This window comes from Orycteropus afer, unplaced genomic scaffold (assembly GCF_000298275.1).
Source record: "Orycteropus afer afer isolate SDZICR_OR568_19922 unplaced genomic scaffold, OryAfe1.0 scaffold00429, whole genome shotgun sequence".
Classification (NCBI taxonomy): domain Eukaryota; kingdom Metazoa; phylum Chordata; class Mammalia; order Tubulidentata; family Orycteropodidae; genus Orycteropus; species Orycteropus afer.
Genome location: NW_006922016.1, coordinates 60,316 through 120,748, shown reverse-complemented (window position 1 = coordinate 120,748; position 60,433 = coordinate 60,316). Strand labels below are relative to the sequence as shown.

The 60,433-nt window shown below is 39.8% G+C and overlaps 1 protein-coding gene across 1 annotated transcript; it reads right to left on the bottom strand.

Moving 5' to 3' along the window:
- Window positions 1–24,852: 24,852 nt before the first annotated feature.
- On the bottom strand, window positions 24,853–38,220 carry LOC103208369 (histone-lysine N-methyltransferase SETMAR). The gene is given in 3 exon segments (XM_042782723.1): window positions 24,853–24,927; window positions 24,929–25,810; window positions 38,065–38,220. Coding segments are annotated over 3 exon segments (1,113 nt in total).
- Window positions 38,221–60,433: the final 22,213 nt, after the last annotated feature.

Sequence of the window (60,433 nt, the reverse complement as noted above, 5' to 3'; positions counted from 1 at the left end):
GACCTAGAGATGAGGAGAAAGAATCAGAAATGATTCCTTGTTTTTTCACTCTGATTATATTCAGAATGTTACTGTCTACCATTGCCCTTATTAAGGTTATCTTTTTTTTTTTTTAAAAAAAATAATTATTATTATGTTTTTGGTGAAAGTTTACACAGCAAATTAGGTTTCCATTTAATACTCTCTACATGAAAGGCCAGCCGTACAAACCTACCAGCTGCTCTGCACGGGAAAAAGATGAAGCAGTCTGCTTCTGTAAAGATTTACAGCCTTGGAAACCCTATGAGGGTCACTATGGGTGGTAATCAACTAGATGGCAGTAGGTTTTTTAATACAAATTGTTCAATGATGTTAGTTGTTTTTCCACAATGTGTCAACATATTCTTTAATTTTGTTCTCATTGTCCTATTTCCAGTGCTCTAGTTTCCCTGCCCCCTTATCTTCTCATTTTTGCTTTAGAGAATTGTTGATGTTTTGGTCTCATATAGATGGTCTTTTAATGGAGCACCATGCTTACAGGCGATAGCCTTTGTGTACCTATCTATTATTCCATGAAAAGGTGACCTCAGGGAATAGCTTCTGTTAAAGGTTGAAAAAGTATCTCACCGTGATAGTCTCAGGGAGTTCTCTAATCTCAACTGGTCTAGTAAGTTGGGAAATTTTAAGAATTTGAGTTCTGTTTCCCTGTTTTTCTGCCATCTATTGTAACCCTGATTAGAACAGTAAGAAGTGGTAGTTGCATACCATCTAGTTCTGGTCTCATTATAGATGAGGCAGTGGCTATTAGTCCTGCAGTTTCTTCCCTGAGACTTTGATAACAATTAGGTTAACAGCTATCCATCAAGTTTTTTTTAGAAATTTTTTTTATCTTTTTTCATTGTAAAAGCAATAAAATAAAATGTTCAAGATAGGAACTTGAAGCTCTAAGAAATATGCAAAGTATACTTTCAAGCCCCTCCTTCCTTGTTCCCTCCCAAATCCATGCCAGAAGGTAACTGCTATTAAAAGTTTATGTATCTTTCTCGACTTTTTCCTAAGCATTTACAAACATATATAATACATGTATATATGGACTGTGATACACACTAAATACAGATGAATTGATAAAAAATACATATGTATATATACACACATAAATCATAAACAATATATGCAACTTATGTATGATTAAAAAATAAGCATACTATAAATACTGTTTTGCAACTTGCTTTGATTTTAATGTATTTTGTACATCTCATGAAATCACTGTACAGGCCTACCTCCTTTTAAAATGGGTGTAGTAATTTATTTAATGATTTTTACTTAAGCATTCTCTTGCTGAGGAATATTTAAGTTATTTCTTGTTTTCACTATTAAAAGTGTTCCAGTAAACTTATTTGTATCTACTTATATCTTGCCAATTAGTACAGATATTTCTGGAGGATAAATTCCTGGGAGTTTACCTGCTATATCAAAACATAGTTCTTTTCAATTATCATGGATAATGACAAATTAGTGAGGCCCGATGTGCATGAAATGCTGACTGGTCCTGGGCCACCCCCATGATCTATTATAGATTGGACTGTTGTGATTCTATAGAGGTTTCATTGGCTGAGTTTTGCAAGTAGATCACCAACCTTTCTTCCTAGTCTGTTGTAGTATGGAAGCTCTACTTACACCTGTTCAGCACCATAACAACACACAAGCCTCCACTGACATTTGGGTGGTGGCTGTGCATAAGGTACATTAGCACAGAATTGAACCCAGATCTCTTGCTTGGAAGGTAAGAATTCTACAACTGAACCACCACTGCTTCTAATGATAATGCTCCGCAAAGGCTGTCTCAATTTACATTCCTACCCATAGCTTTTCCATTGTTCTTTGTCCCAAAATGATTCTGAGAACAACCAAGGCAGCTTAGCATAGCAATTCAGGATTCAGGAATAGTTAGTTGTCAGGGAATCGGAATGAAATCAAATTGAGGTCTTTATCTGGCCTTTGCAACTATAGCTTTTCCTGCTTTCTGTGACTGAAATACAACTCTAGGGTATGTTCATCGGTGTAATTATACAAATGACTCCAGTTGGCAAATGATTCACTGTTAAGTTTTCAGGAGTAAATTGTTTCAATTCTGCAACTTTGCCCACAATCTATAGTGACCTCTTAGTTGCCTGTAATTGCCATCTTTTATTTCTCCTTGTGGTTTTGTGATATGGAGCCCCCCACTGAGGTAATAATTCTGGCCTATCATACATATGACTTGGTTGGGGTTGCTTCTGACCTCCTATGCCCCTCAAAAGTTAAAAATCATAGTCTGAAGGTCCAGAACCTTACGTGTTATCTAGTATCTTCATCTTTCTGTCCCCCTATATAACTACTCCATCTGCTAGTCCTCAGAGATGGTGCCTGCACCAGGCTTGACTTATGTTAGAAGTACTTGGGGAAATTGTTTAAAATATATATTTATATATTCCTCAGCCCCAGAAGACAGAAGACAGATTTAATAGGCCTACAGTTAAGCCCAGAATTAGGTATATAATATAATATAATATAAGGAGCTCCGGTGGCTTAGTACCTAAGGCACTTGACTGCTAACCAGAAGGTTGGCAGTTCAAACCTACCAGCCACTCCTCAGAAGGAAGGTTGGTCAATCTACTTCCATAGTGATAGCACCTGAGAAACCGAAGGAGGGGTCGCTGTGAGTTGGAGATGACTGGACGGCACATAACAACAACAACAACAACAACAACAATACAATGTTGTTATTATAAAATAACATATTTTATAAATATATAAAAGCCCCCATTATTAATTATTAATATATTAAAGCCCCCATTCTCACTCCCTGAGCCTCCTCACCCTTGGGAGTTTAGTTACATTATCTATAAAACAAGGAGCTTGAATTATATTGAGATCTCCTACAGGGAGATGAAGAGAGGAGAGTATCAGAAAAATTCTCCCTGGAGACTTTAGATTTGGAGAGTTCTTCCTGAGAGTCTCTAGCATGTCTATCTTGGTGGCCCTGTTTCTACAACAGTGAGGAGTGCAGCTTTTGCATTAGCCTCTGTCTTTTGACTCACCTCTGGAATGACATAAAACCTGTTGGGAGAAAAGCAAGATGGAAAAACAGATGCATCTGCTTTGGCACAGACCTGTTATAGACCCTTTACTCCACAATCTATAAGGATCCTTCTACTCTAGAATTCTGTGACTGGGGTTGACGGGTGAAGTCAACCCAAAGGTGAAACCAGTCATATAAAACTATACAATGACTTTTTAGTAACCCCCTCCCCTTTAAACAGAAAACAACCATATCATTGAAGCACCTAAACAATAATTGGTATGCATTGTGTGCTTAATAAAGGTTGGCTAAATGACCAGAGCTTCTGACCTTTGCTAGAGTGGAGGACCTAAAGTCGGCTTGTTAGCAACTTCTGGACGGCATGTTGTCTTTTGGTTACACTTGGTGCCAGCTTTCCTTGTTGGAACCTGTGGATTTTGCAGTATGAATTTGGAACTTAGGAGTTTTTATGTGCCATACACTTTGTAAGACTCTGATGATCATGTTAGCTTTGAAACAAGGGATAAATTATTAACGAATTGCATTGTATATCCTCAGAGTGGCACTATTTTTAAATGAAAGTGGAATTGAAATATTTCAACTGAATTACTTCTTAGTTTAAAAAATAAACTGCAAACAGTATTTGTTATCACCTTTGATGTATTATGTCAGTGTCTGGGGGAAGGAAACAAGAAGTCTAACCACTATAAGGTACAGGTGTAAAGACAGAGAATTTTGTTTTGTTTTTTAATGGAAATAAAAATAAAAATTGGGGTGGAAATATATTTGCTCTCTGGGCAGTAGAGAATCCCTATGAATACTTGTTACATCTTGAACCGTTTCAAATGACAGCTGCCAAAAAGTCCCTCTGGCTTGTAGCCTTATAGTTCTAAGATTCTGAAAATTTTAATACCCTGTTTTATTTTTATCTGATATAAAACTTTTTATTTTGGAAACAAACAAGCAAACCACCTTTCGTCCATTTGGCAGATTGTTAAAAAAAAAAAAAAAAAGCTATACATTCATTTATAGCAAGATGAGAAAACGACTCCTAATCTTAACAGTTAAAGCCTAGTGTTCTAAATAGTATTTAAAAAAAAAAAAAACCCAAATGCCCTTAATCTCCCAGGGTTTTCATTATCTCTATATCATGGTAGGAGGTATGCTTGAGTAGCATCATAATGTCTCTCCTGTTTGGTCATATTTCCTTTATATCACTTCCCCCTATTTATGTTAGCAGAATGACTAGAGATTGTGTCTGAGGTGGGAGAACAAATTGGGAAGACGCAAGCCTGTATGATGCACTTTGTCACTTTTGTGTATGTGTGTACAGCCAGTTTAGAACAAGATGGTCTCATGTAAGACTTTAAATCATTTTTTGGAGGTCAAATATTCAAAGAAGCATTCCTGAAGACAAAGCTATAGCACCTACATTTCCTTACACTGGGGATATTGTGTGGAAAAATCAACATCTCTAGAACAGAAGAAAAGAAGAAAGATGAAGCAAGGTAAAAGAATTGTTTTGCGACTTGATACTTTGGCAATAACTCACTACAAAAGTCATAATAGCTATTATCTGAGGGCCTTGTGTCCTACAAGCTGTTTCTCTTCCAGTTTTCTTTCTCTCAGGAAATGGCACCTTAATACATCCAGTTGCATAAGCCAGAAACTGCAGAGTCATTCTTGACCTCTTCCTCTCTCTCTCTCACACTCATATCTGGTTCTTCTCCAAGTCCTGCCACTAGGCCTCCTCAATACCCCTTATCTCTTTATTTTCTTCATCTTCCCTAGTCTAAGCTGGTACATCGTAACTCTTTCCTTTACTTCTATAAATGACCCTGGGTAGTGCAAATGGTTTATGCTTGGCTACTAATCTAAAGGTTGGTGGTTTGAACCCTCCCAGTGGCACCATAGAAGAAAGGCCTGGTGATCTGTTTCCATAAAATTTACAGAATAAAACTCTATGGACAGTTCTAGTCTGTAACACAAGGGGTTGCTATGAGTTGGAATTAATTTGAGAGTAATGCATTTATCCTTCTATAAACAATCTCCTAACTGGTCTTCTTGAATCCTCTCTGGTAACTAACTACCTCCTGCTTCCCAACTCAAGACAGTTCTCCACTCTAGAGCCAGAGAAATCTATTTGAAATAATCATAGTATCATGTCCCTATTCTGCTCAGGTACCACCAGGGACTTTCCATTTACTTTCATAAAGAATGTAAACCATAACGTGGCCTATAAAGCTCTGCATTCTCAAAAAACTGTGGCACAGAAAAAGTAGTACATACAAATAATACAGCACAAGGCAAAGGGTGGTAAGTGCATTGTGAATGGTCAGAGATTAACTGGGTTGAGGCTTTAGTTGTTCACAAAGTGTAATCCCAGAACCAGCATCACGAGGAAACTTGTTAGAAATGCAGATTCTCAGGCCCCATCCCAGACTTACTAAATCAGAAACTCTGGGTGTAAGGCCAAGCGATCTACTTTAACAAGCCCTCTGGATGATTCTGATGAGTGCTAAAATATGAAAACACTGGTGTGGTAGATGTACTGCCCTGCCCAGCTCCCCCTGAAAAGTGAAGGACTTATTCCTTTTGTTGTTGGGAGTGTTGTCAGCCCTTCGACCCAAGACCATGCCCCTTTTCCAGGGACAGCCTCATCCGGTGACTTGATGCAGGAATATAAAGACCTAACCTCTCACTACAACGTGGTACAACCTGAAGTCACCTCGGGTTCAGAGTTCCTTGTAAGGTTGGCTGAGGTCTTTGCTGAGATTTCATTGCTGCCTAACTTCCTCCTTTACCCAGTCTGCTTTCTTCCCTTCCCTTCCACAGATGTTGACCCCAATAGCACTCCCTAAGAATTTTTCTGCACATCAATCTTTGTCTCAGAGTCAGTTCCCCAGAGAGCCCAGTCCCTAACACCGTGCTTCACAGAAAAACAGAAGTTGAGTTGAAACTTAAAAGAAGGATGGGAAAGAAGTCAATAAGCAATGAAGGGAGGGGTGGAAGGACTGGAGATAGGGAGTGTCCCAAGAAGGAAAGCAGCCCAAGCCAAACCTATCCCAAGGCCTATTTAGAAAACAGTGAGCTACCCAGATAGGCTAAATCATAGAATGAGGAGTGGTGTCGGGATCTTGCTGAAAAAGTAAGTTCACCTTCAGAGGTGCCCTAGTAAAGAATCTGGATTTGATCCTAAAGATAATGTCAGGTTCATCACACTTAACATAACATTCATTTGTTAATTCATTCAATGATACCACTTAAGTGCTGGAGAAAAAATGGTGAACAAAATCAGACCTGGGCCCAGTCATCCATGGGCTTAGACATAAGTTAGACGTAAAGCCAATCACACAAATGCAAATTTGCAGACATATACTAAATTATAGGGGTCCAAAGACCCAATTAAGTATACATACTGTACACAGACTGTAGGTTAAGAACGTCTCACCCAAACTGTTTATGGTTTTTCTCTTACTTGACTATGAATGCTTTGAGAATGAAGATAAATTTTGGTCTCATTTCTCCAGAGTGTAGCATAGTAGGTGCTCAGTAAAAATTTGCTGAATGAATAATGAGTTCACAGACCTGAGTTCCTACCACCTAGCACATATTAGATGTTGTTGTTGTTGTGATGTGCCGTTGAGTTGGACCCAACTCATAGTGACCCCTCCTTGGGTTTCCAAGGCAGTATCACTACGGAAGTAGATTGCCCAACTTTTCTTCTGAGGAATGGCTGGTGGATTTGAACCGCCAGCCTTCTGGTTAGCAGTCAAGTGCCTTAGGCACTATGCTACCAGAGCTCCTAGCACATATTAGATACTTGACAAATATTTGTTGAATGAATAATAGAACTATTTAGATGACAAGGTACTTGCAATCAGAACTACTAACAAGTGCTGGTCTTTGCAAAGAAAAACAAGGACAAGATGTTGAGATGTTCATAAAGCTACGTTGTCTTCATTTTAAGAACTGTTGAGAAATTTTAAGAGATTATGTATCCCCCCTTCCATATGTTAAAATGCCCCTTGTTTTTGAAAGGATGGTGATAGTAAAGAATAGTCTTTTAATATTCTTATTTGGCAAAAAGTTAAAAATTTAGTCTCTAAATTTGATTTGTTTTAAATTAGGAATCATTTCTGCAGGGCAAGATAGTGAGAGGGTCTGCTGTCTGTTGAAGATAAAGGAGTAGCCTTTGAGTTGCCCTTAATTGCTACCTTTTAAAAAGCTGACGACATATGCCAATGAATCTACAATTGTGGGTGGGGTGAGGAGGTCAGTTGGTTATTGGGGACGACAGGGGAAAGAGGTTATTTCTGAAAGCTGGGGCAGATAGGGGAAACTGGAATGGAAAACAAAGAAATCCTACGAAAATAAACAAAAGAAAACCACTTTGTAAAATTCCTGAAGGCAAATGAAATTCTGAGGAAATTCAAATGTGTTCATATCCAGACAGGAGAAATAGGTTTTGGATTTTTTGGAAGCATTTTTCTGTGTCTACCTAGTATGCACAAATTACTCAAGGTAGAGGTAGACTAGGAAAAGAGGACAGGAGTGGTCAAGGGAAAGAAGTAGGTGGCATGTAGGTCAGTCAGAAAGATAGCCATGGTGTGCTGAGGTAATGGGATATATGGGGTTGGAGTTGGTGGAATCACTGTTGGTAACTGACTGCTCCAATAAATTAGAGAGCATTGAATATGTTTAGGGGACTAAGGAGTGTCTGAGTGGTGAAAACACTTAAGTGGTTGGCTATTAACTGAAAGTTTGACTGTTAGAACCCACCCAGAGGTGCCTTGGAAGAAAAGCCTGGTAATCTACTTCCAAAAGATCACAGCCATGAAAACCTTATGGAGCACCATTCTACTCTGCACACATGAGGTCGCCATGAGTCGGAGTCAACTCTACAGCAACTGGTTGCGTTGGTAGCGGACCAGAGGGAGTTCCTAGGTTGTGCAAATGGTTAACACGCTTGTCAGCTAACTGAAAAATTGGTGTTTCAAGTCCACCTAGAGGCCCCTCAGAAGGAAAGTCTGCCAAATCTACTTCCAAAAAATCAGCCATTTAAAATTCTGTGGAGCACAGTTCTATTTGGACACCAATGGGGTTGCCATGAGTTGGAACAGACTTGACAATTGGCAACAACCGCAGACAAGAAGAAGTGAAAGAAAGTTAGCAGAGGGGTAGGCAGCAGGGATGTTTTATGGTAGATCAAATAATTTGCATTTCCCCAATTCAACAAAGGGAGAGTGGCAGTAGAAGACAAGGCTGACAGGTGACTGGAGAAAATGAATGACAAAGGCACACTGATGGAAGTGTGGATTGCTGGTTGGCAAGTAAAGAAAGAAAAACAGGAGAAAGAAAGGAATGAAGAAGAGACAGAAAAAGAAAAGAGGCTATACTGCCAGCTTTCTTGTTTTTTTAGAGTTAGTAGCCATATAAACAAGAGAAATAGGAGATGAAGTGTAAGAAATCCTAGAATATAGAAAAAGGCATCAGGATGAAGAAAATCAAGAGTATTCTGTGAAGAACAATTTAAAGTAAAATGACACCAAAAAAGAAATACTTTCTAACGCCTTCTGAAGGCAAAGTTGAACAATCTGCTCCCTTAAGCTAGAATTGAGAACAGACTTGTTTTTTCTTGAGTTGGACCACAGAGAAATAAGAGAAAATAGTGAGAGAGGTAGGCAAGGGTCTTTTGGTCATGTTAAAAAAAATTGGGGCTAAACAGTAAAAAGAAATTTGGGCTTTATCCTAAACGAAGAGTTGATGAGAAGTCATTGAAGAGTTTTAAGGTAAAGAATGCACATGAGGCTGGAGGAAATAAAGGAAGCATGGAATAAAGTGATAAAGGTGGGTGAATAAAAATGAATAGATTTGAGAGATAAGCGAGACATGGAATTGAATAAAAGGATTTGGGGATTGATTGACTAGATGTGGAGAGGAGGAGGAGGAGTCATAGATGATGCCCAGCTTTAGGCAACTAGGCAAGGAGCAATGCTATTAACTGAATAAAAATACAAGAATTGTGAGGATTGCATTCATCCTGGGGAAGTCCTAAATAGAGTCTTAAACTGAAAGGGACTTCCACGGATAGCCTTCAGATTCTGCTTATAATTTTGGCTACAGCTAAGTGATCAAAGGAGAATATTCTCAGATTTAAATAATGGACAGACCTCCTTTGGGAGTTTATTCCAATACTTCCACAACCACCAAGAAGGACCTACCATTATACTGAATTTAGATTGCTTGGTGTAACCAAAGAGCACTAGGATAATATCTTGTATATTTGATTCTGTGCAAACCTAGGTGTCTCCGTTGCTGTGTACCATCAAATTGATTCTGACTCATAGTGACCCCATATGACAGTAGGACTGCCTCACAGGGTTTCCTAGGCTGTAATCTTTATGATAGTAGATCGAAAGGTCTTGTCTTTTCAGGAGCCACTGGGAGGATTCGAACTGCAAACTTGTTGTTAGCAGCCAAGCTAGAAATATGCCTGTAATGATAACTGTGCTTTGCAGCTTATAGAAATTAGCCTATCTAAACAAACAAGTGAATTATTTTGTACATCTATTATTTTGTTTTAGTCCCATAATCTCCTTGCCAGGGAAGCAAATTATTTCTTCCTTTATAAACAGCAAGGCAAGGAGAGTTTGTGGGAGAGCTACAGGCGACATTTCAGAACATTTACAAGTTAGAAATCTTTTATCTTCCTACTTGACAAAAATATCTTCATCACCCCAAGAATAAAAAACATGTATAAGCTGTGGTTTTAAAAGACTGAAAGTTGGCAAAAACAAGAGAGTATATTTAATTATCCTTGTGCATGCCATGAGATGGCACTGTTTGGATGGGTGAAAAAAGTAATGACCTACTTTATAAATTATTATGTGTTTATTCCATAATACTTATTTTGCTTGTCTTTATTTCAGCAAAAGCACAAGTTGTGTCATAATAATCAAGATTTTTCACATAGTTGGTATTCTATTAAGAATGATACCGATTGAAACCATCTTTCTCCAGTCACTCTTTCATAGTTTATTAATTTTGATATTGAGAAAGCTGCCCTCTGCTGACACAGAGTTAGAAATACACCGTGACATTTACACATCAAGTTCAGACACTGCATTGGGGTCACATCTGATAAATTATTATAATTGCATTAAAGAAGATATATTTTAATTCTATTACAACTATATTGCCATTTTCACCCTCTCTTAAATCCATACAAACTCACTGCCATCAAGTCCATTCTGACACATAGTGACCTCATTGGTTCCGAGGCGGTAAGTATTTATGGAAGTAGATTTCCCCATCTGCCTTCTACAGAGCAGCTGGTAGGTTTGAACCACCAGCCTTCTGGTTAGTAGTCAAATGCCTTAGGCACTGCACCACTAGAGCTCCTTTAAATCCCTACAGTAATGTAAAGAAGCACTATCAAACTTCTAAAACCTCTATATTTACAAATTTTAAAGTAATATGAATTGTTTTGAGCAGCTCTGGTGGCACAGTGGCTAAAGCACTTGGCTGTTAACCAAAAGGTTGGCGGTTTGAACCCACCAGCCACTCTACAGGAGAAAGATGCTTTGGTAAAGATTTACAACCTTGGAAACCCTATGGGGCAGTTCTACTCTGTCCTATAGCATTGCTATGAGTTGGAATTGACTTGATGGCAGTGGGTTGGTGGGTTAGGAATTGTTTTTACATATCACAAAATAGTTCTCCATTTCCACGTACAAAGGTAATAAATACTGTGGTAATTCATGAGTACATCTGGAACCACAAACTCGAATAAGAAGAAAATTGACAGTCAATATACAAGAAGACTATACTTTATTATTCAAGAATCTATTGCCTTCGTGTTATCTGAGAGGAAGAATATGACCAGTTAATTAACTCATCTATTTCCTTATCACACTAAGCACTTCTGCAGTTCAAATCCCTTCTTGCACTCCAAAGCAATGTCCATTTCTGATGTTAGTAATGGCTCAACCCACCAACAATCACAGAATTAGGCCCAGTTTTGTTTTGTTTTGAGGTCATAAAGCAAGAAATGTGGTGAAGCATTTTCTGGGGCCTGGAGTGGTTTTGTGAAATCACTTGTTTAGGAATACAGATTGCTGGTTCCCAAGTGAGAGGCACCCATGTTGTCATTATCATCTCTCTCTTTTTTTTAACACCTTTATTGATACATAATTCATATACCATAACATTCACTTTCAAGTGTACAATTCAGTGATTTTTAGTATATTCACACAGTTGTGCAACCATAGCCACTAATTCTAAAACATTTTCATCACTCCAGTAAGAATCCCTGTACCCATTGGCAGTTACTACCTATCTTCTCTTTTTCCCAGTTCCTGGAAAACATTAAGCTCTTTTCCATCTCTGTGTATTTGCCTGTTCTGGACATTTCATATAGATGCATACAACATGTGGCCTTTTGTGTCTGGCTTATTTCACTTAGCATAATGTTTTCAAGGTTCCTGGATATTGTAGCAGGTATCAGAATTTCATGCCCTTTTATTAGCTAAATAATATTCCATTGTATGGTTGTAGCACAATTTGTATCCATTCATCACTTGATGGAAATTTGGGTTGTTTCTACTTTTTGGCTATTATCAGTAGTACTGTTTTGAACATTGTGTGCAAGTTTTTGCAAAGACATATGTTTTCAATTCTTTTGAGTACATAAGAGTGGAATTGCTTGCCCATATGGTACCTCTATGTTTAGCTTTTTGACAAACTACCAGACTGTTTTTCAAAGTGGTTACATCATTTTACAATTCCATCAGCACGTAGGAGGGGTCCAATTTTTCTGCATCCTTGACAATGCTTGCTACTGTCCTTTTTGATTATAGCTATTCTAGTAGGTATGAAGTGGTATTATATTATGCACTTATTTGGACTTCTCTAAAACTCTGGCAGCATAGTGCCTAAGGCACTTGACTGCTAACCAGAAGGCTGGCGGTTCAAACCCACCAGCCACTCCTCAGAAGGAAGGTTGGGTAATCTACTTCCATAGTGATACTGCCTCAGCAACCCAAAGAGGGGTCGCTATGAGTCGGGTCCAACTCTTCGGCACATAACAACAACAATGATTATACCCACTCTTCACTTATTGACATGGTTAGGTTCCAAAGACCATAACACCGTGAAATTGGTGTTATGCAAGAGTTGGGGCTCTGCTGTCTTCAGTGCTGGTGCCCCCCTCCCATGTCACCTACTGCCTGAAGGGTGCCCCAGAGTGCCTCAGGATGTATGTGGTGTGGCAGGCCCACCTTCCGCACCATGCCTTCCCCGCCATTGTGGAGCCCATAGGGGTCTGGAGTGGTGTTTGAATGTTGCCTGCTGCCTGCCACCTAGTGCTGCCCACCCTGGGCAGGGGACCTCACTTGTCCTCTGCCCACCACGAGCCCTAGTGGGGAACTCATTTGTCCTCCCCCTGCCACCTCCTGCCCTGGACCTGCAGCCCCAAATGGCTCCCTTGCCTCTTCCTTCCTTCCCGCTTCCCCCTACCAGCCCCCTTGGCACCTTTGGGCCCTTGCCTGGTCTCCCCCTGTATGGCCACAACCTCAGGTTGTCCCACCATTGCCCCGAACCCTCTGTGGCCCTGTGTGGGGCCCGAACCATCAGCAGCACCACCTAAGAATTTTTTTTCAAAGTTGTAAATATGAAATGTCAGGTAACAAGATAGTTGATGAATGAGAAGTAGGTGTAATGATGTTAAACATCTTTTCATGTGCTTATTGGCCATTTTTATATCCTTTCTGGAGAAATATCTATTCAAAACCTTTGAACATTTAAAAAATAATACAATTTATTTTCTACAAAGTTGTAGATCTATAGATTTATTATTAACAAATGGTACATTTATATTAAAACTAAGTTTCAGCTTACATTGGTATGATATATTTGTTACAATTAATGAGCCAATGTTGTTAAATTACTCTTTTTTTTTAAAAGGAAAATAATTCTTTTTTTTAAAATTTAGAAAATATCCCTCTTACAAACAAAAAACAAGTTATATTACATGACCAGGAATTTTAAATTTAATAGAAATGTTATATGCTGATCTTTGCAATGGAAAACAGTATTTTGTAAAATTCCATTTAAAATTAGAAGCATAGTCTGGTAGATAGATAGTCTTTGCCAACATATAAGAAATAAAAGTTATAACAAGGAATGTAGCTTTGGTATAGACAATCCACAGGGGTGAACTACAAGCAAATAACTCATCTTCTGTAACTTTCTGAATGAGAAATTCTTCACACATGGAATTCCCCCTTCTGAAAAAGAAACTTTCTCCCCACTTTTACCTGGCTAAAAGAGCTCTGGGGCATAGCGGTTCAAGCATTCAGCTACTAACCAAAAGGTCAGCTGTTCAAACGCTCCAGCTGCTCCACTGAAAAAAGATGAGGCAGTCTGCCTCTGAAAGATTTCCAGCCTTGGAAACTGTATGTGGCAGTTCTACTCTGTCCTAAAGGATCTTTATGAATTGGAATCAACTCTGTGGCTGTGAGTTCACCTAGTTAACTCTCAGCCATTCTTTCGGTCAGGATCTCTTTCTTTTTAGTTTAAGTCTTTTATTTGTTTAGAACATTTTATTATGTTTTTGGTCAAATTACACAGCAAATTCATTTTCCACTCAGTAATTCATATACAAATTTTTCTGTGGCATTGGTTGCAATCCCCACAGTGTCAGTGCTCTCCCAATTTCCACCCTTGGGTTCACCATTTTCATTCTTCAGGTTTCCCTGCCCCTTCCTCTCTTCTTGTCTTTGTTTTGGGCATATGTTGCCCTTTTGGTCTCATATAGTTGATTGTTCTAAGGAGCACATCACTCATGGGTTATTGTTTATTCTATTTGTTGTTGTTGTTGTTATGTGCCGTCGAGTCGGCCCCGACTCATAGCGACCCCTCCTTGGGTTTCCAAGGCAGTATCACTACAGAAGTAGGATTGCCCAACCTTCCTTCCAAGGAGTGGCTGGTGGGTTTGAACCGCCAGCCTTCTGGTTAGTTGTCAAGTGCTTTAGCCACTGTGCTACCAGAGCTCCTGTTTATTCTATAGGCCAGTCAATTATTTGGTTGAGAGCTGGTCTCTGGGTGTGGTTTTAGTTCCACTTTAGAAGGATAACTTGGGGCAATAGCCTTGGGGGTTCCTCTAGGCTCTGTCAGACAAGTAAGTCTAGTCTTTTTTATGAATTTGAGTTTTGCTCTACAATTTTCTCCTATTCTAACTAGGATCTTCTATTGGGTCCCTAGTCAAAAAGGTTGGTAGTGGCAGCTGGACCCCATCTACTTCTTCTAGTCTCAGGCTAGAGGAGGCTGTGCTTCATGTGGGCCGTTAGTCCTTTGGACTAACTGCTTCCTTGAATCAATACATTCTTCTTAATTAAAGTCTACATTTAATTTTTCTTAGTATTTTTTCTCTTTAAAAAGCTCATCCAGGATACTACATTACATTTAGTTGTCATGTCTCCTTAGGCTTCTATTGGCTGTGACAATTTCTTGGATTTTGTTTTTTATGACCTTGATAGTTTTGAGGAGTCCTGGTCAAGTATTTTGTAGGATGCCCCTCTACTGGAATTTGTCTGATATTTTTCTCATTTTTGATTGGGGATATGGGTTTTGTGTAGGAAGATGAGAGCAATAAAGGACATTTTCATCACATCATATCAAGAGAATGTGCTATCAATATGATCACTGTTCATGTTGACTTGATCATCTGGATAAAGTAATATTTATCAAGTTTCCCTTCTGTAAAGTTATTATTTATTTATTTGTGTCCCAATAAAACCTTATTTCCAAAAACAGGAGGCAAAATTTGTCCCACAGACCATAGTTTGCTGACCTCTACTCTAGATTTTACTTCTTTCCTTTTTTCTTCCTTCTCACTTTTTTTTAATGCATTTTATTGAAATATAATTTATGTACAGTGAAATACACAAAACTAAAGTGACATGGGTCAATGCATCTTTTTTTTTTTTTTTTTTGCAGTGTTCCTTCCCCTTCCCTCCCACTCCTGGCAACCAACAAAGAAAGTTTCCCTTTATATATAAACCTTTCCTTGGCCCTCCACAACAATGAACTAATACTATATTTGTCCTTCTGTGATTGACTTATTTCACTCAGCATAATATCCTCCAAGTCCATCCATGTTAGGTGGTGTTTTGCAGACTCTAAATTATTCTTTAGTGCTGCACAGCATTCCATTGTGTGTCTGTACCATAGTTTGGTCATCCACTCTTCCGTTGATGGGCATGTAGGTTGTTTCCATCTTTTTGCTATTGTAAATAGTGCTGCAATGAACATGAGTGTGCATATGTCCTGGCTCTCACCTCTCTAGGATATATACCTAGTAATGGGATTGCTGGGTTAAATAGTATCTCCAATTCCAGCTTTCTAAGGAATCACCATACTGCTTTCCACAGTGGTTTTATCACTTCACAGTCCCACCAGCAGTGTATGAGAGTCCTAATCTCTCCATATCCCCACAAGCATTTGTTATTTTCTGTCTCGTTGAACCGTGCCATCAGGGCTGGTGTGAGAGTATCTCATTGATGTTTTGATTTGCATCTCTCTGATGGCCAGTGATCATGAGCATTTCTCCATGTGTTTGCTGGCCACCTTAATATCCTCCTTGCTGAAGTGTCTATTCATGTCTTCTGCCCATTTTTCAATTGGATTTTTAATGCCTTCGGCATTGAGGTGTTGAAGTTTTCTATAAAACTTAGAGATAAGTCCCTTGCCAGATAGGTAACTATTGACAAGTATGAATTTGTTGCTGTCATTTTGTTATGTGCTTTTTCATAGTGTTATTTCTTTGTTCCATATAATTTACTCTACTGAGCTTGTTTTGTTTATAAATCTTGTTATCACTTCCTTTGTTGCTATTGTTTTAGTATTTGCTAAATATTTGTGCTGGTCCTCTTTTTGATTTTGATGTGAAGTTTTATCATTTTTCTTTGAGGTTACCCTGTGATTTATAGTTTTCTTCCCAATATCTTGTAGTTATCTTGACTTCCCTATCATCTAGAAGTTCTGTATCTACACAATATTTTCCCTCTTTTTGGTCTTTAGTGGTCCTCATGGCCAATTAATGTCTCTGGTTCCAGGTTTACAATTTTATAGGCTTATTTTCTTTGGCTACTTCCATAGCTGGGTTGGTTTCTGGGTTATGTCATCATGTGTGTTAATGGTCAGTTGTTGTCTGCTGTTGTTGCTTCTCTGTCCAAAGGACTCCCTTTAGCATCTCTTGTAAGGTTGGTTTGTTTTTAACAAATTCCCTTAAATTCTGCTTATCTGGAAATGTCCTAATTTCACCATCATATTTCAGGGACAGTTTTGCTGGGTACATAATTCTTGGTTGGAAATTTTTCTCTTTCAGGGTTTTATATATACCATCCCATTGCCTTCTCGCCTGCATGGTTTCTGCTGAGAAATGCAAAATGCAACACACTGCTGTTGAGTCGGAACTGACTCATAGTGACACCTCCTTGGGTTTCCGTGGTGGTATCACTAAGGAAGTTGATTGCCTAACCTTCCTTCTGAAGAAGGAAACTGTCTTGCTCAGAACCTTCAGGTTACCTCTTTGTAACCTATTTACTCCCTTTAAGATTGTCACGGAAGGACATGATGGCCTGAATATACCTGAATGGAAATGAGGAAGAAAGTTTTTTTTTTTTTTAAATTGTGATGTGGGTGAAAGTTTACAGAGCAAATCCATTTTCCGTACAGCAGTTCACATACTTTGTTTCATGACATTGACTGCAATTTCCCACAATGCAACAGCTCTCTTTCCACTTTCTCCCCATAGTTACCTCTTCCTTGTGTCCTTCCCTCCCATGCACTCCTGTCCCGAGCTGTCTCCCTGTGAATACACAGCCCTTCTAATCTCCCATGACTGATCTCTTCAAGGAGTGTATCTACCTAATGTAAATGTTCAGCTCATATTGCATGTCTTTTGTTTGGCTGGAAGCCATGGGAGTGGGTTCAATTCCAGACCTGAAGGGCAGCTAGGGGCCATAGTCTCAGGGTTTCCACTAGGCTCTATCAGACCAGCAAACCTGATCCCCTTTTTTTTTTTTTAAATGATTTTGAGTTTTGTTCCACATTGTTCTCCCACTCTATCCAAGATCTCCTACTTAGACAGAAATGAGAAAGAACTTTATGCCACATCATAGACATAGTTCTGGAGGCTGATACTTACTATGGACTCAGGAGTTGTTCTAAACCTCTCACAAGTGTTATCTAATTTAATCTTCCTAACAATGCTATTTCCAGAACATGAACTGAGACTGAGAGGTTCAGTGATTTGGTTGTTGTTAACACACTGGAGAATGGCAGAGCTGTAATGAGGGTTTTTCTATACACACAAACAAAATGTACACAAAACCTTATTATTTGAATACTGAAGGGAATGAAAACAATTGTAGGAATTTTTCTTTCCTTTTAAATGAGACCCTTTTGAGTTCAAGGTAAAATCATCTGTTTGAATTAGGTTGGTCTATTGATCTCTGTAACGCATTCCTGCCTTCTGTTTCAGAGCAAGCCAGTATTGGGGCTTAATGGGAATAAGAGGAGACATAAATAATCTCTGGAATATTTGTTACAAATAAGGCAGTTTTCCACTTTTATCAGCCATTGGTATTTTGTGAATATTAATTTTAAATTAAAAAAAAAATTTTATTTAGTAGATTTGAAAACCTTTGCTCTCCAAGTGTGATTATCATTCTTAGGCAAAAACTTTTCCCAAGGTACATTTTTCAACATTTTTAATGAAGTGAGTAGAAATTTCTCTCAAAGTCAATTTTTAGGAATGTTTCAAGTTCATGAAGATAATGCCATCTTTTAAAATTCTAGTATTATAATTAATTATAATTAGAAAAATATCTAGTTTTTTTTTTTAATCATAGGATAACAGTCAAGCAGTCCCTAAACCAAACAAACCAAACTCACTGCCATCAAGTCAAATCCTCCCCATAGCAACCCCTCCTTGGGTTTCTGAGGTAGTGAGTATCTCTAAGGAAGTAGATTACCCAGTCCTCCTTGCAATGAGTGGCTGGTGGGTCTGAACCGCCAGCCTTCTGGTTAGCAGTCAAATGCCTTAGGCACTATGCCACCCTAGAGGGCACAAATGATTAAGTACTTGACTATTACCCAAGAGGTTAGACAGCTCAAACCCACATACAGGGAGGCTCTTTGGGAAACAGGCCTAGCGATCTACTTCTGAAGGGTCACAACCTTGAAAACCCTACAAAGCTTCTGCACACACGGGATCTACATGAATTGGAATTGATGTTGACTAACAACTGTTAACAACAATCTCAGACCTGGAGTCCCTGAGTGGTGCATACAGTTAACGTGCTTGGCTGCTAACTGAAAGACTGAAGGTTTAGTTCATCCAGAGGTGTCTCAGATGAAGCCCTGGTGATTTATTTCCAAAGATCTATTTTCAAAACCCTACAGTTTTCTACTTTGTACCCATGGGGTCCCTGTGAGTTGGCATCAACTCAATGGCAACTAACAGCATCAAAAACAGTCAAGCAGAAAGACCTTTAAAAACATGTTTGCTCTCAAAAGTCTACTTTTTTTTTAAAATTGTGATTTGGGTGAAAGTTTACAGAGTAAATTCACTTTCCGTATAGCAGTTCACATATACTTTGTGTCATGACATTGACTACAATTTACCCCAATGTGATAGCTCCCCTCACGTATCCTCCCCATAGTTACCTCTTTCCTGTGTCCTTCCCTCCATGCAGTCCTGCCCCCCAAGCTGTCTCCCTGTGCTTACACAGCCCTTCCCTTCCCCTATGATTGATCTCTCCAAGGAGTGTATCTACCTAGTGTAAATGTTCACTTCATATGCCTGTCTTTTGTTTGGCTGGAAGCCACTGGAGTGGGTTCAATTCCAGACCTGAAGGGCAGCGAGGGGCCATAGTCTCAGGGGTTCCATCAGGCTCTATCAGACCAGTAAACTTGATCCCCCCTTCTTTCCCCCTCAAATGATTTAAAAGTCAACATTCTTAAGAATATGGCAATAAAGTAGTTAACTCAGTTCTTAAAAAGGACATGGAATAAAGATACTTCAACTTATGTTAGGAATTTGATTTGAGGGCAATGTGCTATTTAAGAATAAACTGGTTCATGAGGACAAAACTTCCAAGGGTTTGTGAGGCAAAAGCAGCAAGATGAAGGATGCTGCTTGTTTCCCTGTCTCTGAAGATTTTCCTCTGTGAGCATCTCTGATTAAACATGGTGATATTAAAAACAAAACAAAACAAAAACTCTATAAAGAGCCAAAGAAAGAGTGACTCAATCCTGCGAAAAGGAAAAAGGCCACTTTGGAATGAGGGATCCAAGCTGCCTGGAAAAAACAGGACTATGTCAGAGAAATCAAACAGAGGAGGGTCAATAGGGAGAAATGGTTAGTTCTGGGAAAATATTTGTTCTATTTTAGACATCTGTTTTAGACACATTTGTAGTTCAGGTCATTTTTATGAGCATCTTCTAGTATCTTCTGTTTAGACAAACCATTCTTGATAATGTTATGTGAATATATTAACACTAATATACTTATTTTTTAACATCTGTATTAAGAAACAATTCTCCTACCATACATTTCACTCATTTAATGTCTACAATTAGCATACTTAGAATATCATAGAGGAGTAGAGTGCTGGATATAATGTGGATCTCTTACAATGTAACTTTTAACCAGTTGCTGTCAAGTTAATTCTGACTCATGGCAACCCCATGCATATCAGCGTAAAACTGTGCTCCATAGGGTCTTGAATGACTGATTTCTTAGATTTCCAGGCCTTTCCTCCAAGGTGCCCCTGAAGGACTTGAACTCCAACCTTTCAATTAACAGCAGAGCTTGTTAACTGCTTCCACTATTTAGGAATCTAACTTTAAAAGGGCAGTGTAGTGATTCTTTGAAATCCTGTTGGTAGGGTTTGAATGTTTTAGAGAAGGAATTTATTAAATGCTACCTGATGCCATCAATGCTGACTCACAGTGACCCCATGTGTTGGAGACTAGAACTGCTCCATAGGTTTCCTTGGCTGTCATCTTTATGGGAGCAGATCACCAGGCCTTTCTTCCATGGAACCACTAGGTGGGTTTCAACCAAATTTTAGGTGAGCAGCCAACTGCAAACTGCTTGTGCTACCCAGGCTCCTAAACAATAACGTAAGGGCCTAAAGAATTATGTTAGCTTTCAAAATGTCTAGTAAACCTCTCCCTAGTAACTTATTTTTTGTAACATCCTTGCTTTAAGGAAGGAAGCTAGTGATGTTAGCCTCTCCAGAAGTTGAAATGGGGACTGTCAAACCTCTCATCTCTTTCTGTGCTGTTGACAGGATTACTTTTGTTATTAATACATGAAGATATGAGGCTGTTTGAAGTTTTGAAGCAAAACTTCAGATGCTTCAAAGTCTAGCCAAGTATATAATGAATATTTTACAGTGTTTCCTTTCATGACTTTCGGTTATATACATGGAAATCATCCTCATGTTTATGGTCTTCACTCTCAGTTGTAATTATTAGGGTTTCAGCTGGTGATAATTATAACCATAATTAATAATGAATCACCTTTTATGATACTTACTCAATCTGTAGCTGTCTTCCAAATTTCTTGGCATAAATGAGTGAGTGCTTCCAGCATTGGGAGCCTTGTTTTTTGCCAATGTCTTCAGTGCAGCTTGGACCTCTTCCTCCAGTACCATCAGTTCTGGATCATATGCTACTTTCTGAAATGGTTGAACGTTGACCAATTTTTTTTGGTACAGTGACACTGTATTCCTTCCATCTTTTTTTTTTCTTTTAAAAAAAATTTATTGTGATTTGGGTGAAAGTTTATGGAGCAAATTCATTTTCCATACAGTAGTTCATGCACATTTTGTTTCATGACATTGACTGTAATTCCCCAAAATGTAACAGCTCTCTTCCAACTTCCTCCCTGTAGTTACCTCTTCCCTGTGTCCTTGTTTTCTGTGCATTCCTGACCCACCCCCCACTCTGAGCTGTCTCCCTGTGCAAATACTGCCCTTCTGTTCTGCCACAACAGATGCTCTAAGGAGTGTTATCTACCTGATGTAAATGCTCACCCTATATGCCTGTCTATTGCTTGGCTAGAAGCCACAGGCTTCCATCTTCTTTTGATGCTTCTTGCACTGTTCAGTATTTTGCCCACTGAATCCTTCAATATTACAATTCGAGGCTTGATTTTTTTCTTTACTTCTTCCAGTTTGAGAAATGCCAATTGTGTTCTTCCTGTTTCATTGTCTAAGTAAAGGACTTAGCACATTTCATTATAACACTTTACTTTGTCTTCTTGAGCCACCCTTTGAAATCTTATGTTCAGCTCTTTTACGCATCACCAACTCTTCTATTCGCTACCTGGCTGAGCAACAGGAAGAGATCCATATTTGTGGCCATTTCAAAGAAAGATGATCCAACAGAATGCAGAAATTAGCAAACAGTATCATTAATATCACATATAGGTAAAATTTTGCTGAAAATAATTAAAAAACAATTATATAGACAGGGAACTGCCAGAAATTCAAGCTGAATTCAGAAGAGGATGTGGAAAGAAAGATATCATTGCTGGTGTCAGATGGATCTTGGCTGAAAGCAGAGAATACCAGAAACATATTTACCTGTGTTTTACTGACTATGCAAAGACATTCGACTATGTGGATCATAACAAATTATGAGTAAAATTGTGAAGAATGGGAATTCCAGAACATTTAATTGTACTCATGCAGAACCTATACATAGACCAAGAGACAGCTGTTCAAACAATGGGGGATACTGCATAGTTTAGAATAAGAAAAGGTGTGTGTCAGGGCTGTATGCTTCCACCATACTTACTCAATCTGTACACTTAGTAAATAATCTGAGAAGCTAGAGTATATGAAGAACAACATGGCAACAGGATTGGAGGAAGACTCATTAACAACCTGTGATATGCAGATGACACAAACTTGCTTGCTGTAAGCAAAGAGGACTTGAAGTACTTACTGATGAAGATCAAAGACTACAGCTTTCAGTATGGATTTACTTGGACATAAACAAAACAAAAATCCTCACAAATAGATAAATAAGCAATACCATAATAAATGAAGACCAAAGTTCTCAGGAAATTCTACTTGGATCTAGTCAATGCCCATGGAAGGAACAGTCAAGAAATAAAGGACATATTGCACTGGGCACATCTGCTGCAAAGGACCTTTTTAAAGTGTTAAGGAGCTAAGAAGTCACTTTGAAGAGTATGGTGTGCCTGACCCACACCATGGTACTTTTAATCACCTCATATGCATGTGAAGACTGGACAATGCATAAGGAAGACTGAAGAAGAATTGAGAACTTGAATTATGGTATTGGTGAAGAATACTGACTATATCATGGACTGCCAGAAGAAAGAACAAATCTGTCTTGGAAGTAGTATAGCCTGAATGCTCCTTATATGTGAGGATTTGTCTCTTGTACTTTGGTCATGTTATCAGGAGGGAGCAGTCCCCGGAGGATGTCATGCTTGGTGAAGTAGAGGGTGGACTTGATGGTACCTAACAATAAGAACAATTCAATCTGTATTTTGAGCAAACAATCCAACAAACTGGACTATATGAAGAACACAGTATCATAATTGGAGGAAGACTCATTAACATCTTGTCATATACAGATGACACAAACTTGCTTGCTGAAAGCAAAGACTTGAAGCACTTACTGATGAAGATCAAAGAAGACCAAGATCAGTCTTTGGAGAAGGATATCATGCTTGGTGATACCCTGCCCCCTAAGAATCAGCAAAAAAGAGGAAGATCTTTAGTGAGATGGATTGACACAGTACCTGCAACACTGGGCTCAAATATAGCAGTGACTGTGTGGAAGGCACAGGACTTGCCAGTGTTTCATTCCGTTTTGCATGGGGTTAGTGAGTCAGAACAGACTTGGTGCTGCCTCACAACAACCATGTCCTTTTCCCCTAGTCGATATTTAGAAATATGTGAGAAGATGCCAGAGCTAGAAAGAAGTCAAAATATCAGCTTTATTACTGATAACATTTCTTGGAAAAGAGGGCTTTCCTGGGATCATTTATGATTAGGTTCAGTGTGAGTGCTAGAAAAGTCAAAATAACAGTGGCAAAAGGGAGAGCCTATTTCTTAGCAATATCACTTGAAAGTCCAGAGTGGGGAATTCAGGACTGGAAGATTGTTCCACTGTATCAGGCACCCAGACTTCTTTCTATGCTTTGTTGTATGTGGCTTCCTTTCCCAGGGTCATCTTGTGGTTTGGGATAACTGCTTTGGCTTTACCCATCATGTGTACATTCTAGCCAACAGCAAGAAACAGAGAGAGAGGGACAAGATATTTTCATTTAAAAGACACATCATTTTTTTTTTTAAAAGTTTTTATTGTGATTTGAGCAAATTTTTTTTTTTTATTGTGATTTGGGTGAAAGTTTACAGAACAAATTCACTTTCCAGACAGCAGCTCACATACACTTTGTTTCATGACATTGACTACAATTTACCACAATGCAACAGCTCCTCTCTCTCTTTCTCCCCATAGATACCTACCTCTTCCCTGTGTCCTTCCCTCCATAGACTCCTGCCCCCTGAGCTATGTCCCTGTGCATACACAGCCCTTCTATTCTCCCATCATTGTTCTCTCCAGCGAGTTTATCTACCTAATGTAAATGCTCAGGTCATATGCCTGTCTTTTGTTTGGCTGGAAGCCATAGGAGTGGGTTCAATTCCAGACCTGAAAGGTTGCTAGGGGCCAGTCTCAGTGGTTCCATCAGGCTCCATTAGACCAGCAAACCTGGTCTTTTTTTTTTTTTTTTAAATGATTTTGAGTTTTTTTCCCACATTGTTCTCCCACTCTATCCATGATCTCCTACATAGATCCCCCTCAGAGTGGTTGACAGTGGTAGCCAGGCACCATCTAGTTCTTCTGGTCTCACAGTCGTATAGGCTGAGGATTGCATGGTGTACCCGTCCCTTGGACTAATTGTTTCCATGATTCTTTGGTTTTCTTTATTCTTCTTTGCTCTGGACTAGGAGAGACCCATTATTGCATCTAGATGGCTGCTTGAAGGATTTTAAGATCCCAGTAACTACTTGCCAAAGTAGGATGTGGAACAATGTTTTGAGTAGTATGTTATGCCAATTGAGCTTGATGTCCCCTGTGATGACGATCCCGAGCCCACAGGTCTAACTACTCACGCCCTTGGGGTAGCTGGCTGTGCCCAAGAAGTGACTACAACCATGTCCCTTGTCAGCTCTACTATATACCTGGGAATTCTTATAGAACATACCAATACACTTGTAGAAACATTGTCTGCCAACCCTATGTATGGTCTTGGCACACTTCCCCCTGCATAGACATACCTAATAGTTCAGCTTACCCACCTATCTACCCACCCATATACTCATGTTTGCCTTTACTGGCAATGCAGTACTGTATGTGCAAAAGGGTTCATCTTTGTTGTTTGTACCTCCCATGCACCTCTCTATGTCTTCTTCTTCCTCAATGCCACTGTGTTGATCACTCACATTTGGTACATTACCCCTTCTCTTCACTAAAGACACACCATTTTTGTTTATACCCATTAGCTTGAACACAATCACTTAGCCACATCTAACCATGTAAATAAGTACTTTGGGCAGTCATATATCCAGCTAAAAACTGAGAACTATTTTAAAAGGGGAGAAAGAACACTTATGGACAACTTGTATGTTCTGCTGTACTTAAAGTTAGGCAGCTCGGCAGAGACAGAACTAGATAACCACTGGCCTCCCCTAAAGGGACAAGGCCAGCAAATTGCTGGCCACAGAGCAGAGATTGACCTCGAGGATAAGTTCCTTATAAGAGGGGGAACCCAGAAGGTGCTGAGCCATATACCTTTGGTTCCTTCTTATTCTCATCCACTGAGGAAGGCCAGATGTGTGCCTCCTATACTTATCTCTCCTGATTGCTATTTGGCTTTTCTAAGGGGCAGTACAGTGAACTATCATAAGGCAGAAAAGCAGTACATGATTTGGCACCACAGTAACAAGGTTTTCTTGGTTTTCCTGTATCTAGCATGTCTCCATCTTCACTGTCCATTAGATTAAGAAATCTGCCAGAATAGTCGTAAGAGAGTTCTTCTTCTGGCAAAATGTCTTTGGCTGCAAAAAGTGCCAACTTAGGTACCATGGAGTCAATTCGGACAGGAATCATCAACAGGTTTGGTTCACAAGAATGGTTAAGGTATCTTCCAATATTTCCTATGCAGGTAGGATCAACAAATGTTTCCATTACCTGTCCATTATAAACATGTTCCCTGAGCGCTATAATATAATTTGAATCATGTACTGTTTGTAATTGAATTCTTCTCTGCACTTCAGAGAACCCTAAAACCTCACCAGCATATTCACAGACAAATTTTCCTTTTGGTATAAATTCCAAGGTACGAAGTCCCCAGCCTTTTTTATCTGTCTTGAACACTTGAAGGTGGAACTGCAGACCCCTCTGGACCACTCTGTTTTTGCAGTGGTCACTGCACTGGCACATGGTATTGCATTCAAAAACTGGCTGGGCATACGTTCCTTTTGATCCTGTATCTCTCAGGCATGAATTATCATCATAGTTCTCCTCATGACGGAGACAGGAGCAAGTACCAGGGAGGCAAGGAGTTTTGAGACAAATGCATCCGGGAAAGGTTATTTGAGTGGGATCAACGTCTGCTCCAGGTCCAGTGACGTGATCGGGAGTATACTGCAATAAATATAAATAATGTAAATCAGCATGGCGTGTCATATATTTCCGATATGTATATGCTTCAAGCAGTTTTTAGCTGAGAGACTTTCTAATTCTAACATGTATAAAAACAAAGAAAACTGATGAAACACAATATTTTAAGATATTATCTGAAAAGATACCTTCACAATGTAAAAAATAAGATTAACTTTTTACATTTAAAATTTTTTGGTCTTATTTTAGTTGTAGGGAGAACAATAGGATTTTTTTTTTTCCCTCTTATCAGAAACTGAAAGCATTTAAACCCAGTATATGTCTCCTTCTTAGTTTTGGTGTCAGGAAAATCATGGCTGAATTCAGTGTTTGATTGCAGTCAAATGTTTTATCCTTGTCTTTTAATCTCAAAATTTTATCTTTTTTTGGATAACGTTGCTGTTGTTAGGTGCCATCAAGTTGGTTCTGACTCACAGTGACCCTATATATAACAGAGCGAAACACTGCCCAGCCCTGCGATATCCTCACAATCGTTGCCACACTTACGTCCATTGTTGCAGCTACTTGTCCTTCTATCTCTTTGAGTACCTTCCTCTTTTTTTTGCTGATCTTTACTTTAACATGCATTACATCACTCTCCAGGGACTGGTTCCTTCTGATAACATAACCAACGTATGTGAGACAAAGTCTCACCATCCTTGCTTCTAAGGAGCACTCTGTCTACTTCTAAGACAGATTTGTTAGTTCTTCTGGCAGTCCATGGCATATTCAATATTCTTCACTGACACTATTATTCAAAGTTATCAAATCTTCTTCAGTTTCCCTTATTCAACATGCTGCTTTTTCATATGCATATGAGATGACTGAAAATACCAAAGCTTGGGTCAGTGCAAATTAGTCCTCAAAGTGACATCTTTGCTATTTAATACTCTGAAGAGGTCTTTTGCAGTGATTTGCCCAGGGCAATATGTCACTTAATTTCTTGACTATTGCTTCTATAGGTGTAGATTGTATATCAATTAACACCTATGGTTGTAATGAAATTCTAGATAATTTCAATACTTTCTCCATTTATCATGATGTTGCCTATTGGTCCAGTTGTTAGGATTTTTGTTTTCTTTATGTTGAGGTGAAGAAAGACTGGGCAATCTACTTCTGTAAAGATGTACTGCTTTGGAAACCCAAAGGGGGTCACTGTGAGTTGGAACTGACTTGATGGCAGTGAGTTTGGTTTTATGTTGAAGTATAATCCAGACTGAAAGTTGTAGTCTTTGATCTTCATCAGTAAGTGCTTTGAGTCTTCTTCACTTTCAGCAAGCAAGTTTGTGTCATCGGCATATGACAGGTTGTTAATGAGTCTTCCTCTAATCTTGATGCCGTATTATTCTTCTATATAGTCCAGCTTCTCAGATTATTTTCTCAGCACACAAATTCATATGGTGAAAGGATACAACCATGATGCCCACCCTTCCTGATTTTAAAACATGCAGTATCCCCTTGTTCTGTTCGAACGACTGCTTCCTGGTCTGTGTACAGGTTCTGCATGAACACAATTAAGTGTTCTGGAATTCCCATTCTTTGCAATGTTACCCATAATTTATTATGATCCACACAGTTGGATGTCTTTGCATAATCAGTGAAACACAAGTAAACATCTTTCTGGTATTCTCTGCTTTCAGCCAAGTTCCATCTGACAACAGCAATGATATTCCTCATTCCAAGTCCTCTTCTGAATCCAACTTAAATTTCTAGATGTTCCCTGTCTATGTATTTCTATAACCATTTCTGAATGATCTTCAGCAAAATTTTACTGGTGTGTGATATTAATAATACTATCTGATAATTTCTGCATTCTGTTGGATCACCTTTCTTTGGAATGGGTACAAACATAAATTTATTCCAGTTGGTTGGTGTTTCGGATACCTAGTGCCACTCTGAGAAGAATATACCACAAACGGGATGCTTGAACAAACAGGAGTTTATTCTCTTACAGTTTGGAGGCTTTAAGTCCAAGTTCAAAGTGCCAGGCTCTAGGGGCTGTGTGAAAGCCCCTCAACCTTGGGCTTCAGCTCTACCTCTGGCTCCCAGGCCACTGAAGCTAGAGGCATCTCTTCACTCTGGCAGCTACTGGCTGCTGAGGCTAACAAGCCCAAAGTTGACAAATAAAATGGCATAGTCCCCATGTTACCAAACCACACAGCAGACCATTAATTCATGTCCATTGAAAGTCCCAAGGTCAGCAAAGCATGGCAGGCTGCTGGACAATGACACGGCTGCATGCAGGGTTCAAGCGTGCCATAAGCTAGAGACTATTCCCAAAGCTGTTTCTTATATACGGGAAGCAGACCACATCCCTAAGGCAGCTATTTAGCTGCTCCAGTACATTCCACCATGGAGTTAATTATCATTATCACCATGGAGAATAACTACATTCAGCTGCCCAGCCACTCAACTAGGCCCAGTCAAGCCGACACACAAACATAACTACCACAGTTGGCCAGATACCTATCTTTCAAATTTTTTGGCACAGACGAGTAAGCACTGCCAGCATTGCATTGCTTTACTGAAACATCTCAATTGGCATTCCATTAATTCTTGCAGTGTTGCTTTTCACCAATGCCTTTAGTGCAGCTTGGACTTCTTCCTTCAATACCATCACCTCTTGATCATATGCTACCTCTTGAAATGACTGAATTTCAACCAATTCTTTTTGGTATAGTGACTCTTTGTATTCCTTCTATCTTCTTTTGATGCTTCCTGTATTGTTCAATATTTTGCCACAGAATCCTTCAATATTGTAACTCAATAATACATATGTATTTATTATAAGTTACCTCACCTCCTTTTTGAGGGTAAGAAAGGCATGGATGATAAATAAACCAATGAAAGAGGGCCTCTTGGGAAAGTCTTCCACTGATTTTCTTCTTAAAGTTTTTTTTTTTTTTTTAATTTGAAGGTTATCTAAATTCTTAAGCATTCTGTTTTAAAAAGATAATATTATTTTATATTTCCATTTGAATCTTCACAATATTAAAACCAATTATTTTGCTAAAAATTGAAGACAGAATTCTAAGAATGGTATTTGTTAGTAGATTTTTATTGTTGCCTTTAATGTAAAGAAATTCTGTTTTTATTAAATGATAAAGGGATAATATAAAAATTTTCTCCAATCTTTGCAGGTACTTATGTAACATTTATACAATGTTATAGAAATAGAAGACATTCTAAAATGGTTAATGTGTATGTGAAGCCAAATCCCTGGTTATCTCCTCATTGGCATATTAAAGCTCATTTTTAATCTGAAGATTAAAGTATTCACGAGCTTAGCATTTCTTTATGCACAGAAGAATTCTTGCTTATGTGGAACTTAATTTGTTCAATTTATACTTGCCTTGTTAAAAAAATGCATTTAATGTGGCTTACAAAGCGGTAAGATAAATGAGTAATTGGTGTTATTGTTAGGAGCCATCAAGTCAGCTCTGACTCACAGTAACCCAACGCACAACAGAGAGAAACACTGCCCGGTCCTGCGCCATCCTCACAATCCTTGCTACGCTTGAGCCCACTGTTACAGCCACTGTGTCAATGAGTAATACCCACTGCCATTGAGTCAATTTCAACTCATAGTGATTCTGTTGGGTTTCTAAGGCTGTAAATTTTTATGGAAGTAGATTGCCTCATTCATCTTCCTCCCACAGAGTGGTTGGTAGGTTTGAATCACTGACTTTCTTGTTAGCAGCCAAATATCTTACCCACTATGCCACCAGAGCTCCTTCAATGAATAATCCAAAAAAACAAAAACAAAAAAAACCTCACTGCCATCGGGTTGGATCCAACTCATAGTGACCCCTCCTTAGGTTTCCGAGGTGGTATCAGTACAGAAGTAGATTGCCCAATCTGAGTCATAAGGAGCTCAAACCAATAAAGGAGGATGTTTAGCTCAGTGTGAGGGAAGCCAGCCACTTCAAAGAGGAAATTGAATTAGATGTGTAATTCACATCCTCCTTAAGGAATGGTATCACAGTACAGAAGCACTGAGTCTTTCCAATACACACATTGGAGAGAAATTCTATCAACGTGTCCTAAACCATTCTTTTCCAGGAAGTAGTTTCATGGGCTCTTTTTAATTCTGACCCTTGATAAAGGCTGTTGGCATGCCTTCACAGCACAGTTCGGTAAGTGCCTTTCTGCAAGGGACCTGTTGTTTGGTCTTTAATTTAAGAATAGGTTTTAGAGTATCTGGAGGACTGTTCGAACATATCTTTCAGCCAATCCTCCATTAATATTATTGCTCCCAGCCCAGCTTTAGGAAGGTATTGAGCAGCATGTGGCTCTACTTCCTGTGGAGGACTCTGTGGAGCTATGCAGTTAAGTGCAAAGCCCTATACTTTAAAAAACAGTGAGCTGGGGGCTTGTGGGGAGGGGAAGAGTGACATCCTTTTGTGAAAAATGAGGAGTGCGAGTGGGAGTCCCTGTGGGGGAAGGCCAACATTCTGTTTAAAAAGTGATTTGGGGGTGGAGAGTAGAAATAGCTTCTTTTGCTTGTGTCTTTTCTTACAGCTTTAGCTCAGCAGAAACGTCCTAAAGGGATAAAGGATGGCTCAGGAAGAGGTGCCCTATCAATCAAATGCAATGGCTGCTATCTTATACCTGGGCTACTTCTGGCTTTTAAATGATTCACATTTGGCACGTAAATGGTTACTGAGACATTTTAAGAAGTACTTGAAAACTAAGGACTTTACTATCTCTTTGTTAAACTTTCATGAAGAATTTTAAAGACTGATTTGCTCTTCAAGGCTCACATATTTTAAAAGCATTATATAAATTACTAAATTCTAAAGTGATTTTTTTGACATAGATAACTCCTTTTAAAATCAAGTCTGAATGATTTTAACCATGAGAACATATTATTCCTTTTTGAACTGATTTGCTTATGGATAACCAAACCAAACCCAGTGCCATAGAGCTGTTTCTGACTCTTAGGGACCCTATAGGACAGAGTAGAACTGCCCAAGAAGGTCCAAAGCTGTAAATCTTTACGGAAGCAGAGTGCTTCATATTTCTCAGGGGAGTAGATGCTGTGTTTGAAGGGCAGACCTTTTGGTTAGCAGCCCAATATTTCAACCACAGCATCATCAGAGCTCGTTTGCATACAGATAGGTATACAAAAATATACTTTTATCTGCTTGCTTTTAAGATTTTTGGGGAATCTAAAAAAACCCAAAACACCAAATTCACTGCCGGTCAGTCAGATCCGACTCATAGTGACCCCTCCCTTGGGTTTCTGAGGTGGTATCACTATGGAAGTAGATTGCCCAACCTTCCTTCCGAGGAGTGGCTGGTGGGTTTGAACTGCCAGTCTTCTGGTTAGCAGTCAATTGCCTTAGGCACTATGCCACTAGAGCTCCCTAGGGGAATCTAGTGAGATATATATATATATATATTCTGCAAGCCAAACTTGATGCCCAATCTAAGATCCTTTAGGGACTTAGATTATAAATGGTTGCTACTTCCAAATGAGCTGCAGACACTTACCAAAGAATAATAGAGATTTCTGGATAAATTTCTTGTATTCCTACTAGATATAATTATTGACCTTGAGACCAAGTGGCAAACCACTTTATGTAAATGAGCCTCTATTTTCTCCTTCATCAGTAAAATAATATTCCAGCAAAATAGTTTACCTTAGAAAAATAATAATAGCAAAAAAAAAAAAAAATCTTTTGAAACCCTTTATTTATCATGATTATAAAATTATTCATCTTTTCTGGTTTTTAACAACATATTGAAAAGTTATTTTTTCTTTTCAAAAACAATCTGATGATATTTTTGATAATCTGCCATTCTATTCAAATATTTATATGCCAAGCAAACTGTTAAACTTTGAGTATCTGAAAGCTTATGGACTTTATGGAAAGCTGTGTTAGAAATTGAGAGTCAGATGATGTGAGCTTACATGCTCCCAATTTGTAACACCCTTCTCATAGTCTGTAAGGAGCTCTGGTGGTGTAATGGTTACAACTGTTAACCCAAAGGTCAGTGGTTAGAACCCACCAGTTGCTCCTCAGAAGAAAGATGAGGTAATCCGCTTCTGTCATGATTGACAGCCTTGAACCTCAATGAGGGTCACTATGAGTAGGAATTGACTTGATGGCAATGAGCTCTGTATTTGGTTGGTTTTCATAGTCTATACTCCACTTCCTGGTACAAAGCCCAGAACCAGGCTGATCCAAAAAGGGTGTTACCCTCAGGGTTATCTATGCCTACTCTAAGCCAAGTGGAAGTCAGAGCTTTGGGGGGAGGGGTATGCTGACTAGAGCGGACTTAAGTTTTTACCTACCTAACTTCTACTCCTCTTTCTCCCAGTAACAGCAGCCCAATTCTTCCCAGGGGGCTCATCCTGGTTCTCATTCTCAATGGTTAGGCTGGGGGTCCAGGTCGGGAAGGGACCAGCTAGTCAGAACACCACAGGCCTCTATTATGAGTATTTTGTTCTTAGATGGGCACAAGACTTAAGCCTGACCAATGAAACTCAATTCTGGGATGTAAACTGAAGAGGTATTCTCTTTCCACTGGGACTGCTAAACCAGTAGAGTATACACCTAACATTCCATAGGTAAGACCTACTGAGTGTGTAGCCAACCACTAGAGAAGGGAGTAGAAGTGCTAAGGGGGGGAGGTGGTTGAAAGACATTATCTGATGATACAGTTTGAATGAACTATGCACTGCTAAAAGAACTAATATGTCCTGGAAGAAGTGCAGCCAGAATGCTCCTTGGAAGCGAAAATGGCCAAACTTCATCTCACCTACTCTAGTCATGTTGTTAGAATGGACCATTCACTGGAGAAGGATGTCATGCTTGGTAAACTGGAGGGTCAATGAAAAAGTGGAAGGCCCTTGACAAGATGGATTGACATGGTAAATGCAGCGATGGACTCAGGTATAGTAGGGATCATGTGACTGGCACAGGACCTGGCAGTGTTTTGTTCTGTTGTACGTAAGGTCGCTATGAGTTGGAGCCGACTCCATGGCACATAACAACAACAACAACACAGTCTGAATCCTTGGATTCAGATATGCACATATTTACCATTCCCGGACTTTTGTGTTATGTAGGTAATTCCTCCCCCTTTTTGCATGGGCCAGTTTATGTGGTGTTCTTGTAACTAAATAAGTTCTGACTTATACAACGACGGTGGAAGGAGGACGAATGGCTCCAGTGAAAGGCTGGAAAGTTCAGCCAAAGATGTTAATGACCAATGAGGTCCCCAACTTGGAGGCATGACTGGAGCAAATTGTGGAGGCCAGAGTGGAAAGCTCTATGACTGTGCCCTGAAGCACTGGAAAGCAGGGAAGAGCTTCTTAATGCAGAATGTGGAATGCCCAAAAGGAGACAGATACAGAGCCAGACTCTTATTAGCACTGTTAGTTTGGGCAAGTGATTTTGCTAAGCGTCGGCTAACCAGTAACTAGTTGCCTTTGAGTTGACTCAGACTCATGGTGTCTCCACTCCTGTCAGAGTAGAACTGTGCTCCACAGGGTTTTCAATGGCTGAGTTTTTCAGAAGTAGACTGCCAGGCCTTTCTTCCAGGGGACCTCTGGGTGGGTTTGAACTGGCAACTTTTCAGTTTGCAGCAAAGTGCACTAATTGTTTGTATCACTCAGGGACTCCAAGCTTTGGGTTGACAACTATAACAGAGGAAAATACCCATATTTGTAGAGGTTATTATGAAATTTGAATAAAATAGCATAGTACTTAATGCCAGACACTTTGTACTTTTAAAACATTAGCTTCCTTTGATTCTTTCAAGGTCCATGGGTGGCACAAATGCTTGTGCTTGGCTACTAACCAAAAGGTTAGCTGTTCAATCTACCCAGCAGAAGAAAGGCTTGGCAATCTACTTTTGTAGGATTACAACCAATGAAAACCCTATGGAATGCAGTTCTACTCTGCAACACGAGGGGTTACCATGAGTCAGAATCGACCACAGGCAATGGGTTTTGTTTGGTTTTTGGTTGATTGTTCTGGATAATATTTCTAGATGTTATATTTAAAACATTATACAGAACTGACAAATTAAGCATTTCTTTGTATCTATTTCATAGGTTGCTGTAACAGAAAGAAATGAGGCAATCCATGTAAAAAACTTACTCTAGTGATTGGCACAAACATGTTTAGTAAAAATGACGCAGGCAGTATAGGAGGGTGGTGGAATAAACAAGCCTGGAGTTATAGACTTTCCAGGTTCAAATATACTCAAACCAAAACTGTGTCTGGAAAAGCAACGTTTATACTCCATTAAGTATATAACTTGGGGGGTGAAAAAGCAAAGAGCTGATTCAACCTGGACTTCTTTCATTTATCAAAAATGCTGGAATTTAGAATTTAGAAATAATCTGCCAACTCTGATATAGAGAAAGGGATTTTTATCATTTCTTGTATCATCATAACAAATTTAACTTTTTCCCAATATATCAAAGTACAGAATTGATTATGCAAAAGTTGGGAATAAATGGAAATTCATCAGTGTAAAATGATTCACTAGAAATCAGATTCTTGAAGCAATGAGGGGAGATTTCAAGTTTTCGGACAGAAAATTTAAGTGAAAATGTTTTATAAACAAGGCATGGTTACAAAAAACAAAACAACAACAACAAAAAACCCCAAAGTGGGAATAGGAGAACACATCTGAAAGAGCAAATACACTTCCTGAGCTATTCTCATTTACAATTTCTCCTTTCTCAGAAGTAGACTTGCACTTACTGGTTAACAGCATGAACTTTGGGATCTAAATGGAACAGATTGTAGGACTCTTTAATTGTGTTAAATGTGCTGCTCTTGTCTAACAAATATGTCTCCAGGGAAGGCCTGTCACTACATGGTTTGGAATGTGCTGTGGGGGTGGGAGTGGGCTTCCTACTTTCCATAGTTATTAGGAACAGAGCAGGATGTATTTTTTTATTGCAGCTCTTGATAACCTTTGATTGGAAGTTTAACTTTTCTGAATCACTTTCTGTATCAAAGCCCCAGAAACTGAAATATAAAACTATAATCTGGGTTTAAAACCTGGGCCTGGATTCTGAATTTGAAAGAAGTACTGTGAAAATCTTCATTCCTTTTTTGGTTGTTTTGAAACACTAGCTACAAGAATTTTTGTGCTTGGCTTCTAGCCCCTATAAGTTTGTTTTTGTTCCAAGCAGCTATTAAGAAACTGTGAGCCAGATAATTCTCGTCAAGGCCCAGTAGAGATTTTTAAAATGATGTTTGAAGCTGGTTTCAGAGACCTGGAAAAAATGGTCAGATCCAATTCTTTGCTCAAGAAAATCAATTAGTTTAATTTCTACTTGGCTTTTAACACTTAGGGCATGATGATATGCTTGTTTCCAACTAAACATCTGAACGTTCTTTTTGCCTTTTCACACAGCATCCAAAAGTAAATGAGACATAGTTTTTCATCTTCAATTCTTATATGTGCATATGCATATGAAGGTAGGATTTGTGACAGGCAAGTTTTTGGCTTTTTATAAGATTGGTTTGTACTCCATGAACACATGGAAGCAAATTAGTTGTAGATCCTTTTAGGCTTGTCATTTAAATGTTTCGAGAATGTTTTATCTTTTTGATAAGACTAAAATAAGCTCCCTGAAGAAGGGAACTTACCTTCTTTGTCTAACTGTAACTCTACCCAGAGCTGGGCGTATTTGATAGGGAGATAGAACACTGCATAAGTCTTAGGCTTCTGATTTTCATTTATAAGCATCAACTCAAGACATAAGCGTCCATCACAAAGCTTCTTCTTCTCCCCTTTTTATAGCAATCAAGTGCCTTCTATTTTCTCCTATACTTTCAAGTGCAGGGATTATGTGTCTGTGAGTCTGAGAGCTCTAGTAGCCTCCAGGAAAATCTTTAACCAGAAACCTTTTAGTGTCAGCATTACTAACAGAACTTTTGGACTCTTTAGGGCCTTTATCTGCCCTCCAGTCTCAGCAGGTATCAAGGAACTTCCTCCGAACTCAGCACGCATCACAAAAGCCATCCGCATTCAGCACATATCAGAGATTTGCTCGACTCCTGAAAGTCTCCCACATACGAGCCTTGCATCCTCCCTAGATAATATTTTCCTAAATGAACTTTGGAGCCGGGGGGTTTCTTTACGTCCCCCAACATCTTAGATCACTGCCCTAAATCCCTTAGCAACAACCAATCATCTGTACCCTCTTGCCCTGGTGCTGCCCCTCCCCATATTGTTCCATAAAATTGTGAGAATACCGGGGCACGGGGTCTTTTGCTTAAGCCACTGACCTGGTAAGAGCAAAGACCCTAACTTAAGTTAGCTAATAAACTTTCCTATTGCATTTGCATTGTCGTGTGTTGGCATATTCCTCTCCGAGCATCTCCTTCATAACCTGGGCACAACGTGTCATCATTATTTTATCTTCTGGGATTAACCTAATACAATGCCTGGCACATGACAGGCATTTAATATTTGTTGAATTAAGTGAAGATAAATTAGTGTTTTTGCTGAGGCTACCAGCAATGTTTGGTCTCAAATAAGCTTTGTGGTATCAGTTTTTAATATGGTACCAGCCAACCCTATTATTAATCAGTGAATTTGAGGAATAATAATCATTTCTGACATTAGTACCCTGTTCTACTCTTTGAAAACTGCTACTTAATCTATTATCTTATTTGATCCTCACAACAATTCTAAGAAGGAAGGGCAGATAATCTTGACAATCGATGATGGCTATACCCACTGTCATCAAGTCAATTCCAATTCATAGAGACACTATAGGACGGAGTAGAACTGCCCCATAAAGTTTCCACAGCTGTATATCTTTACAAAGGAAGACTGCCTCATCTTTCTGCCGTTGAGCAGTAGGTGGGTTTGAACCCTCGACCTTTTGGGCAGCAGCCAAATGTTTTAACCACTGTCCTGCGAGAACTCCTTATGATGGCTACACAAAAAAACAAAACAAAACAAAAAAACCCCAAACTCACTGCCAAGTTAGATCCGACTCATAGCGACCCCTCTGGGTTTCCGAGGCAGTATCTCTATGGAAACAGATTGCCCAGTCTTCCTTCTGGGGAGAGGCTAGTGGGTTTGAACCACCAGCCTTCTGGTTAGCAGTCAAATGCCTCAGGCACTATGCCACCAGAGCTCCCTACGATGGCTATAGGGTTTTAAAATTTAAAATTATTATTTCTGTTTTCGAGAAGAAATTCAAGCTTTGGAAAGTAGCTAAGATGGGTAAACCCTGAACCTAGCTCTCTGACCTTTATGTTCAAAACTCTTTTCACTTCAACAGCCTTTTTCTTTTTTTGGGTCATTGCTTAAGCAACTTTCATGCCAAGGAGAAAGGGGTGAAAAAGCTAGAGCTGAATGAGTTTTGGGATAGTAATTGTAGTGAATATTTATTGAGCTCCTACAGTGAAGCAGCACTGTGCTTTACTTGTATTTTAGTTCTCCAATCTCAAGTGGTAATATTATTTTAATTGTACCCTGCAGGAATTCAGGAGCTCTGGTAGCTAGGTGCCTAAAGCACTTGACTGCTAACCAGAAAGCTGGCGGTTGAAACCCACCAGCCACTGCTCGGAAGGAAGGTTGGGCAATCTACTTCCGTAGTGATACTGCCTGGAAAACCCAAGGAGGGGTCGCTATGAGTCGGGTCCTAATCATGGCACATAACAACAACAACTTCAGGAATTCAAAGCTCAGCAAAGCTAATTCATTTGCCCAAGAGCTCAGAGCATGACAGAGCTCTTAGCTAAACGTGACTCGAGGGGCTAAATTCTTGACACTAGGCTGAGATCCCTTAACAGGCGCCCAGCCTTATCTTACCTATGAGTCATCTGAGACTAGAGAGGTAAGAGATTTGCCCCAAGCTCTGGAGACAAAACCAGAACACGAAGCCAGGGTTCCAGGGCTCTTTCTAAGGGACTTCAGGAAGATTCTCGTGTTGCCCTTTAGGGAACTGCAGTGTACAGGTGGAAAAGGCTCTTGTTAAGACCATGCAGCATAGTAATAAGAAAATACCGAAACCTGTGCATAGACGAGCTATTCTCGCAAACAAAAAACAATGTAACAGGGTAAGACAACGGCCAAATGGCTTGGAACCCGCCTGCAGGACAAGAGGCTCCCAAAGGTGTACAACCACGTTGAGGTGTAAATACAACTTTCTTGGTCGTCTAGTAGCGCCTACACTTTTAAGGGCTCCGCCCCTGCTCCCACCGACCGCTCGCGCAGCTCTCGTGGAGGCCTAGCCCCGCCTCTACCTGGAAGGGTGCCGGCTGCACCTCCGGGGGCCACGAGGTCACAGGCAAGTTCTCCAGGCCGCGCGCAACATCATGCTGCTTAGCCGGCGCTTCCGGCTCTTTCTCAGAGGCTGGGATCCCTGACTGCCGCTGCTTCTGCACAGCTTCCGCAAACATTTCATCCCTCAATGCCGTCTGACACCACCCTTAGACCTTTGAGTTCGCAGAGAATGCTGGGTATTATGGGTCCCGAGGCCCCACAGCTTCATGGGAATTGTAGGTTTTTTTGTTTGTTTTTTTTTTGCCTCTGCGCCAGCAGCGCGTGAGGGCGACCAGTTCCTCAGGTTTTCTTGATGTTTGGTCTGGCTTCCTGTTTGTTTTAAGCTAGAGACAAAACAGATAATTACAAAAGCATATTAAGAAAACTAAAACACTCACTGCTGTGGAGCCAGTTCTGACTCGTAGCGACCCCTCCTTGGGTTTCCGAGGTGTCTCTACGGAAGTAGATTGCCCAGTCTTCCTTCGGAGGAGTAGCTGGTGGATTTGAACCACCAGCCTTCTGGTTAGCAGTCAAATGCCTTAGGCACTATGCCACCAGAGAGCCCACAAAAGTATATAAGGTACGACAAAGATTTGACATTAAGGGGGAAAAAAAAAAAGAAGTATTTTAATTTTCTTATGGGCATAATGGAAGGCTTTAGAGTGAGGTCATCAGTTCAAGTTCTTGAATGCTTAATAGAAATTTGCTGGATTGGAGAGGGACTCGTTTTAAGCTGGGCAGCGGAGATATGTGCACATTAGGGCTCCTAAACATATGAAACTTGCGTGGAAATTGTGTTGCAGACAAATGCTGCTGGAGGGTCCTGACTGGCGTGGTTCCCAGGTCAATAAGAACACTGAGGTGAGGAGAATGAAGTGTGTTTCTTGCAGGTGCACAAACAAGGAACTTGTAGGATTCCACTTCAAGTGCAGTTCCACGACCAACAGATCATTTCCATTTTTAAACACTTTGAAACGAAGAAGTCATGCATATACATTTAATGATAGGGAAAATATTTGCATTCTAAGAGCTAAGTAGTATTTGGGGGGGGGGGTGCAGTGTTATGGGTGCCAGTGGTTATTCGGCCTGTGACGTCAAAAGGTCACTTTCAGGTGAAGGTTTTCCACGCTGTGCCTGCGTGGCCAAGTAGAGGCAGCTGTGGCCATTTCTGGCCAGTTCTCAGTTTTTACCTCCAGATAACTTCTGTTGGCTTTTTGGTGGTCCCCTTCCCCATGTTCTATAAGAGAGTCAGGTCCTACATAGGATTTTGAGAAATGTGGGGAGAGGCTTCAAACCTGTCAGTATCTAGCACCGTGAGGAATGTACAGGCTGCCTCAGTGGAATGATGTATGATGTGATTTGAGATCATGCAGCAGTATATCCTTATTGGGCACCCCAGGAATTTGATTTGAGTACCTGCCAACTATGATTGAGACATTTATTCACTACAGGCTTCCTTTTTCACCCTTACCCTCCAAAACAAACAAACCAAAAACTGCCCTGACAAAGGATTCTGATAACTTCAAAACTGCTAAATCCTGTAGAATATTTGTAGAGGTCCTTGGATGGTCCATGCTGTTTGTGCTGAACTACTAACCTAAAAGGCTGTGTTTTGAACCCACCCAGAGACACCATGGAAGAAAGGCCTGGCAATCTGCTTCATAAAGATTACAGCCAAGAAAACCTTGTGGAGCAGTTCTACTCTGTAACTCATGGGATTACCATGTGTTGGAATTGACTCGGTAGTGGGTTTGGTATGTTGTTTAGATGGAATACTTTCATCCTTACCAAAGCTTTCTGACCTGATTGTCCTGAAACCCTCTTACCCTCCCAGATTCAGTGGTATTATTTTCCTGAATATGCTTCATTCTTGCAGATCTTTTCTTCTTAGTATCCTTTTGTCCTTCTGCCTGACATTCTCTGACATGTTGATGTCTGTCGGGTTTCTTCTGCCCTTCACCATTTCACCTTATCTGTGCTTCATCAGTAATAGTATTCACTCTCATGGTTTCCAAAATAACTATAAAGTAGTAGGTCTTCATGGGGGATGATTACATCATTACATAACTACCAAATCACTGAGATCATGCCTCAGCCAAGTTGACACATATTTTTGGGCGACACAATTCAATCCATGACAGATACCAAACTAGTTTCTACTTTTTATTCTGTAGTCACCTCAAGCTCAAAATGACCTAAATTGACGCATTATGCTTCTGCAAATCTTTCTTTTCCTCCTTTAAAATAAACTGGGAAACAGTTCATAAAATACGGGGCTACCAAAACAAAAAACTGAATTTAGCCTATATTCTTTCCTCTCCATAGATCTCGTTAGCTAAGTCTTCTTGTTTTTACCTTTATAACACTTTTCATTTTAATTCTTTGTTACTCAATGTCAGGATTTCATTTATTTTTAATTCATTTTACTGAAATATAATTTATGTACAGTGAAATACACAAATCTAAAGTTATATGGGTCAATGCATTTTTTTTTTTTTTTTGGCAGTGTTCCCTCCCTTTCCCTCCCACCCCTGGTATCAAACAAAGTTTCCTTCTATATATAAACCTTTCCTTGATTTTTTACAATAATGAACTAATTCTATATTTGTCCTTCTGTGATTGACTTATTTCACTCAGCATAATGTCCTCCAAGTTCATCCATGTATGTGGTGTTTTGGAGATTCTACATTATTCTTTTGGGTTGCATAGTATTCCATTGTGTGTAGTTAGAGATGAATCCCTTGTCAGATATGTAATTATCGACAAGTATGGATTTGTTGCTGTCATTTTGTTATGTGCTTTTTTGTGGTATTGATTTCTTTGTTCCATATAATTTCCTGTGCTGAGCTTGTTTTGTTTATGAATTGTGTTATCACTTTCTTTGTTGCTATTACTTTAGTATTTGCTAAATAGTTGTGCTTGTCCTCTTTTTTCTTTTGATGTGAAGGTTTATCACTTTTCTTTGCAGTTACCCTGTGATTTATACTTTTCATCCCAAGTTTAGAACAGTCTGTTGTCTTGACTTCCTTACCATTTAGAAATTCTGTAACTACACGATTTTTTCCCTCTTTTTGGTTTGTAGTTGTCCTCATTTGTCAATTGATGTCTCTGGTTCTCTGTTTACAATCTTGTAAGCTTATTTACTTTGGATACTTCTATAACTGGGTTGGTTTCTGGGTTATGTCATCATGTGTGTCAATGGTCGGTTGTTTGCTGTTGTTGGTTCTCTATTCAAAGGACTCCCTTTAGCATCTCTTGTAAGGTTAGTCTTGTTTTAACAAAGTTCCCTTAATTTCTGCTTATCTGGAAATGTCCTAATTTTACCATCATATTTGAGGGACAATTCTTGGTTGAAAATTTTTTTTTATTTCAGGGTTTTATATAGACCATTCCATTGTCTTCTCACCTGCATGGTTTCTGCCAAGAAATCTAAGCTTATTCTTATTGGTTGCCCCTTGTAGGTAACTTTTCATTTTTCCCGTGCTGCTTTCAGGATTCTTTCTTTGTCTTTGGTTTTGGTGAGTTTGATAATGATATGTCTTGGTGATATTCTTTTGGGGTTCATTGGACTTCTTGAATGGATATATTCTCATCTTTCATCATACAAGGAAAATTCTCTTCCAACAAATCTTCAACAATTTTTTCTGTGGTTTTGTTTATCTCTTCCTGTTCTGTTATTCCATAACTGCCAAATAGGTTACTCCTTTTGATGGTATCCCACATGAACCTTAGGCTTTCATCATTTTGTTTTGATCTTTTTTTCTAATTGATCCCTTTCTGAAGAAGTATTGAGGTATTTGCCTTCAATCTCACTAATTCTGTCTTCCATTGATTCACTTCTACTCCTTTGCCCATTCAGTGTGTTATCTATTTCTGAAAATTTAGTGTTAATCTTCTGGATTTCTGTCTGTAGATTTTATATCATTTCTAATTTTTCATTTATTTTGTCATTTTGATCTTGTATATCTTTCAAAATTGTTCTAGGGTTTTCTCTGTGTTTTCCTCAATTTTGTCAGTGTTTTCATTGATCTGTCTCTCAGTTCATTGAAGGTACCTAAATACCTTTTGAATTCCTTATCAGGGAGTTCCAATGGTGTGCCTTCCTCAGGGATGTGTTTTGGGTCTGTATCCTGCTCACTTGTTTCTCTTGCTTTATCTTGCTTCTTTGTATGGACTGTGATTCTCTGTTGTCTCCGAGGCATTGTGAAGTTTTGTATGTATATTTAATTGGTGATTATATGTTGGAGTGACTTTCCCAAGGTTTTTGTTTTCTTTGTATGTTATCTATGTAAGCAGGGTACTGTGCTATGCTCCTCTATTTGCTAGTTGGCAGCACTTATACACTCACCACCTCTCTCCTTTCCTGTTGTCTGCCTTCTGTATGTCTTTGCTGTCCTTGGCAAATGGAGCCTATTCTTAGGTCCCTGGAATTCAAATGAGAATGCTGTCTCATTAAAATGCAAACTGGCCACCACTTGTAAACATTGAAAATGGCTGTGCTGTTAGTTACCTTAAATATTCAAAATGGCTGCTGCTTATAAACATGCCAAATGGCTGCACCCTCCAGACAGCTGAAAGTCTATAGCTCAGGTTGTCTTCCTCCTTGCTGATTCCCTTCTAAGACATAGGCCACCAGGGCAGTCATCCCTGCAGCCCTTGGTGGCCAGGGCTGATCTTTAGGTCAAATCTCAGGTCCCGATACCACTTGGACTTATTCAAGCTGTTGGTCCTGTCAGAGTAGCTGACAGTCCACTGCTCCAACTGTCTCTGTACTCATTGTTTTCATTCAGATTCTTCTACTACTTGGTGCCTAATCCACTTCTGTATACGTCCTTTCAAAGCTCAGGGCTCCTGGATTGTCTTCTGTATCTCTGTCAATTGATTTCTCTTTTCTTTGTTGGAGAGGGTCTGTGTAACTTGTCTGCCTGTTCCACCATATTACCAGAAGTCCAGGCTTTCATTTTTTGCTTGGACTATTGCAGTACTTCATTTCTGGTCATTTGTTCTCCATACTTTCAAATACATACTTTCTAGTCATGCTTACTGCTGCTTCTACAGTAATCTCATGCAGATGCACATCCAGTTATATTTCACTGCTTAAAGTCCTGTGTTTGCTCCATGTTTTCTCTCGGAGTCCGCTTTCTATAGTTTGGCTAATAAGACCTTGAAGGTCCAGATCCTATCTAATTATTTAACCTCTGTTGCTGGTATTCCCTGTGTCTTAGGCTGAGTTTTCTAGAGATGCAAAACCAGTGAAGCTACCCCCCCCCACACACAGTCTCACATACAGACACACACACACACACACACACACACATATACAGAGAATATACAGTAAGAGGGAGGTCAGCACAAATGATCAAGGCAGTAGAAGAAACAGGGAGGAGCACAAAAGTTAAAGGCAACAAAGGTGACTATTACATAACACAATCCTACCATAATGGTTATAACAATCTGTGAGTGGATGCACAGATGGACTTTCAAGCTGAACAGGGGTGGGAAGGCAAGTGAGACTATACACATGAATATGTATAGGTTTGACAAAGGATATTTCTGTTGTTGTTGTTGTTATGTGCTGTCGAGTTGGCCCCAACTCATAGCGACCCCTCCTTGGGTTTCCAAGGTGTTATCACTATGGAAGTAGATGAGGATATTTCTACCTATGTATTTATGTGTGCTGCAAATATAGAGCAGTGTAATAGAGCATACAGTAGATGTGTTGGTTACCTAGTGCTGCTTTGACAAGAATATACCACAAATGGGATGGTCTTAACAAACAGGATTTTATTATTTTACAGTTTGGAGGCTTTAAGTCCAAGTTCAAAGTGCCAAGCTCTAGGGGCTGGGTGAAAGCCCCTCAGCCTTGAGGTTCAGCTCTGCCTCCAGCTCCTGGCCCACTGAAGCTAGAGGCTTTTCTTCACTCAGATAGCTGCTGAGGCTGAAAAGCCCAAGGTTGATAAATAAAAAGGCATAGTCCCAGGCACAGTCCCAATGTTACCAAACCACACAGCAGGCCATTAATTCAAATCCATTGTAAGTTCCCAGGTTGGCAGAGCATGGCAGGCTGCTGAACAAAGACATGGCTACATGCAGGGTCCAAGTGTGCCATATGTGAATAGAGACCATTCCTAAAGCTGCTGCTTATATATGGGAAGCAGAACACATACCCAAAGCAGCTACTCAGCTGCTTGTGGTAGATGCCACCATGGAGTTGATTGCCAGTGTCATCATAGGGAATAACTACCACCAGCTGTCCGGCCACTCAACCAGGCCCAGCCAAGTTGACACACAAACATAACCATCACAGAGGACAAAGTTATAAAAACTTCTTAGTCATAACCAAACACCTTGAGGGAATGAGTCACTGGGCATACGGGTTCAGGACCATAGTCTCAGGGGACTCTATGGTCAGTTGGTATAACATAGTCCTAGTCCACAAAGGCAATGTTCTACATCCTAATTTGATGAGTAGTGACTGGGATCTTAAAAGCTTGTGAGGGGCCATCTAAGGTGCAACTATTGGTCTTTCCCTTACCAAAGAAGAGTGAAGAAAATCAAATGTGCAAGGAAACAGTTAGTCCAAAGGACTAATGTTGTTATTAGGTGCCGTCCAGTTGGTTCTGACTCATAGTGACCCTATGTACAATGAAACAAAACACTGCTCAGTCCTGTACCATCCTCACAATCATTGTTATGCTTGAGCCCATCATTATAGCCACTGTGTCAGTCCAGCCCATCTCACATGATATCCTTCTCCATTTATATCTTATATTTTATTAATTAAGAAAGCAAAAATATTTGATGCACATGTACAAGGAAGAAATACTCATAACAATCACAGTCCTCATTTGTGCAACTGGTTAGGTGTTCGTAGCTGGTATTTTGAACTACCTTCTTCTACCACTCATTCTGTAATCCCCTTGCCCTCAGCAAGCACCTCAGCTGGTCATGGTTCTTTGCCTAGTGAGGTGACCCAAACCTTCATTCCTGAAGGGTCTAGGCCATTAGTAGCCATACCAGAATTGGGTTGCTGTAGTTTTCCACTGTCTAATCACAGGGCATGGTAGTGCTAAGAGACATCCTAAGGGATCTCCTGTATTCCAGACATATTCTTCTTTACCTCCATTATGTAATATCAATCAATTTCCTCTTGGTAATCAGGATCAATCACATTAGACAATACAGTAACTCTCTTCTTAGCCTGTTGATCCAGAAGCATGAGGAGTACAAAATGGCTGAATGGCATTCTTAACTTCCAGGGCAATGGAATCAGTATTATGTCTCTAGGTGGCAGTTTTCCTTCCATTGCGAGTAAGACCTCCAGGTTTGGAGAGCATAGAGTCACAGGGACAGGAAGCAAAAATATTTTGAGTGGGTCACTGGGCCTAACAGTGAGTGGTACCTCTTCCATTTCTACTTTTTGGTTCCTGGGCCCATGAATCTTGGTGATTGGGGAAATAGCACCATATATTGGATGCTTCTTTAGAGCATCTACAGCTTCCTAGAGGACTTTGCCCCAACCTTGCAAGGTATTGCCACCTAGCTGGCACCATATTGTGTTTTTAGGAGGCAATTCCATTGTTTCTATAAAGCCAGCTGCTTCAGGATGATGGGGAACATGGTAAGACCAGTGAATTCCATTCCATGAGCATAGGCCCATTGTTTCACTTCATTTGCTGTGAAGTGAGTCACTTGATCTGAGGTGATGCTGTGTGAGATACCATGATGGTGTGTATAGCATTCTATAGGTCCATGGATGGTAGTTTTGGCAGAAGCATTGAATGCAGGGAAGGCAAATCCATATCCATAGTAAGTGTCTATTTCAATAAGAACAAAACACTACCCTTTTCATGATGGAAGTAGTCTGATGTAATCAACCTGATACCAGGTTGCTGGCTGATCACCTCGAGGAATGGTTCCATATTGCAGACTCAGTGTTGGGCTCTGCTGCTGGCAGATTGGGCACTCAGCAGTGGCTGTAGCCAAGTTGGCCTTGGTGAGTAGAAGTCCATGTTGCTAAGCCCAGTGCATAACCTCCATCCCTGCCACCAGGCCACTTTGTTCATGAGCCTAATGGGCAATGACGGGAGTGGCTGGAGGAAAAGGATGACTGGTTTCTACAGAAATTTCATTCTATCCACTTGATTGTTAAAATCCTCCTCTGCCCAAGTCACCCTTTGGTGAGCATTCAAATGTGACACAAATATCTCCACTGCTTTGGGCCATTCAGGGATGTATATCCACATGCCTCTTTCCCATACTTCTTTGTCACCAGATCATCCACCCAAACCATTGATCACAGCCCATGAATCAGTATACAGACACACATCTGATCGTTTCTCCTTCCAAGCAAAGTGAACAACCAGGTGCACTGCTTGGAGTTCTGTCTATTGGGAGAATTTCCCTTCACCACTGTCCTTCACAGAGGTCCCTGAAGGACACTGCAGTGCTGCTGCTGACCACTTTCCAGTGGTACCTGCATATCACACAGAACCATCTATAAACCAAGCAGGAGTTTTCTCTTCCTGTTAACTGATCATAAGGAACTCCTCATGAGGCCATAGGTGCATATTGGGAAAGGAAAGGTAATATGACTGGAGTGGAAACCATAGGCATTTGGGCCACTTCCTCATGTAGCTTACTTATGCTTTCAGGTCCTGCTTGAGCCCAATCTCCCAATTCCATTTAATGATGGAGTGCTGCTGTGCACATTCAACTTTATGACTCTGTTGGTCAGACAATACTCAGTTTATGATGAGCAGCTCAGTCTGCATGGTGACTTGGTATTAAGTCACCATGGTTAGGTATTAAGTCTCTACTGAGGCCCAATAACAAGCCAAAGACTGTTTCTCAAAGGGAGGATAGTTATGTGTAGAAGATGGCAGAGCTTTGCTCCAAAATCCTAAGGGTCTGTGCTGTGATTCACCAATAGGTGCCTGCCATAGACTCCAAACAGCATGTTTGTCTGCCACTGCCACTTCAAGCGCCATTGGATCAGCCGGATCATAGGGCCCAAGTGGTACAATGGCTTGCATGGCAGCCTGATCCTGTTGCAGAGCCTTCCTTTGTTCTGGGCCCCGTTCAAAGCTAACAGCTTTTTGAGTCACTTGATACATGGACTGGAGAAGCATACTCACATGAGGGAATGTTGTCTCCAGATTCCAAAGATGCCCACCAGGCATTGTGCCTCCTTTTTAGTTGTGGAAGGGGCCAGATGCAATAACTTATCTTTCCCTTTAGTAGGAATATCTCAACATGCCTCACACCACTGTACCCCTAGAAATTTCACTGAGGTGGAATGTGCCTGCATTTTCATTTTGCATTTCCTACCCTCTAGCATGCAAATAGGAGCTCTGGTGGCGTAGTGCCTAAGGCACTTGACTGCTAACCAGAAGGTTGGCGGTTCAAACCCACCAGCCGCTCCTTGGAAGGGAGGTTGGGCAATCTACTTCTGTAGTGATATTGTCTTGGAAACCCAAGGAGGAGTCGCTATGAGTTGGGCTGACTCGAGGGCACATAACAACAACAACAACAACAACAACAGCACACAAATGTCTCAACAATAAGTTTATAGTCATTGATGCTCTTTATTACTAGGTCTGATCAGCATAATGCCATCAGTGTGACATCTTGTGGAGGGAAAAGGCAATCAAGGTCCCTGGACTAAATTATTTAGTGGTAGAGAATTTATATATCCCTGAGGTAACAGGTAACACGGTGAAACTGTATTATTGGCCTTGCCAGCTGAAAGCAAACTGCTTCTGATGATCCTTTGAAATTGGAATTTAGAGAAAGTCATTGGGGACATCAGTAGCTGTATACCAGATACCAAGAGGTCAATTAATTTGCTTAAGCAATGAAACCAATTCTGGAACAGTAGCTGCCATTGGAGTCATCACTTGATTAAGTTTACAATAATTCACTGTCATTCTTCAGGATCTGTCTGTTTTTTGCATAGGCCAGATAGAATTAAATGGGAATGTGGTGGGAATCACCACCTCTGTATTTTTCAAGTCCTTGTTGGTGGCACTAATCTCTGTAATCCCTCCAGGAATGTGGTATTGCTTTTGGTTTTTTATTTTCCTAGGTAAGGTCAGTTGTAATGGCTTCCACTTGGCTTTTCCTACCATAATGGCCCTAACTCCATATGTCAGGAATTCAGTGTGGGGTTTTGCCAGTTGCTGAGTATGTCTATTCCAATTATGTCATTTCAAACTGGGGAAATCACTACAGGATGTGTTCAGGGACCAACTGTGAGGTGGACCTGAGATAAGACTTCATCAATAATTTGACCACCTTATGCCCCAACTCTGATCAGTGGGCCACTATGATGTCTTGGGTCTCCTGGAAGTAGTGTCAATTCAGAGCCAGTATCCAGTTATTCCCCAAAAGTCTGATTATTTCCTTTTCTCCAGTGAACAGTCACTCTTGTAAAAGGCTGTGGAACCCTTTGGGGGAAGACTGGGAGAAAGATTAACAGTATAAATTTTTGGCAGTGTAGTGGGATCCTTCCTCAAGTATACCTGGCCTCCCCTTTGTTCAAGGGGTTGTGAGTCTGTAAACGGGGTCAAGTCTGGGAACTTTCTATTCTGGTGATTCAATTAGACTGTTGTTCACTTGATCTAGAGTTCTTCCACTTGTACAGGTTGAGTAAATATTTAGTAGATTTCCCATCTATTTTAATCCTAGGGAAACCATGCCTAAGTAGCCTCTGCCATAAATACATATGAGTCAGACTGTTCTGATTACTGCTTTGACTCTGCTGTCTATTACAGTAACCGTGCCCACCTAGTCTTTGTCAATTAAGTGCTTCCACTTGGCCCCTACCATCATGGGGTCCCATCATCCGCATTGCAGTTAGGTGTCTTAATTCGATTAGGGCAGTTCCCCACTGTCAGATCTGGATTACATAAAATAGCAATCACAGGAGTCTTCCAGGATTCTGGGACTCCCTTCACAAATTTGTTCCTTACCATAGTGGTAAAAGGTGTGTTATCTGGGAACTCCATGTGTGGGTCTGTGGGTCTAATCTGATAAATCCATTCTAACATGCCTATTTCCCTAAACCTTTGGATACCTTCTGTACTGAGGCAGGTCTGGCACTTCAAATTGACTTAGTGTAGGCCCCCATGTAATCCATGCTTCAGTAAACAATCCAAATAAACTATTAGATTCAAACTGAAATATTGAACGAAGAATCTGTTCTTAGTGGGCCAAAATCAATAAACACAGACTGATCCAATGTTATATTCCTTGTACCACTGTTTCACACCCTTAATTGCCATTCCCACACATATTCTCCAGGTTTCTGTGTGCATGTATTAGCAAAATCAGACAGTTCTTTTCAAGTATAGCATACTTCTTCCTCAGTCAGTTTGTACAAGCCCTTTTGGGGCTTGCCGGACTTTATAGATCTAGAAGCAACAATGGGTAGTGGGATTGGTTCCTAGAAACACTCAGAAATGTCTTGTAATACATCTGCCTCAAGCAATGCCTCAGGTTCCACCCTAGGTGATACATCAGACAGTGACTCAGTAGGCACAGCTGGACTAGTCTCATCAGATGGGGGTGAGAGGGCTGGTTGTGCTGGCAGGAGTGATTCAATAGAATTTCGGGGGACAGTGTCCCTAGCTTCCTGTTTATCTGCCTATATGTCCCCATCCCAAGTTTCAGGATCCCGTTTCGTTCCAATCAATGCCCTCATTCTACTTCAGACACCATTTGGGGTTGGCAATTTGTGTTGGAATTCAGGCATCATTAAGATAAGTCTGGGTTTGTTTTTATTTTTTTTTTTGGCAGTATCAGTTCTTTTACTACAAGAAATAAGGCTTTTTTTCAGGGCAGAATTGGAAACATTGGGGTCTTTTATGTGGTGCTTGAACTGTTACTCTGAAACCTTGAGCTCATCTTGTTCTTTCACCACTTTGTCTAGCATAAGGACCAAACAACCAACTTCCTTATACTCCTCACTCTAACAAAATTGCAGAAAAGTATCAAACGTGATTATGCAGAGTCTCACTTCTCACCAAATACTTGATCTATTGGTGGTGTTATTTTGTGTACTAATATTGTCACCTCATGCCATGGATTAGCAGAACACTCTTTACTAATGGAGGCACAGTCATCAGTGCCTTTATGACTAATCAAACTTGAGAACAAATTTAGAAAAGTCATTCTTAGGATTTTGTTTTCTAGAACCACTCTCAGTACCAGTTATCTTAGGCTGGGTTTTCTAGATAAACAAAACCAGTGAAGCTTATGTATGCATATGTGTGTATGTATGGGGGGGGGTGGAGAGGGAGAGAAATGGCACATGCAGTTATAGAAGCTGGCAGGTCCCAAGTCTGTGGGTCCAATGTCCAGCTGAAGGCTTTTCGACTCATGCAGCTGTAGGGGCTGACAAACCCAAGATTGGGAGGCACTAAAGCAGGTAGTTGGCTTCAGAGGATGATGAATCCAAGATTGGCAAGTAAAATGGCAGATTATTGGCTCACAGGCTATGAAGGCAACAACCCCGAGAGTGGCAGGCAATACAGCAGGCCACTGGTTCAAGTTCAGGAACTGGATATGATGATGAGCTAGATGCAAGATCAAGATCCAGCAGAAAGCCAGATAATTTCCCCAGGATATCCATATATACATTGGAAGCAAACCACATCCCTGAGGAATCTTCCTTTCAACTGATTGGCTGTCATGGAGGTGATTATATTATGTCAGATCTCATCATAGGGGATGACTACATCATAACTGCTAAACCACTTAGAATCATGGTCCAGCCAAATTGACACATAGCCTTGAATATGACAGTCGCTTCTGACAACATGACCAAAGTGGTCTTCTCTATTCACTCTCTAGCTCTCACATGCATATGAAGCTATTAAAAATACCATGGCTTAGATCAGGCACAACTTAGTCTACAAAGTGACCCTTTGCTCTTAAACACTTTAAAGAGATCTTTTGCAGCAGATTTGCCCAATGCAATCTGTCGTTTGATTTCTTGACTGCTGCTTCCTTGGGTGTTGATTATGGATCCATGTAGAATGCAATCCTTGACAACTTTGATCTCTTCTCCATTTATCATGATATTGCTTATTGGTCCAGTTGTGATGATTTTTGTTTTCTTTATGTTGAGGTATAATCCATACTGAAGGCTGTAGTCTTTGATTTTCATCAGTAAGTGCTTCAAGTCCTTTTCACTTGCAGCAAGCAAGGTTGTGTCATCTGCATATCACATATTGTTAATGAATCTTCTTCCAATTCTGTTGCTGTGTTCTTCATATAGTCCAATTTCTTGGATTATTTGCTCAGCATACAGACTGAATAAATATGGTGACAGGATACAACTCTGACACACATCTTTCCTGATTTTAAACCATGCAGTATCCCTGTGTTCTGTTCAAATGACTACCTCTTGTTCTATATACAGATTCCTCATGAGTACAATAAAATATTCTGGAATTCCCATTCTTTGCATGCTACCCATAATTTATTATGATTCACACAGTGGAAAGCATGTGCATAGTCAATAAAACTAAGGTAAACATCTTTCTGGTATGCTTTGCTTTCAACTATGATCCATCTGATACCAGCAATGATGTCTTTTGTTCCACACCCTGTTCTGAATCCCTCTTGAATTTCTGGCAGCTCCCTATCCATTGTACTGCTGCAACTGTTTTTTAATTATTGTCAGCCAAATTTCACTTACATATGATACTAATGATATATTGTTTGATAATTTACACAATTCTGTTGGATCACCTTTCTTTGGTATGGCACAGATACAGATTTCTTCCAGTCCGTTGGCCAATTAGCTATCTTCCAAATTTATTAGCATGAGTGAGTGAATGCATCCAGTACTGCATCTGTTTGTTGAAACATCTCAGGGGGTATTCCATCTATTACTGAAGCTTCCACCCCTCCACCAATGCCTTCAGTGCAGCTTAGACTTCTTCCTTCAGTACCATTGATCCTTTGTCTAATGGACCATAAATATCCCAGCCTTCATGACCCTGAGACCAGAAGAGCTAGATGGTGCTCAGCTAATATTGCTCACTGCTCTGAGAGGGAACCCAGTAGGAGATCTGGATAAAGTAGGAAAAAAATAGGCAACAAAACTCAAAATTATAAAAAAAGATCAGCCTTACTGGTCTGATGAAGACTGGTGGAACCTCTGAGACTATAGCTTTTGGATACCTTTCAAGCTGAGAACTGAGCTTGCCCCGGTGGCTCAACTTTCTGCCAAATGATAGACAAGCCTATAAGGTGAACAGTGATACAAGGAATGTATGTAGTTATTAGAACAATCAACTGTGTGAGACACAAGGGCAGCATTTGCCCAGGGATAGAGCTAGGGAGCAGGCAGGGATGCAAAGGAAGGAGTAAGGTAAGTGGTGGGTACAAGGAGGAAATGGGAAAAGTCCTTTTGAAATGTGGGGATTGGAGTGAATGTCACAAAACAGAATGTGTGTGGATTGTTGAATGGAAAACCAATTTGCTCTGTAAACTTTCATCCAAATCACAATAAATAAATTTGAAAAACAAAAAGAGAGGGGAAGAAGGTCAATTTGGGACTTGTGTTAAAAAAAATATATAGAGAGTAATATGTATGTGTGTGTGTGTGTGTGTGTGTGTGTAAACTCTGGTGGTACAGTGGTCAAAACATTTGGCTGCTAACCAAAAAGTTGGTTGTTTGAACCTATGAGCCGTTCTGTTGGAGAAAGATGAGGCAGTCTGCTTCTGTAAAGATTTCCAGCTTTAGAAACCCTATCAGGGAGTTCTACTCTGTTCTATAGGGTCACTATGAGTTGGAGCTGACTTAGTGGCAGTGGGATTGGTTTGGTTATATGTATGTGTGTACACACACACACGCACATACACACAGATTTATCTGAAGATAATGTCTTATATGGTTGTAGAGGCTGGCAAGTCCCAAGACCATGGGTCAGACGATAGGCTGGAGGCTTCTTCTAACTCACGTAGCTGCAGGAGCTGACAAACTCAAGATCAAGTCAGATGGCAGCCTGCTGACTCATGAGCTGTGGAGACTAACAAATCCCAAGATTGGCAGGTAAGATGGCAGGCTGCTGGCCCAAGCTCTATGAACCGGAGGTCAGATAATGATGAGCTGGATCCAAGATCCAGAGTAAGCAAAAAGCCAGAGAGCTTTGCCAGAATGTCCATATATACTGGATGCAGGCTACAACCTTGAAGAAACTACCTTTCAATGGATTGGCTTCTCATAGGAGATCTCATCATGAAGTTGATTACATTATGTCAGATCTTATCATGGAGGTGATTACGTCATTACATAACTGTAAAACTACCATCATAACTGCCAAACCACTGAGAATCATGGCCCAGCCAAATTGACACACAAGTTTAATCATCACACCTTGTTTTGAACTCCTTGTTCTATTTACATTTTCTCAGCAAGCTATGGGCTTCTATGCCTTTTTTCATACTGTTCTGGCCCTTGATTGTCTTTGCCCCATACTCTTTCCACTCAATTCAGATGTCCCGATCTCTATATCTTTTCTGACTCGATTTCCTATGAAATTGGTTCCTCTTCCTCGTGCTCCCACTTTATAAGCAATTTCTCATAGTCCTGTAACTCTTTAGTGTACTCATAGGCAGAACCCTCATAAAAGTGATATCGATATATTTGAATATTTTCTTTGAACTCAAAACATGTAATTTTTATACATTTATTATCCAGTCTTTCGATACAGGGCCAAAACCTTTTTGAGTATGTATTTATTTATTAGAGTTCATGGCATGCTTACTCTGAGTTCCAGTTTAGTGTCTTTAAAGTGAAGCAGGAACTAATAGATAATGAAGCAATCTGAGTTCATGTTCTGTTTTTCCTTCAGCTTTTATAAGTTTCTCACTCATACTTATTTCAATTGTAAAAGTTCTTTAGAAACTTTTCCTGTTTTTCAAGTCTTTCTAGAATGTTCCATGTAGTTTTCCTAGAGAAGAAACTTTTTGCACTTACAGTTCATCATCATTGATTCAGATTATAACAGTTGTACCTAAAATTAATAGGCTTATATATATAGAAGTATCCATGAGCAGGTAATAAAATCACTTAATATTCCAGTGAATGCATGTTTGATATAAAAATTGTTTTTTGAGAGCAGATATAGTGGAGTAGATAAGTTGATTTTCCATAGGAAAGTACCACAGTGTAAAGAGTAGGGGCACAAGGTCTGAAATCAGACATACCTAAATTCACATTCCTATTTTAACAGATTATGAGCACAGGCAACAATAAAAACCAGTTGTTGTTGAGTTCATTCTGACTCATGGTGACCCCATGTGTGTCAGAGTAGAACTGTGAGCCATAGGGTTTTCAATGGCTAATTTTTCAGAAGTAGATTGCTAGGTGTTTTGGTTACATAGTGCCATTCTAACAGAAGATACCACAAATGGGATGGCTTTAACAAATAGGAATTTATTCTTTTACAGTTTTGGAGGCTAGAAGTCCGAGTTCAAAGTGTCATGTTGTAGGAGCTGGGTGAAAGCCCCTCGACCTTGGGCTTTAGCTCTGCCTCTTGCTCATGGCCCACTGAAGCTGGAGGCTTACTTGACTCAGGCAGTTACTGGCTGCTGAGGCTGACAAACCCAAGGTTGACAAGTAAAATGGCACAGTCCCAATGTTACCAAACCACATGGCAGGCCATTCATTCAAGTCCATTGGAAGTCTCAAGATCTGCAGAGCGTGGCATGCTACTGAATGAAGACTTGACTACATGGAAGGTTCAAGTGTGTCAAAAAGCTGGAGACCTTCTTCGAAGTTCCTTCTTACATACTGAAAGCAGACCACATCCCTAAAGCAGCTACTCAGCTGCTTGTGGTAGATCCCACCATGGAGTTGATTGCCTGTGTCATCATGGGGAATAACTACCACCAGCTGCCCAGCCACTCAACCAGGCCCAGCCAAGTTGATAACAACCTCAAGTGCCACACTAGCTCTATCTCCTGAAGCACCTTTGAATGGACTGGAACCCTTACCCTTAAGTTAGTAGCTGAGTGCATTAACTATTTGTACCACCTAGGGACTCCAATAGCTAACATTTCTTGAGCTATTCTCTGCCAGGCACTGTTTAAGCACTTTCTATATATTAATTCATCTAATCCCCATAATAAGGATCTTGAAACATCAGGGGATTGTTTTAGATTCAACTAAATGTTCATGCTCATAGAACTATTGTAGACTAAACTTGGGGTTAAGTTCACTCAGAAAGTGTAGGACAGGACTCACTCTGCCAGCCGAGAGGCTTCAGATGTTCCTCTTCTGTGGGAATAGTACTTAAAGCTATTGACACACAGCCAGTCACAGAGCTGCCTGGGAGCCTTCACTTTTGTCCTTCCAGATGTTGTCTCAAATGCAAGGAGAAAGATCCTCAATGGTAGGTTGTGGAAGCATCCTTAATTAGAAGCTTTATACCAGCATAGGAGCCATAGGCAAGACTGGTTCCTGCAAAAGGATATGCCCAATTGTAAGAGTCACCACACTTAGGAAAATCCAAATCTATAGTGGTAACGTTTATAGTTCTCTAGTCCAAATGCAATTTACCAATTGCATTTTGCTAGAAGCAGCAGATAGTGAGGGGAACACAGCTATAGCATTAACTGAAGATGAAATTAAGATTATATTAATTCTTTAGCCACAGTGTTATTAGTCCCTTTTATAGATGAAGAAACAAAGAGAGTCACTCTAGATTCCTTATTTATTAAAAGGGATAGTAATACCTACTTCATAGAGTTGTAAATTTCAAATGTTTAATTGTTGGGGGGCAAAAATTTTTACTGTCTGTAATGGGGATAATTTTCATTGAAAAGAAATTAAGTTTTTGTCATTCTTAAAATGTAATATATTCACAAGGAAATCATAAACAACTTTTAGTGAGTGAAAGAGGGAAGAGGTGAAAACCAGAACTCTTCTCCATTCTGCCTATTACATAAAATGATACTCTTTCTTTTATCCATTGATTTTGTTTATGTATTTCTTCATCGGGTTGTCACATATATGTGTTGTGTACATATCTGCCTGTGACAGTCATTTTTTGGATCTTACTCACTTCTTTCTGTTTCTCTTATTCCTCATTTTCACTTTAAAAAAGTCAATTTCATGGCATAACATACTATACTAAAACATTGTTCCACATCCTACTTTGGTGAGTAGTGACTGGGATACTAAAAGCTTGTAAGTGGCCATCTAGATCCAACGATGAGTTTCTCCAAGTCCAGAGCAAAGAAGAATAAAGAAAACCCAAGATGCATGGAAACAATTAGTCCAAGGGACTGGTAAACCATGTGATCCTCAGCCTATATGACCAGAAGAACTAGGTGCCAGGCTACCAGTGTCGACCACTTGAAGGTGGATCTATGTAGGAGGAGATCCTGGACAGAGTGGGAGAACAATATGGAACAAAACTCAAAATCTTAAAAAGATAAAGAAAAAAAAGGGAGGGGGACCAGGTTTGCTGGTCTGATAGAGCCTGATGGAACCATTGTGACTATGGCCCCTAGCTGCCATTCAGGTCTGGAATTGAACCCACTCCTGTGGCTTCCACCCAAACAAAGATCAGGCATATGAGATGAACATTTACATTAGGTAGATACACTCCTTGGAGAGAATAATCATGGGTGAAAGAGGAGCTTTTTATGCATAGGGAGACAGCTCAGGGGGCAGGAATACATGGGAGAGAAGGACATAGGAAAGAGGTAACTATGGGGAAGAAGTGAGAAGAGAGCTGTTGCATTGTGGGAAATTGCAGTCAATGTCATGAGACAGTGTATGTGAATAGCTAGTGTGGAAGATGAATTTGCTCTGTAAACTTTCACCCAAATCACAATAAAAATAAAAAAAAATCAATTTTAAATTTCATTTTGTGATATGATTTCATGTGGCTATGTTCAGGTACTTAAAATTCACTTGCTAATAGAGTAGTGGTTGCTGCAGACAGAAAGTATTCTGAGAAGTCATAATTTTGGAGCATAACAGCCAAAGCTTTAAGGTAGTCACCTGGAAATATTGTATCAGACAAAGCTGTGCATTGTTCTCACTTAAGAGGAGCGATAAGTCATTTAGGTGATACAATTTGCTGTGTTGTAGTATAAGTAGGACACACGAGGAAGATTGAGGTAAAATGTTGTGGAACTACAAAAGAGGGAGAGATGATTTCTATCTGGGGAGATCAAAGAAGGCTTCATGGAGAAGAGGCTATTTGCCATAAGCCTTGAGGAACAGAGAGGGTTTAGGAAAATGAGTAAAGGGCATTTTAGACAAAAGAAACAGCAGAAGCAAAGGAATAAAGAATAATGTCTATCTGGGAAAGAGTATTTCAGATGAGCTAGAAAGAAAGTTCATTTTCATTTTTTCAGGCATTATCAATGATAAAGGGTCTTTGCAAATATTCAAAGAACATAGTGTTCTTTCAACTTCACAGTTTTTATTTATTTAAATTTTTATTGGGATTTCGGTGAAAGTTTACAGAGCAAATTCATTTTCCATATAACATTCCATGCACATTGACCGCAATTCCCTACAATGTAACTGCTCCCTTCTCACTTCCTCCCTGTTGTTACCTCTTCCCAGTGTCCTCCCCCACATGCACTCCCTCTCCCCAGCTGTCTCCCTGTGCAAACCCTGCCCTTCTATTCTCCCATGATTGATCACTCCAAGGAGTGTATCTACCTGATGTAAATGTTCGCCCCAACACCGATTACATGCACAGGGTTGTTTGCCACTCTGGGGAATGTACACATGAAAAAGACGTGATGCCCTAGGTGAGTTTGTAATCTAGCAAACATAACTATATACACAGAGTAATAAGAGCTGTCAGAATGAGAAAGAATTATGGGGGCAATGAGGAGAACCACACTTCTCTATTTGCTTACTAATTGTGATGTTTTTATTTTTTTATTCCTTCTTGGTAGTACTCTCTGCTCCTTTGGAAAAATGTTTTGAAGGATCCATTTTATTTTATTTTTCTGAAGCTGTCAGTGATGGTGCTTTCAAAATAAGAGATTTTGTTCATGTCAGCCCTTCAGTTTAATTTGTTTTTATCTTGTTGGCAAAGGATCTGAAAGTATTTCATAGAGTGTGAGATTAAAATAATGAGAGGTGTTTGCAGCCTGATAGAATCCATCTTCAGAGTGCCACTCAGTCAGTTTTTCATCTTTCCTCACTCTGAAAAACTATCTTATTGTTTCTAGACACTTGCTTTTCACTGACCAGGAGCCTGGATCTTCAAAATTTGTTCTGAAAACAATTATAGCTAGATGGTGAAAAAATACATCACTGGACATTAATGAGTTGTCCAGATTGACTACTATAAATACTATGTCGACTGTTGAGATTTCTTTTGATTTTTTTCACTGGCGGAAGAAAAACTGATCTGACTCGTAATCAACAAAACAAAAGAGAAAAGAAAAAGAATCCAATATAGTAAAACACTAAAATTCTATGGATTCAGTTATCTGTAGACAAAGTTATGCGGTATGACTATATAACCTTGTCTTTTTTTTGAAACAGAAATGTCCTGTAATTGGGGGTGTTTTCCTTATGCTTTTTTTTTTTTTGCCAGTATTTTAATGAGGTTCTGTGTGATTTTGTATTCGAAAGCTATTCTTTCATCAAAGTCTCACTGGCATTATCTGAACTTGCTCTACTTGGATATATTTTGTAGCCAGTGATGAAAGGACTAAAGTCAGGAAGAATTAGATATTTGTTGGTATCAGTAGCAGTGTAAATCAAATAGTTTGGAACATCTTAGCTTTCCAATAACGGCTATCAGTGTTAGATTCAGTAGGCACAGTATAGGTACTGGACCCTTGAAGCAAAAAAGATTGTGTAAATGAAATCATTTTGAAGAGAACAAAGCATAGTAGTTGATGCCTTTTGGGGGTTTCTCTCCAGCTTGTTGATTATTTCTCTTTTGAGCACGTCCCAGCCAACAGTCCATCTCTGTTAGTGGGGTTCCTGGCCTTACTTGGAGTTGTAAAAACTCCAGAGTTTAACTCTAGAGTTGAGTTAAAACTTCATTTATAATTGAGGAGCTGAGAGATAGCTTTATTCTGTTATATGAATGGAGAAGCAAAGGAAAGTCAGAGTTTCAAGAGAAGAATGAAGCAGATGAGTGACAAGAAGAGATAATTGTTTGGTTGCTGACAGCTGGTTCGTATCTGGTTTCAATCCCTTCTTGATTTTCACAACATACCTTTTTTTTTTTTTTCATTTCTCTTTTAATACTAAGCTAATGAGCTGTTGACTTAGAAATTTTGTCTTTTTTAAAAAAATTTTATTGTGATTTGGGTGAAAATTTACAGGGCAAATTCACTTCCCATACAACAGCTCATGATATTGACTGCCATTTCCCACAATGCAACAGCTGTCCTCCCACTTCCACCCCATAGTCCCCTCTTCCCTGTATCCTTCCTTTCCATGCATTCCTGCCCCACCCCCAAGGTGTTTCCCTGTGCATACACAGCCCATCTATTCTCCCATGATTAATCTTCTAGATACCTAGACAATCCAAGGAGTGTATCTACCTACTGTAAATATTAGCTCATATGCCTGTCTTTTGTTTGGCTAGAAGCTAAAGGAGTGGGTTCAATTCCAGACCTGAAGGACAGCTAGGGTCCATAGTCTCAGGGGTTCCTCCAGGCTCTATCAGAACAGCAAACCTGGTCCCCCTTTTATTTTTTTATGATTTTTTGTTCCACATTGTTCTCCCACTCTATCCAGGATCTCCTACATATATCCCCTATTGAGTGGTTGACAGTGGTAGCTGGGCACTGTCTAGTTCTTCTGGTCTCATAGTCCATACTTGTATTTTTATAACAAATTTTTCCTTTGGGTTTAGATTAAGTTGGAATGGCTTCTTTCTGTTAGTTTAGTTGGAAAATTCAGACCACTGCATGGTACTTTGCAAATTTATGATGACATTATTATTAGCAGAACATGCGGCCTGGATAATCAGGTATATTGCTCTGTACAGAAGTTAGTTGATATCTTTGCATTTTTTGTTCATTTTATAACAATTATTTTTTCTTTTTTTAAAAAATGCTTTTCCTTTCTTGTTTATCTTGACTAAAAATGTGTCCCCAAGATAATATGAGTGAAAATGCACAACATCAAGAAGTAGCAAAAAAGGTATGAACTTTCTAGTGGAAGAATAATAATACAGTAATAATGGCTAACACACAGCACGTAACATGTGCTTGGTATTGTAAAATATGTGTGTGTGTGTATATATATATATATGTGTGTGTGTTAGGAGCTCTGGTAGCATAGTGCCTAAAGCACTTGACTGCTAACCAGGAGGCTGGCGGTTCAAATCC